At 37.5% G+C, this 58,422-nt stretch overlaps 1 protein-coding gene across 1 annotated transcript; it reads left to right on the forward strand.

Annotated features, from left to right (window-relative positions):
• The first annotated feature begins 11,748 nt into the window (after window positions 1-11,748).
• Window positions 11,749-38,559, forward strand: STAM (signal transducing adaptor molecule (SH3 domain and ITAM motif) 1). The gene is made up of 13 exons (XM_010577909.1): window positions 11,749-11,818; window positions 19,367-19,442; window positions 19,530-19,625; window positions 20,179-20,325; window positions 20,598-20,688; window positions 23,700-23,892; window positions 24,203-24,297; window positions 25,561-25,649; window positions 27,404-27,491; window positions 30,123-30,177; window positions 30,518-30,671; window positions 32,692-32,867; window positions 34,030-38,559. The coding sequence occupies exons 1-13, from the start codon at window positions 11,751-11,753 to the stop codon at window positions 34,277-34,279; spliced, it is 1,578 nt and encodes a 525-aa protein (XP_010576211.1). The 5' UTR covers window positions 11,749-11,750; the 3' UTR covers window positions 34,280-38,559.
• The last annotated feature ends 19,863 nt before the right edge of the window (window positions 38,560-58,422 follow it).

Here is a 58,422-nt window from a genome sequence, read left to right on the forward strand (position 1 = left end):
GCCTGGCCGGGGGCGCCCCTCGGCAGCGGTGGCTGCGGCCTGTTCGGTGACAGCGCGGGGGCGGCGGGGGCTGCTGCGCGCCCTGCCTGGCTTCCTGGGGCTGCGAGCGAGGGGGGCGAGCGCCGGGGCGCTTGTGGGAGACGAGCGGGCCTGCTTAGCAGAAGTAACGTTGCAGCATAGCAAAACAAGTAGCGAGAAATGCTTGTGCTGGAGCGTTGCTGAAAGGATGAAAAGTGCAAAAGCACCGTCTACAGTTGCTTCGCAGACGGGCACGAGAAAATTGTCAAAGCGTTTTGTATTCAGTGCTTTAAAGTGAATTCCTGTGGGAGCTTTCTTTTTCGCTTTCAAGTGAAACTTGACGTGCTGCGATCAGGTTTCATCCTTACCTTGCTTGTTCCAAGGCCAAACTAGATGGAGAGGAAATGTCTGGCTTTTACTCGACAAAAACCGTGCTTAATGTTGATGTGCCCAAGCCGAAGGTGAAATAACACATAGGCAGTTGAAAATTCGTTTTGCACGTCTGATTTGTGATTGCATAATACGGTTTGTTTCCTACCTGCTGCTGACGTCTGTTTTACTTTGAGTGATAAAAGCTTTGTCTGGGGAACAGCATACTATGAAGGGGCTTTTTCTCATATTTGAATAAGTACCCTCCACACCCACCCTAGATTATCTTCTTACAGCAGTATAACACTGTATATGTTTCTTGGAACTAAAGTCTTTAGTAGCCTTATACTTGTGATACCTTTCAACTACAAATACGTTTCTTAATGTTTATCCCACTGAAGAAGACAGGGCTCCAGTTCTTCCAGCTCTTGGAAAAAGATCAACTCAAAACTGTTTGAAAAGTATGTAGCTTTCGGGGGGCGGGGAAGGGTTAGTGCGTAAACAAAGGACTGCAACACAAATTCTGTGTATGTGTTGTCAGGAATTCTTAGTCTGTTGTATCTTAATATAAAGCATAGCTCACTTTTCTTCCCATTTTGAACAGTTAAGAACACTTTTGCGCTGAAGACTGCCCTTCAATTTATAATTTTCTCAGTGGCAAAGTTGGTAATGACTTATTTTGAAAAGTAATAAATAATTTTTCCTAATTGTTTCCCTGTCTTCTAGTGTAATTGGCAGTTGAAAATGAGGAAGAGATTATTGCACTGCTTGCCAATTTTCCATGGACCATTAGAGGTTTGAAACATTGGTGATATTATCTGTGAGAATGACTTGAACTAATAAGATTAAAAAGTGATAGCTGAGGTTCTGGCAAATGTTCACTTGTCTGCTTCCTAAAGCTGCTGTCTAGCAGTGAAGATCTGACTGCTTGAGTGGGTTTCTGTAGAGCTAAGTCTGATAGATGTGCTTGTCAGCACTGTAAGTTTCATAATGCAAGGTAGTAGCACCCAACTGTTGCTTCGGTGGGTTATTTGCTGTTTTCTAGGTGCAGAGGATGCCTTACCTACTGTGCTTGCCTAATAGATATTTTTCAAAAGCATTGTTCTGCATACTGTATGAGCACAGGGAAATAACAACTCAGTCCCAAATTGTTCTTGGAAGAGCAGGTAGTGGGCAATGGGCTAATTTTCACCAGTAAATACAGCCTCTTTCCGTTGGCCCCTTTCATGGTGTCCTGGGGGAGACTGAAGGTGCAGCAGACTGTTCAGTTGGTGGCAGCCTACCTTCAGGAGCCTTCTGCCTTTCTCCATCACTTAGCTGGATTTGTGCCAGGGAGATGGGAATGATGAAGCCTCCTGGAAAGTGTCCCTGGGCCCTTCTTCCCCGAGGCCCCTTGGGAATGTGCTGTTATCTGGATGAACTTCTTGGCAAGTTTCGTAAGATAACATCAGCTGTAAAGTAAGCTCTCTTGTTGTCGGGAAAATTCCAAAAGTTGTCAAGCAGTAGTGTTATTTTTCAATTTTTTTTCCTCAGAATGAAAGTTGAGTGCTCTGCCTTTGTTCTTGCCCAGCAAGAAAGTTTTCTTTTGCAAGTCAGATTCCTGAAGCAGGAAAGCAGTCAAAAGCTAGTCTTAATTCATTTGAATTTGGACATTGGTGTAGTTGTTAGTGTTGCTGTGATAGCTGTGCATTCTGATCCACTAGACAGCTAGTCAGTACTGTGTAATAGTTGGAAATGATTTTGGAACCATTTAGGATCATGGATTGCAGAGAACACATCTGGAACTAAATTGTTTTCCATTGTTTTGAGGAGCATAAGTATCTAAGTTCAGAAGGAAAAATTTCCCAGTTTGTCTGGCCAGTCATCAGCATTTGGCTAGTCCTGTTAGCATGCTCTGGCTGTGGAGCCTGTTCATCTGTAATAGCTTGCCATTTAGTGTCAACTTTGTACAGAGATTTTGAGGGGTGCACTTCTTCTTTAGGTGTCGTTGGCAAAAGAATGTTGTTTAAGACTACTGTTAAACTAATAATATTAATGAATGCTTTAAGCTGCCCAGAGATTTGAGGAAGTAAGCCATTGTCATCCTCGAAGAGTCCAAATCTCTGGATGAAGCCCAGATGCTTTTTGTTTCCTGAACCCTCTTTTTACCATATTTAGGAATATTTCAACAGGAAGGGATGCTAATCATTGGTGACACAAGTTGGTGTGGATTTTCACAATCGGGTCTGGGAACCTTTGACAGTGTGTCCAAGTAAGGAACATCAATATTGGAATTTAACAAAAGAAAAAACCTTCAAAAGACTGGACTGCTGAGGTTATAATTAAGAGACTAATCTTCCATTTAAGGGGTTAGATTAATGGTGTTCTTATTAGTTTGATGGTAAGTCTGTTTGTGCCATATTTCACAACCCTAATCATAAAATTACTCCCAGAGAAATGCGGTTTTATCTGTAAGTTTGATGCAGGCAAAATAATGGTGAAATGTGCTTTAAGAACCAAAAGACTGTCTGCTAATCTGTCATGACAGGCTAATTAGTAATGTAGCAGTGGTTAGGCAAGGTTTGATGAAGAACTTAACTGCTGAAGCAGTTCTGAAGTGTCATTTAGATGTTATCTCACAAATAAAATCTGTAACTCTGGACTTAATGTAGTGCATACTTTATTCTAAGTTGATGTCAAGCATTGTGAACTTAATCTATGTTGTAAGAAGAGAACTGGAAGAACTTTTTACTCCCTGCTCTAAGCTTAATATTTCTGAAGTTTTATAAGCTGCAATAAATACAGGTTCTGGTATGAGCTGTCATAAAATCACACATGATATTAAGAGGAGGTGTTTAAAAAACACGAGGTTTTTTTGCATTCTTTTTCTCCCTTGTGCCTTCGTCCCTTACTGTGCATTTCTTGCATATGCTTTGAATGTTAGACTAGTTCTCAGCGTAGCTAGTGTAATTGTTTAAGGTACCACAGGAGTGGGAAGAAAGAAAAGATGCAGGCTTACTATTTACAGTAATAGGAAATTAAGCAGGTAGTTTAGTAATGTAGTAGAACTGTCAACCTGATGCAACTTGCAATGATTTTTGCCATGTTTTATTAACTATAGCAGTTATTGATCATTTTATGCTTACAGCTCTTTAGATATTTAATAATACACATGAATTACATATGATTGTAGGTAAGTAGGAATGTTAAGGTACCACAGCTCATAGTTTGATGTATTAGAATGTAAGAAATGCTTTGACCATGATTCCCATGGTGCAGTTTCTTGTAATAAAATACTCTTGCTATTTAAACTCATTACTCTCTAGGTTTATCCCCTTGGTTAGTCAACATCCTCAAAACCATCCAATTACATGTCTCTCTGAGCTAGGCTTTTCTCTGTTTAGGCCAGGTTTGCCAAAAGGAGGGAAAATTGTTGCAGAGGAGATTCTTGACCCTAGGTAATTATGGAGGCTGCAGACTGTGAGTTACTTCTGGCTGCAAGGGAAGACGAATTACAAGGATTGGTTCGGCTTGTCATGAGGCTGGCACTTTTTTGCCCAAGCTGGCCTACTGCTTTCTCAGCGTTGTTTTAGGGAGACGGATATTAACTGTGAGCTAACAGGGAGGCTGAGTGAAAAATGTGTGGGAAAGGAGCTATAGCCACCCCCTTTTTCAGTTATTTATAAATGTTTATGAAAAACAAGAACTTCTCACTAAAGATACCTTTGGTGTATGTTCTCAGTGAAAAATGGCAACACTGACAGGATAAAAATGCGTGGAATACCCCTTCTGTATAATAGCCAGCAAACAAAATCTTTTTCAGTAAAGGAAAGATTCATTCTGCAAATGAATCACCAGACTCAGTTGGGCTATTTGAAGCCAACATAGTGTGTTCCGTAGGCAAAGGAGTTTTTGTAGACTGTACTTTCCCAGTTAATTCTTTTTCTTTCCTCCTAGGGAAGAGCTGTCATTTTAAGTGCTTCCCCTCATTTCAGATGCGACAGTGTGCATTACAATATAAAAATTCAGAGGGATCAAAGTAGATCTCCAACATGTAAAATCTGTTCCTCTAACTGATAACTTGTCATATCAAATATACATTGTTATTTTTAAGTCTCTTGCTGATCTTCATTCTGAAATGCTGCTTCTACTGTGGCTTGGTTAGTAGGGCTCTGCAAATAGATCCTGGCACCATTAATTATTATAACATGCCTGTGATACACCTTGTTTACAGAGTAATCATCATCGTTCTCATGTATCTTGAATGTGCTCACCTTCCTCCTCTGTTGTAATATTTCTGGGTGGAAGGTAGTTTGAGTTCCATGGATTTGCCATAAGACGTCTAAACATCTAAATTATTTTTGCCCAGCTTGTCATACTGTTTTCAGCATTGTCTTACCAGATTTTGAATCCTTTTATCTTCATACTGCTCCTTATTGAGTTGAGTGATGTCTATCTTGGCTAGGCTGCCTCATGCACGGTGGGATCCTACGTAGTCTTCTGAAAGACTTCTGAAAGAATGAGTTGAGGTGGCCTCATGTCAGCTCAGTCACCGCTGCTTGCTTTTGCCTTGGATCAGCTAGCAGTGCTTTCATGGGACACCTTCTACAAGTGCTCCCATAAGGACTTTTTAGGAATACTGTAAATGAGGATACAGTTAAACTGAAGAAATTGGTTAATGGCTTTACTGAAGTTAATGGTTGAACAGGGAATTCTAGTTTCTTTCTATGGTGTCATTGGCTGTTAGAGGCTATTTTCAATCTTGTCTAAATGGAATCTCGTTGGACATATTTTTCTGTGCTGTTCTGATCATGCTAGTGAAATGCAGAGTGGTTAATATTAAAGCAGTATTTGTTGTAGAATGGGCCAACAAATGCATTTGTTCATTTTATTTGAAAGACAAAAAGAACAAAATTAATTACTTTTAACTTCGGTGTTGTAGAATGGTATGTAATCAGAATTTCTTGGCAAGTGACTGCAAAAAGAAAGAAAAATTTGCAATCAGTTTCAGTCTTTCAGGACTATTGAAACTATATTTAAGAGATGAAGTAGTTACATTTATGTTTTTATAATGCTTTGGAATTTTAGTATTTGCATTTCTATACAGAGTGGGAAAATTATTTAGCCTTGGGAAGAAAACAAGACTTTCAGTGGGAGAGGGGGAGTAAAGGCTGAGAGGAGTTTTGAATTTTTTGTTAATTCTGTGGTGCTTACATTGATATCATGGATTTTTGAGGATTTTTTATTATGCTAGAAACTGGTTGTAATTTTAGTCTGTGAGTGAAGACTTTCTTTAGCCATTCTTTTGAAGTCTTTCTTGTAGCCATTCTTTTCTTCGTAACTTCAGTATTTCATTTGAGAGATGTGCATCTGGGGAAATGGAATTATGTTCGTTAATGTAGTAAGAGCAAATACCAACTAGAATGGTTATAAACATTAGTTTGCTAGGATATTCTGATAGTTTTTACTTGTATTTGTTTTACCTGCTTCAAATTATGTACATTTTAAGTGTTGGGTTTGGGGGTGGTTTGATCTGTTTTTTTATTTCTTGAAATTCTAGCTAGTTTTAACATCTTTGAGACTTTGTAGCAGAAAAATAGCTCAGTCCTAAGATTGGATTTTTTTTTTTAATAAAAAAATAAAAATCTAAAGCTTAGGAAGCTCAAACCTGCCAAAACTGTCCTCTAAAAATGTTGTTAGCAGTGAGTAGTCTTTGTTACCTTAAGAAATGTATCATGCTATTCACTGCAGTATCCCAGCATTGATGAGAACATTTACTTTTGCAAAATTCTAGTAAGTTGGTAAAATGCTATTGTTAAGTTGCAGAACTAAGGCAGAGAAATCAAGTCACTAGCATATATTTGCATGGAAAATCTGCAATATTTATATTTCTCTTACCAGCACCTAAACAGTCAACCACTAAGTTTGGCAGTGGCTTTTTTCAGCATTATTCTTCTGTCTAATAGTACTTTATAAATCTGATGATAAATTTCTTTTAGGAAAATGATGAATTATTAGGAAATTATTATTTTTTCTTCTGAGAAAAGTTTGCATCTTCTGTCCTAAAATGATCAACTGCAGTTGTATTTTGTACGTAATAGGGAACTTCAAATAGAATCACAGTGCAAATATTTTTGCTTTGGATATAATTTTTAAATAATGCACAAAACCAGAGAAGAAAACAATTTTATCGATGCTCTAATCTTTTTCAGGTTTGTGTAAATTGGAGGGAAATGGGACCTCAACAAAATTAACAAACTTTACAACACAAGGAGAGGATGGTTTATTTAGGTATCCCAAAAAAGCCCATGCAAAAGCCGGTGTACTTTCACCACAACCAAAGTATAGGTAAGGTAACTCATGTATTTAGATCTTTCTGGCCTGGCTTCTGATCAAAAGGTATAATATTGTTTCCTGGGTTTTTGGTACAGTATTTCAGTGAGACTAGACAGCGTGTATATTGAGGAGTGGTGTTTTCTTTAGAAGGCAGATGATGTTCAGGTTTGTATAAATTTTATTCAGAGGCTTAGTTGGAAAAAAAAAAAAGAGATGTTTGGAAGTATGAATTCAGCATCTAGATATTTCATTTGAATGAGGTCATGTTCTAGAACTTATTGAGAAATTTTGAAGATACAGACACAGATGAGATTTCTATCAGGAGATGCATTTTGCTTCAGAGTACTTTCTGAATTATTTGTTGTGTATGTGGTTTATGATTATGTTTGTGTGGTTGAAGCACCATTTCTGACTTGGGAGTTACAAAGCTGTAAATGGTTGGTTGCTGAAAGGTGTGTTGTGAGGAAGTACAACTAATGCTTACCTTATTCTTTTTTATGTTTTCCTAGGCATCTGCTTTTTTAGCTATAATAAGATATTAGAGACTGAATGTTGGGCAAGATGGAATTGGTCTGGCTCGGTATGATTAGTGTTATGAGTACAGAAGCAGTATAAAGGGAGAAGCCTAGTGATCCCACACTCTGTGCCTTGCAAAGTGGGTGAAAAATGTGATATATTGGTTTTGTGTGTCTTGCTTTTGTTTTAGTAATTAAATAAATTGTTGAAGTTACTTATAAAGGTATTCTCAGTTTGTGCAGAATCCTTGTTATTATTGTTGTCCAAAGAAGCCATAGTCCTAAGTATTCTTTTTGACTGAAACTATGGTGCTTACCACTTTGCATGTCTGTCTTTGTGGAATTAATGGTAAGAAAATAACTTTAAATAACTCCTAGAAAATTAAAGGTGAAAGTTGAAAACCTGTAATGGGAAAAAAAAAAAGGAAAATAAAACAAGTGGTTCTAAAATTTAAAAACCACTAATTACAATCTGAGGCAATGCAAGATGTTATAGTCTTGCACTGGTTAAAGTTCCTACATTAACTTGTAGGCCTTGCTTGCACTAGGAAAACAATACCTTGAATTTGAGTGATAGAGCTTTATGGGAGAGCGCTGTTTCGGAAAACTAGAGACAAAGTTCAATCATGTATACATCTGTGTCACATAGTCCTGTTTTCCTTTGTGTTTGACACAGCATTAATAAGTTTTAAAGAACACAGATTTCATGAAGGAGCTAGCACTGTCTTTAAAAGTTGTTTTAGTGAAGTCCGAAATGTTATCTGATCCTGGCTTGGCATTCACTAAGTTGAATAAGATTTTGTAGCAATGATGAGGTGGCGGGATAGGGTCTGAAGTAAACATTAATATTGCTGTGGCAGAATTATTTTTGATCAGAGATGGAAGATGAAGAACATTTCTAGTTTAAGTTATCTTCTATATCCTGTGCTAACCTATCCAAAGACTTTAAATACAAATGTCTGCTTTTCCGTCCCTATTGGAGTCCCTGTTGGTACTAAGATAGAGGCTGATGGTGACATGTCAGCTGTACCTGAAGGCTGGTCGGGTGCCAGCTATTGGTGAGGTTAAGCAAATACTGAATGTATATTAAGGTTTTTTTGGCTGTGAATGTGTGCCTCACATTAGAAGGGGAGGATTCATGGATTTTAAGTGATAGTAGTGCAAGTAATTTAACTTAAGTAGCTTTAAGTCATAATTTTGTCTATAAAACACTGATGCAACACAGGAATTTTGTCAAAGCATCTTTGTTGCTCCTGTTCCCAGAGTGGTGAAAGGTGATAGTTACTTGCTAATGCTCTGACAGAGTTAGCGGCCTTTTTTGTGGATAGTGTCAGATAGTGTGCTGCTAACATTCACAGTATGCCGTTAACTTTTAACTGCCATTGTTTAAGACAGAATTTAACTAAAAGTCTAGAGGCAAAATGTTTTTTCTCATGTCTTACAATTAATTTTATTATCCAAGGGAATTAATGGATGCTTGTTACTACAGAAGACAGAAAGTACACAATGAAACTGGGTTTCAGACTGAAATTTAGTAAGAAACTATCTAGTGTTTGTTGGTGGAGAAAATATCCTGACTAACAAGGGGGGGAAGGTGTTGCAAACAAATGGCAGTTTTTATACAGGACTAAGTTCAACTTCCAAGAAGGAGTGTAGCTGTGATAGAAAACTTATAATTGTACTTGTGGAAAAATTTGCAAAATATTCTTACTGAGAATTAAAATGAAGGTTGTAATTGGTGTGGTTGATATGGATCAGGGATTTCATCAGTCACCATCTTATTTTTAGTTTTAGCCAGACTATTTAAATTACCATAAAACACCATTCATTATTTTTAAACCTTAAGCATGCACTGTTTTACTTTTTAGTTTGTAAAAGACATAACCAATTGCCATGTCATTTCTCTCTGATGACATTGTGAGGAAAGAAGGATGAATTGTTGCCCAAAGTGCAGACAACTGTTATGTAAAATAATGGAAAAGGTCGAAGTTTGTTCCATTGGATTTCTCAGCTCTGACTGCTGAAGGATGTGCTAACTGAAATACAGCATTAGGCATGAGCGAGCAGCGTGGGTTTGTGAGGCTGCATGTGAGCTCTGAGCCTGGTGGGAACCTAAGGCTCTGGAGAGCACTGTGCAGACACACTTTGACTGGAGCTGGTCCAGCTCCAGCAGAACTGGCAATGAACAGAAACAGTGGAGTCCTGGAACTAACCTGCCTCCATGTGGTCTGTTTTGTGTGTCTCTGGACTGTGCTTATCAGCTGTTTTCAGTTTTGGGAATGTTGTGTAGGCACACGTTAAGCTCAGGTGCAACTCCACTTACGCTCCATGTTTCAAAAAAGCAGTTACGATGCCTCAGACTTGAGGCAGGCTTTGGTAGCAGTATAGGTGCTGTGCTCATGGCCTTTGATTACAGAAGGTTGTCTTGGCCTGTGATGGCTCTGTGCAAGGCATTCAGTTTAGGTGTCTTACCATGTGTGGCACAAGTATTCTGCCTACAGATGACTGAGAGCTGGCTATATTAAAGTGATAAGTAACAAGCAGGAAAAGAATAATGCATGGTTCTGCTATGGGGTTTTACTTGCCTTTTTTTCCCCCTATCTCATTTGCTTGTATTTTTCAAGTATCCTCAACTAAAAACCAAAAATTCTGGGGTAATGAAACAATGTTAATTGATATAAGCAGAGTACAGTCTCATTGCTCTGTTGTCATGTTTTGGCATTTTTAACTGGCCTGCTGAGTGGATTCTGCCGTTATGGTGTTCCTCTCAATTTTTGCTTCACAGTTGACATGTTTCCTTTATGAGCAAGATTTAAAAATCAAGAATTTCTCTGATTGTTAGCTATACTAGTCCTAAGCATGATTTGGAACAATAGTAGATGAAAGAAAAATAAAGTGGTTGGTTGATCAGCTGGTATATCTTAGTGCTAGATGCTAGCATGGTGTCTACCCAGAATTTTTCATATTTTTGTTGATTATGACTGCTTTTTGTAATCAAATAAGTTTTCTGCTTCAGTTTAGAGAGAAAAGGCAGTGCTCCTTTACTTTACCTGAGAGAACATATGGAATTGTAACTAACTTCCATTTAGGATTTCCCTATACTGCTTTCCTGTTCTCCTTGCATCAGGCAGTACAACTGATGTGTTATCATTCTAGTTCTATATGGCAGCGTTTGTGGTTTGGTTTTTTTTTTCCTCAGAAATACTTTGAGAGCACATAACCATAGAGCTTTGCTTTTCTGCATTTTGGTTCTGAATTAAGAAACTAATTAACTGTAACCTGACTTCAATTTGTAGGACAGAGAAACTCAATTCATAAAGACAAGCCATCAACTTTGGGATGAATAATTCATTGTAATATATGGAGATTAAATGTTTTGCTTTGTCTTTCTCTTCTTTGCAGTCTTGCAAATGATAATATGGATAATGAATCTTTCCTGGCATATAAGTTTTTATAGAAAATCTTTGCTTCCTTTCATAAAACTAAGTAGTCTGAGACATTCTTCAAGGGATGGTATCCATTGCTGAGGTGTATTTTGTGTTTTGTAGATTAAGAGGTGAATATTAGATGAAGCAGGGATAGGAAACAAAGTTTGTTTACTATTCTGTGCCCATTCCCCTTCTGTTTGGTGAATAATAGAACTGCTTGTGCATTCCCTTGTGCTCTCCAGCCCTGATCTGATCTAACAGTGTTTAGATAATCTCCCATTCAGCTGCAGTGTAAGGCTCAGTTTCCATTAACACTTTTATTTATTGTTATCCTTTGTGTATCTAAGCTTTTCTGGGGGAGAAATAGGGAGGGAGTCTCTATTTTTTTTTTTCTTTTTTTTTTTTTTTCCTGAAGTGGAATCAATTTCTTCTCCACCTGCATTCTCTATTTCTTCACTCTTCAGCAGGGACTCTTGTCCTAATTCAAAAGATTTGGAAGAAAGAGTCCCAATGGCTTCTATCAGATTAGTTTTGGTTTAGCAGTCTCTATAGCTGAAAAGAGATGGTGGAATATATCATCCAAATCAGAGGTGAGAATGGGGAGATAAAAGTTGAGTGATTATTAATGAATTGTTGAATTTTCCTTGCTGAGTTGTAATACATAGAAAGGAAGTGCAAGACACAGCAGTTTAGTGTCTGAGGAAGTGGTAAATGCAGCTGTATCTGACTGCAAACAGTGAACTAATGCTTTGGGTATTCATATCCGTATTAACTTCACAGTTCGAAATGGAAAAAAAAATCTGCTGGTAGCTGTCATATTCTGGGTATATCTTTATTATGTGGGAAAACAACCCCAAAACATGTATTTGCTTATGAGTTTAAATTCATGGCCACAAGTGAACATTCAAAAATTAAAAAGAATTAGGTATCACAGTTTTAATATATGAATTTATTAAATATAGGGATTTGTCATACATTTAGCAATATACAAAGAGGTAATACTGCAACATTTTTGTTGACAATTTTGTTAAATTCTTTTATCTTTTTTTTTAATTTGTATTTTCATTTACTTACACTTTATTCATCAGAGAAAGCAACCAGTGAGATGAACACTGCAGAGGACTGGGGCCTGATCTTAGACATCTGTGATAAAGTTGGACAGTCACGCACAGGGTAAGTGACTTCAGAAATTTCCTCCCCAAACTTTGTTAATTTTTGTTATTGCAGTCTTAGATAAGAGGAATGAAATTTTTGTTATCTTGTATAGACTTTTGCAACAGCTCCATTTAAGTTAAGTTTATTACAAGTAAAAGAAAAATGTATGGATTTTCTGCTCAAGTATTTTGCAATTCTTCCTTTGGAGATACTAGCCGACCTGTTAAAATTAGGACTTGTGTACAGCAGCTTTTCACCAATGTAACAGAATAAATAAACTGGTACGTTTTAGCAGTGTCACTGTAAACCCAGAAGACTTCATGAGGTATTTTTCTTACAGTATCATAATCTAGGTTGGAAGTGACTTCCAGAGGTCATTTAGTCCAACTCCCCAGCCCGAAACAGGTCTAATTAGATCAGGTTGCTCAGGACCGTGTCAAATCTTGAATGTCTCCAAGGTCAGAGTTTCCACAACCTCTATGGGCAGCATGTTTCAGTATTTAACTACCCTCACAGTAAGTAAGTAAATAAATAAATAAATAATCCTGCAATCTGATTACAATTTGCCCTGTTCCAACTTGTCTGTTACATCTTGTCCTGTGCCTGTGCAGTTCTAAGAAAGAGTCTGGCTGCGTCTTCTATGTATTCTCTGATTAATTAGTTGTAGAAAGCAGTAAGGTCCCCTTGTAGTCCGCTCTTCTCAAAACTGAAAGCCGCTCTCCATCTCTCCTTGTACGTGTCTCTCCTCTGACTATCCTGGGAGCCCTCCATTGGACTTACTGCAGTGCATCAATATCCTTTTTGCACAGGGGAGCCCCAAACTGGGCAAAGTATTCCAGATGCAATCTTACAAGACAGAACGGAGGGGAAGGATCACTTACTTCCCTGGCCCTGTTGGCTGTGCTGACCACTTGTTTGACCCAGAATGCGGTTGGTTGTCTTTGCTGCCAGGCTGCACTGCTGAGACCTGTCACCCAGTAGGACCTGCAGATCCTTTCCTGTGGAGCTGCTTTTTAGGTTGTCAGCTCCTGGCCTTTGCTGGTGCAGACCATCTGAAATGCAATACCTTGCCCTTGCTCTTGCTGAACTTCACTAAGTTGCAGTCTGCCCATTTCTCCAGCCTGTCCAGGTCCCTCTGAATAGTAGCCCTGCCCTCCAGTGTATTGATTGCTCCCTGCCAATTTGCTGTTGTCAGTAAAGTTGCTGAGAGTGCACTGCCTCCCACCATTCAGGTTATTAGTGATGACATTTAGCAGTGTTGGTACCAGCAGAGATCCCTGAGGGACCCCACTAGTTGCTGCCCACTAGCTGGAATTTGTACCACTGGTGACAACTCTTTCAGCTTAGGAGGCCAGCCCATTTTCCACCCACCTTATCATCCTTTTATCCAGCCCATATTTCACCAGTTGAGTGATAAGGTGCTTTAACTCTATGTCGAAACTTTGCTAAAACCAAGGTATAAAGCATCTGCTGCCTTTCCCTTGTCTTCACCACGAGACCACCAGTGTCTTTGTCACAGAAAGCAACGAGGTTCTGTTTCTTCCCCTTGTTTTGAGAAGCTATTCCCTGATATCAGGGCTTTGATAAATGTACGTTTTGAAAATGTGATATTAAATTAAACACATCTTAATATGGGCTGCTAATGCTTCCATTATTGATTCTTTACTGAGCTCTCTCATAGAATTTATGCATGGACTCCTTTTTTGGACATGAAAAGTTAAAGTATAATTTGAGTGAGCAAATAAAAAATAGTTTAAAGACATTATTTTGGTGTATCTATAGTGTTTATATTCAGTGTAGTATTAGGCTTTGGAAATGTTTTAAATACATCTTCTCCAAGCATTCCCTGTAACAATTCAGGTAAGGAATAGCCTCAAAAAGAGAGTTTTGCCATTGCTGCTGTTTAGTGGAAGTCTTCTCTGAGAACAACTTGGATTGCCTTGTAAAACTGCAGGAAACAGTATGAGATGCCGGACAGCAAATTTCCACCTGGGACTTTTGTTCCAAAGGACAGGTTTGCAAATAAGCTTATTCTTTGGGATTAGAGATGGTCTCTAGAGGAGTACTTATAAATAGCATGGCATATTGTCAGGACCCAGACTGGACAGACCAGGGAGTCATGTTTAATTCAAAATTCCCTCAGGCTAATTTAAGGTGAAAGGACACCAAACGATCAGTTAAAGATTTTATTCATGACAGAAGCAAACTGAACTGGGGAGGTGTGGTAGTAGGTGGTAGGGTTTCTCACAACAGGAATTGGTATAAGACTACTTCTGTAAACTGTGTAACCATATACATCGATACAGGGAATAAGGAGATCCCTCCTGTTGAGTCACGAGGTTCAGAGCAGACCCCCTTGCTTTCCAGACTCCTCCTCAGAGAAGGGTCTAGGGGCGGCTGGATCTACTCTTAGTCTCAGACTTGGTCAATGGTTTATATCTTGAAACGGATGAGGTGTAGGGATTGTGGAAAAGGAAAAGGAAAGAGAGAAGAAGACAGAGAGAGAAAAAGGAAGAGAGAAAGATTTCACCGTTTCTGGGTCCAGCGTTGGTTCAGTCAGCTGAGGTGTCCAGTCAGCTGAGGGGTCCAGTCCCGGTGGGCTTGCACACCCGGGGCTTCAGTTTGTGTCCTTTTATCATCCTTGCCCCTCCTTCGGGCACGCACCCGAACTCGTCAGGTTAATGAACAGTTTGTGAGCCTTTGGGCTTGGGGGTAGTTTGGGGAGTAACTTCTCCTTCCTTGCAGACGTGGCCATTGTTTGATCTTTGTATCAGAACAGCTTATCAGAACAGGGAGCTGTGCACCCTCCAGCACGCCCTCCCCCTCCTGTTTCTGATGTCTGAGCTGATGGGCTTTTCACCTTGGTTCCTTGCTGTGCAGGGTTTGTCTTTAAGCAGAACTTGCCCCACCACAATGTTTGAGGCATTAACTCTTTCAGTCTCTCACACATATTGAGACTTTTGTACTGTTGTGTATAACTGTAGTTAAAATAACAGCTGGCAGATTGTTAATAATGTTTCATATTAGTCTGTATGTGTAAAACTGCTTCTTGTGCATGTTGATGCTGAGCCTGTATCAATAACTATATTATTAAGGCTTCAGTATTCTATTTAATCACTGAAAGCATTTCCACAGGCAAGATTTAGTCTCACAGCAACCTAGCCTGAACAGTGCTCAAATATATGTAGCTGCAAGAGACAGCTGCTTGGCATCTTCTGGTAATGTGCAGCTAAATTTCTCTGGGACAGCTAGAATTTCTGTTATGATTTATGGTTATTGTTTGTTTGCTTTTGTTTTTTTGTGTTTGTGGTTTTGGGTGGGGTTTTTTGTTTTTGTTTTTTTAATAAAACAGTGGTTTTATCCTGGCTGTGACTTTAATCTTTGTATATTTACCCTGCTTGTAAGAGGCTGCCAGCTGACTCACTGCTTAAATTCAGATTCTGTTAAAACTTGCTGATAGTGGGTTTCCTTTGTTTTGATGGATTATGTCATGCCATAGCAAGGTAAAGCAAGACAAAGTTCCCCATTAAGAGGTTTAAATCAGATATGCTACATTGTTTGAAATTCTCATGCAGTTTAAGTTTCTGTGGCAAGGATGCTAGTCTTCTTAACTGGGATCTGCTTTAATCTTTTAACCAATTCTGGTCCAATACAAGCTGTCTGTTACTATTCTTGGCAGAAATTTAGATTATAAAATCTCTGATTTATGGGTTTTCTTTGTACCAGTCTGTAAGCTCCATTGCATGCCTGCAGCTTTTTAGATGTAGATCATCCTACACCTGAAGCCACAGTAGACTAGAAGGACTGTTCTTCATTAAGTGGCAGTTTTTTGTCCCACGGTGTTACATGGCACATTGTCTCAATTAATTAAGTCTGCCAACAAATTGTTTGTATTCAGACTAATTGTTGGAAACTTTATGCTACGATTCAGGAACAGAATTGCTACTGTTAATTTTTACATTGCAATACCATGGTTACAGAGAATCACCAATAGCTAAAAATTTTACCTTTCTTCCCTTAATCCAACCAACTAAAACAGGTTTTAGCAAGTTAGAATTCCACTGAATCTCTCTCTTTGACTAGTCTCTCTTTTTTTTTTTTGTGAATTTCAAAATCTAATTTATTAGAGTTGATGCCAGAATTTTCATAGAAAACACTGGAAAGGCAGTAAATTCAGTAATATTTTTAGTAACATGCCTGTTTACAATAGCATATATAAAGTATTGCCATATGTAAGGAGGAATTGACTTGATACTTCCTGCATGTTTTGCATACCAGGTTCTTAAGATGATCTAAAATTTGTCTATGAGACAATCAACACATTTTTTTAATCTCTGAATTTGTTTAGGAACTCGTACGGCTCAGCAGTTGCATATTACATTGTTTGCACCCCTTTTTTGGGGAATATTGGTAGTTCAGTGAGCAAGCTGCCTTTTCAACATGGAAACATGAATAAACCAAAGATTTTACCATTAGAGGCAATCTTTTTTGCTGTTTTTATACAGCATTATTGAAAACTTGTTTATTTTAGAAGCTTTTATCATATTTGACTGGCATTTTAAATCATCTGACTACAGGAAAGGTATAGATTTTTGCATAGTGTTGGTTTTCTGCAATGAAAATGCTTACACAACTGAATCTATAGTTTATCAGCTCTGAGTAAAATAACGTTATAAAATTTGAATGATGTATTAAGCAGAATAAAAGGGAAAATTAAAGGCCACATATGGTATATTTTAGCATGAAGCACCCCCCCTTTCCTCAGTCAGTTCAGTGCTAAACAGTTCCTAAGTCTAATTCTGTTTGCATTTGGCTTTGAGATGGTTGTACCTTTTGTATTAACTTAATGAGACATATCAGTCTTTACATCTGAAACTATCACAACTTCGTTTTTTCTCCAGAAAAGTTACTTAATAAAAATGACAGCTGAAAAAAAATTAAGTCAGTGACTGGGAGAATGCACCAATGGTTGAGAAAATAGAAATGCTCATTGCAGCACTCTCTATTGGGGGTGGCTATTGAAAAATTGTCATTGAGAAATGGTTTGTCTACATTGCTGCTTGCCTACCTTTGTCCTGATTCCTTATGGATTAATCACTGCCTCAGTGAGTCAGTATTCTGGTAAGCTGATTCTTCTTTGGTTGTTTGTGTGCCTGTTCATACAAGAGAGAACAGTAAAATTGCTTACTTGATAGTCTTCCAAACTACCTTATATATTTTTTTTTTTCCCCTCAAGTTACCCATCTCAATAGCATTTTACATAGTCATCTCAGTGTATGTCTAACAGGCTGACCAGGAAGCTCTTTGACTAGCTTATTTCTAAAAGGAGCAAGGAGGAAAATTGAGTCACCTATGTAGTCTTGACAAGCCCCACAGTCAGCTACCTTAGACTGTATATCTGTACATGAATAATAAATTCCTGAAAATATATGAAATGTTTTATGCAAGTAGTATTTTAGATTCCAATTGCTGTTAATTTTGTCTTTGTTAAATAAAATACGATACTTTTTTTTTTTTTTTTTTTTCTCTCTAAAACTGAAATTTATTTTGAATGTTTTCTGGATATATTAGTATATAGTACCATAGCTTCAATTGTATCTTGCCCTATTTTCCCCCTACTGATTTGTTATTCCCACTTACTGTGCTGCCTCTGAAATTTTGATTGTAGAATCATTGGAGCAGAACTGCGGCCCAATATTTGTATAGCACAGTCTGGAGAGATGCCTAATAAACAGAGAAAATTCTGTTCTCATGGGGTGTGTGCCTTCCCTCTGATTTCTGCATAGTGCTTCTCATAATTTACAAACTAAATTGTATGATGAATTAATTTGAAGTAAAAACAAGGATTACAGTTCTGTCTAGAATAAGGATTCTTGGTCTTTGTGACTAAACATTGGTAATCCTGTATTTATTTTTTGGTGTAGATGTAATCAAAAGACTTTTTTAAACATTTGAGCTTGTTGAAACATTAACATGCAAATATTGATTGCTTCTGTTAAATATATGAGCAAGTAGATTTTTAAAAAATTTTTTAAAGGCATTTTTATGAATTACTGAGGGGTTTCTTGTGGGGTTTGTTTTTTGTTGGTTTTTTTTTTAACCTTTTCAAAATTGTTCTTGACACATGTGGAAGTTCATTTGGCTTGAGGCTTTCTTGTTACTTTATTACTTTTTAATAAGACTTTGGATTCCTCAATAAAAAAATTTTAGGCTAATGGTCCTGTTCCTGAACTGCTAAGCTCTTGATCCTGCACCCTGCCTTTATAAATACTGGCTTAACAATTAATGGACATGCACTTTTTTGTGCTTGTGCTCATATCACATTGATAGTCCTACTCATAAATTAATAGTTAAAAAAAGAAGTTATTTCTGAAAATTTTAGCATGTATTCTTTCTCAATTAAAGTGAACAAACATATGAGAAGTCTTGGATAATTAAAAGGTAAAAGGCAGTGCTTGCCTTATAGCCTTCATTTGTAATAATTGGTTATATGAAGGTATACACTGAGTGATATGTACTCTTGCTGTGTGACAGCATTTTCTATAATTAGTACTACTAAACATGAGGTGGACATTTCTGTAAAATGTAGACACTGCCAAATATAGTATAGCCAAGCAGTGGTGTAACTTATACCTAAGTTTCATGTTAGTTCTTGGATATCAGTTCAATAGAAAAATAATTTTGCTTCCAAAAAAAAAAAGTTACTATAAATACTCCAGAAATGCATAAAATCTCTTAGTTTAAATTTACCTTCTCTTTTCTTCTTTCCCTACTTGCCCTCTTTCAGGGTTATCTTTTCAGGGCTATTAAACAGATAATGCTTGTACGCCCATGATAATTCCTATCCCAGCCTCACTCAGCCTTCCACCATGTTTAAAAACAGAACAAAATAACAGAAAGTCACACAGATTTTAATATGCAAAACTGTGTCTGAAACTTCTGTTCAAATTCTTCCTTAAATTTCCTTTTCATATTATTTCTATCTACCACAGCATAAGTAAAACTTGAATTCTGTATTTAATTGTTTTGAAACTTTGATATAGAATGTCTAAAAACTTTTTAGCACTTGTTGGTTCATTGCATATCTTCTTTATAAATGTTATTCGGTAGATTAAAAGAGACTCTGAGGAATGTAGTGGTGGTAATGTAAAAAAAAAACTAGCAAAAGGGTGTTGGTAATCAGTATGTAAGCAAATGTTGTTACATATGTATGTGAAATACAGAGGAGTAGGTGCATGGACTACAGAGAATTAAGTTCTCTAATTGTAAGGGATTTTGTGCATTTCTGGAGTATTTACAGTAATCTCTAACTACAAAGGTAATGTAACTTACTGGGAGGTTTTGATAACTAAGCAAGCTAGCAATCCTACAGATAGAAGTGGCTACAACTGTTAATGGTGTTAATTTTTTTTTTTTTTTTTTGATGTTGCACTTATAAGCTACTAAATAATTTAATGAATGTGTTTAGGAGAGCTTGCTGTCTGTTAGCATTGTCATGCATTGTCATGTGTGCAATAGGAAATGTTCATTCCATCACATTTTTTAAAATCTATCTTGTGTTTTTAGGCCTAAGGACTGTCTCCGTTCTATTATGAAGAGAGTGAACCATAAAGATCCCCATGTTGCTATGCAAGCATTAACAGTAGGTTCTTTTTAATGTAGTGCTTTTCCTTCCTGAAAAGTTATATTGCAAAAAATCTTCTCTGAGTTTTAATCTTTCTTTCTTTAGCTTCTAGGAGCATGTGTTTCAAACTGTGGTAAAATCTTTCATTTAGAAGTCTGTTCAAGAGATTTTGCCAGTGAAGTAAGCAATGTGTTGAATAAGGTAATGTATTGCGTTGATTTATACAATTCATAGAAAAGTGAAATCAGACAGAGAATTGAGGTAATCTGAAAGTGGAATGGAATCTGCTTCTGGAAGACTGAAAATCTGGTGGCAGGGGGAAGGATACAAGATTACTGGGAAGACTGTGGCTGTGAGAAAGAACTTCCTGAATGCCACTTCACCCTAGAGTTACTTATGTATTCTGTTTGGGGGATGTGGGGTGTCGTTTGCTAATTTACAAATGTACAAATTCATTTTCATGTTAAATTACAGCAAAGAAACACTAAATACAGAGGTAGGCAAATGGAGATAATACAGGGCTTTTATATAACCTTGTTTTACTTTATTTTGGGTCTAGTACCTATTGTACTAGTACAAATGAAATGCTGGTGTACTATTCTCCCTTTCTAATAAAAATATCCCTCACTCATACACTTGACTTAAAAATAAAGTGTCTATATAGTTTATATTGACAGTAACATGAAATTATTTTAAATTAAGGAATTAAGAACAGATTCCTACATTATTTAACTAGTTTTGACTGTTCTTGCAGGGTCATCCAAAAGTTTGTGAAAAGCTGAAAGCCCTTATGGTGGAATGGACTGATGAATTCAAGAATGACCCACAGCTTAGTTTAATATCTGCTATGATAAAAAATCTTAAGGAGCAAGGAGTTACTTTTCCAGCTGTTGGTTCACAGGTATATTAAATTTTGTGGTTGTTCTTAAAGGGTAAAACAAATTCTTGCTATCCTCAGTTCTGTATTTTACAGTTGTAGTTTTGAATTCTGTAACATATTTGGCAAACAAAGTGAAATCTCTCTTGTCTTAATAAAACATTCCTTTGAGGGGTGAAATGCTCTGCTTTACTTTAGATTTTTATATTGCAGATGAATACAAATCAAAATGGTGAGCTTAATGAATTGTCAGTTTCTTGTTTGATTTCATTTTTACATCTTTCACTTTTGGCTAGGCTGCTGAACAGGCAAAAGCAAGTCCCGCTCTAGTTGCCAAAGATCCTGGTACAGCAGCCAATAAAAAGGAAGAGGAGGATTTAGCTAAAGGTGAGTACATTTACATGCTGACCTGATGAAAATATTGGTAAATATCAAATAAAGCAGGAACAAATGCTTTTCTTCCTTCCTCTATGTGAATAATATATTTATGGACTGTGGTTATGATTACTATTCCTTTCTTTTTGTACCATTCCTGAAGGGTTAGAAATTAAAACTATTCTTTGGGTAAAAAATGTGAAAAATTGCTGATTTTTACTTTTTTTCCCTTGCCAAATGGAAACGACACAGTAAAAAATCTGCAAAATCTTATGTTAAGGACATGCTCCACTATGGAAATGTTTGATACAAGTACTGCAGTTGGATTTTCCCTCTTCCTGGGGCAAGTGAAGCACATTCATTTGCAATTTAAACATTTGATGGAGGGAGAAAATAAGGATTGTAATATAAGTTGTACGTGAAGTATTTTGAGTATACTACTTTAAACTTTTATTCTTTTGAATACTGCTTCTGTAGTATACTTTAGATCTTTGATTGCTGTAAGCCTAAGTGGCTGTTAAATATCTCACTGCAGTCCCAGTGAATAAAACTAGGATGGTTTCTTCTGATTTACTGTTACACTAAAGCATATTTAAAGGTCATTTAATGATCCTATACCAGACATGTGAAGAGTTATTCTTAGAGTGGTTTGATTTTTATGGTCTAGACACTGTTTTTTGAGGTGAAGCTTCAGCAATGTAAAGGCATCAAATGTTAGCTCTTCTATGTAGTATGGCTTTGGGCTTAAAGTTGTAACTGACTATTCACTGTAAAAGTGAAGTTCTTGCACTGGTAGTTGGTGGATGTTTGCAGTTTCTCATCTTTGATAGAATTTTTTTTTTGTTTATCCATTATCTATTATAACATTGATTTATTTAAATCGCCATTAGCCCATCTTTATATGTTACCAATGGTTTCTTCAACAGTTGACCCAACAAAGTCTACTTCTAAAGGGATCTGTGTCTCAAAGGTTCATATTCTGCATGGGTTCTCTAAAGTTCTCTTGTTTTTTTGTGTCCAGCTCTGTCCCCTCTTAAACATGATCATTCTTTTCACAAACTTGGAGGAGTTTAATATGAGTGAAATCTTTCTGCTCAGTCAAGTTTAATTGAAAATGACCAAGAAATGTAAAATTATTCAAGGAATGATAGGGGGATGTATTGGGTTTGTGTGGCAAGGTTCTGGTAGCCAGGGGGTTACAGGGGTGGCTTCTGTGAGAAGCTGCTGGAAGCTTCCCCTATGTCCAACAGAGCCAATACCAGCTGGCTCTAAGACGGACCCACTGCTGGCCAAGGCCGAGCCCATCAGCGATAGTGGTAGCGACTCTGTGATAACATATTTAAGAAGGAAAAAAAGTTGTGGGGTACACAGAAACGGCAGCCGGAGAGAGGAGTGAGAACATGTGAGAGAAACAACCCTGCAGACGCCAAGGTCAGTGAAGAAGGAGGGGGAGGAGGTGCTCCAGGTGCTGGAGCAGAGATTCCCCTGCAGCCCGTGGGGAAGACCATGGTGAGGCAGGCTGTCCCCCTGCAGCCCAGGGAGGTCCACAGTGGAGCAGATATCCACCTGCAGCCCAGGGAGGACCCCACGCTGGAGCAGGTGGGTTCCCGAAGGAGGCTGTGACCCTGTGGGAAGCCCGTGCTGGAGCAGACTCCTGGCAGGACCTGTGGATCTGTGGAAAGAGGAGCCCACACTGGAGCAGGTTTTCTGGCAGGACTTGTGACCCAGTGGCAGACCCATGCTGGAGCAGTGTGCTCCTGAAGGACTGCACCCTGTGGAAGGGACCCATGCTGGAGCAGTTCATGTAGAACTGCAGCCCATGGGAAGGACCCACGTTGGAGAAGTTCATGGAGGACTGTCTCCCATGGGAGGGACCCCACATTGGAGCAGGGAAAGAGTGTGATGAGTCCTGCCTCTGAGGAGGATGAAGCGGCAGAGATAACATGTGATGAACTGACCGTAAACCCCATTCCCTGTCCCCCTGCACCGCTGGGGGGTAGGTGGAGAATTCAGGAGTGAAGTTGTGCCTGAGAAGAAGGGAGGGGTGGAGGGAAGGTGTTCTGAGATTTGGGTTTATTTCTCATTACCCTACTCTGGTTGATCGGTAATAAATTGAGTTAATTTTCCCCAAGTTGAGTCTGTTTTGCCCATGATGGTAATTGGTGAGTGATCTCTCCTGTCCTTATCTCGACCCACAAGCCCTTTGTTATATTTTCTCTCCCCTGTCCAGCTGAGGAGAGGGGAGTGATAGAATGGCTTTGCTGGGCACCTGGCGTCCGGCCAAGGTCAACCCACCACAGGGGAGAAAAGGAATGGACAAGATTTTGCTTGTCTAAGCAAAAATATTTCTCTTAATTATGAATTAAGGAGGCACTTTTTTACTGTGAGGATGACTGAGCACTGGCACGGGTTGCCCAGGGAGGTTGTGGAGTCTCCATCCTTGGAGATATTCAAAACTGTCTAGACATAGTCCTGGGCAGCCAGCTCTAGGTGACCCCGCTTGTGTAGGGGATTGGACAAGATGACCTCCAGAGGGGTCTTCCAATCTCCACCAATCTGTGTGATTCTCTGATTCTGTGAATCCAGGCTAAAGACTCCTGATCTAGCAGAGAAACTGTGTGAACCTGAACAGCTGTATCTTTTTAATGTTTCAAGCTATCTGGAAAAGTTCAACATCATGTATATGCTAGTAAGAACGTAAATACTTTACATCAGTTCAAGGTAATAGCAATAATATAATAATAAAAAATGCATGACTTCACTGAGTTATCCTGTTTGTGCTTAAGTGCTATTTATTCATCCTGTCTGTGTTGAAAGCCTCAGTAAATGTATGGGCAGAATTGTGCTCTCTAGTTGTAAAACATCTTTTTGGTTTTTTTACCATTATTTCTAAGTGAAAGGCAGAAGTTGATTATGATGCAACAGGAATGGAATTATACTAGAAGTTTTCACAGAGTTAAATTTTCATATAATTTAATCCATTTTTACAGGGAATTTTCATGTGAATAACTCTTCTTTTGTAGCTATTGAACTGTCACTAAAAGAACAAAGGCAACAGCAAACAACACTTTCCAGTTTGTATCCGAGCACCTCAAGCCTTTTAACAAATCACAAACATGAGGGCCGAAAGGTTCGTGCAATCTATGATTTTGAGGCTGCTGAAGACAACGAATTAACTTTTAAAGCTGGAGAACTTATAACTATCCTTGATGACAGGTAATTTACATAGAATGCCTACTAGAAGTGTATTAGACTGTAAAAATCAATTGGGAATAATCATATATTCTATGTAGAAGCATACATTGGAATACAATAGCAATAAAATATATTTACATATTAAATACTTTATTTAGTTATCTCCTAAAATTTTTACATACAAATGTAGTTGCATGAAGATTCTTGTACAACTATTTCTGTGTATATAAAAATTGTATTTATGTACAAGTAATATAAATCCCTTGTATGGTGTAATTCTTAGGAAAACTCCATGTGAGTATGGGATTTTAAATTATTTTTTTATCTTTAGTGATCCAAATTGGTGGAAAGGTGAAACTCATCAGGGTATAGGATTGTTTCCATCTAATTTTGTAACAGCTGATCTTTCTGCTGAGCCAGAAATGAGTAAGTAACATTACATTTATGTATGTATGTTAAGCTTTACCATGGCCCAAGAGATATTTCTGTCGTGATTTACTTTCCCTATTTCCTTTCCCCTGTGATAGAGTTCAGTTGCAAGTTAATGTGATGCTTGAAGTAAAACTGAGCAGCCCTTGCTGTGCTCTCACAAACAACAGTCATATCTTTGTGTCAGACCAAGGTTGCCCAAGCTGGCATCTGCTGAAAAATATGGTGCTGTATGCTGCTGGCTTTATCAGTAGCTTCTTTAAGACTCATTTAACAACTCCATTGACACCTAGATAAATGCAGCAGCAGGTTTTTTCCAAATTGCCTTTTTGCCTGGTTGCAATGGTACATATCTAATCAAGGAAAAACTGAAGACCCCATGGCAGATAGGAGTCAGAGACAGATTACCACTGTTCAAACAATTCAAGAAACCTACATACTGTAGGTATGTATGTGTGCATAATGGAAGGAGCTTTTTTTTCTGCATACTGGTTATCTTGTATCTATTTATCAGTCTAACCTACTCTAAATATTTAATAAAAATATTAAATATTAGACAAGGTTCTAAGATTCTAGAACTGATTTCTGTAAACCTGATGGGTTTGCAAGATCAGTCTCCCATGATCTCAATATGAGTGTGCTAAAGGTATGAGAAGGTCAGCAGAATTACATGCCGTAGGAGTCATCTGTTCTATGTTAAGACTAACTGATAAGAGTAGTGTGATAAGAGTAGTATTTGGCAGGTTTTTTTGTTGTGGCCTCCACTACAGAAGAGTGAGAAGCTTTTGCGGGTACTATTTAATGGAGAAGGGATAGCAAAATTTGAGAACTTTTGATTCTATACTTTTGCTCTGGACAAAAGAAGGCTCTGGTTTGTCATAGATGATTTTACCAGTTTTCTCTGAAATCTGACTCATTAGCCCTATTTCTTCCAATCAGCCTCTCTTACCCTGTTTTCTTGATGACTTATGAATAAGTATGTTAAGTGCAGGGAGACTACGATAAAGACATTTACTGCTAAAATGTGTTTCTATTGACCTTGTGTGAGCTACTGTCTTTTTTTTGCAATTTACAGATTTGTTTAAGTCTATGGAGATGTTTTTGGCCTTCACATGTCAACAAAATATTAATTTTTAAAATTTTCACAGTAGATGTTTCAAATGCAAAGAACTTAGGCAACATGCTAGCTGTATAACCATTTATGTCATTGTTTTGTTCGTTTTTATTTTATCAAATAAAATTTGCCTGTTTATCTTACAGTGAAAGTTGAGAAGAAAACAGTGCAGTTCAGTGATGAAGTTCAAGTAGAGACAATAGAACCTGAGCCTGAACCAGTTTATATTGATGAAGTAAGCATGATAAAAGTGTTGATTTTCAACTGCTGGTACCTTTAAATATGTGATGTTTAACCCTTTCATCCTGTACTTGAAATATCAAGAGAACATAATCAAAAGAGAGTGGGAAGGGAAAGTTGATTTAATTAAAATTAAAAAAAAAATCTGCAGTATTCTAATTTGTTCATGTATTTTGAAGTTATTAGGAATTTCTGAAACTGAATTTGGAAACTGCATTCCATTTAGGGCCCTACTCCAGGATTGTACAGCTGTTCACCTCCAAACTAGAAGCTTGGTGTGGAGTGATGCATTTGCTTTCAAGTTTTGCTTTAAGTACTTCAGGATACCTCAGAGATACTCATCTTGAATGCTGTCTTAGATTTATTTCCAGTATAACCACCACTGTCTTCCCCCAGTCTGAAAGATCTCTTTCCTTCTCTGAAAACTGTAAGCTTTTTGTTGCTCTGTAAGTAATATTTAGTAAGATTTGCACAATCTCACCGCAGTGGTTCTGCAAGGTTCCCAGGAACTCTCAGCCCAGGATGTTTTTCCCCTGCCTCTTTCTTTTTTTTATTTATTTACTTTTTTTTTCCCCCCTCTCCCTTCCAGAGGGCTTAGAATTTTTCTCTTGAGAATTTTTCCCCTTCTCTCTCATGACCTTCTAGTTCTTTCTCAACTAGGGTTCTGTCACTGTTTTTTTGAAATGAAAAATCAGTCACTGCCTTCCTAAAGTCTTGTTTAACTCCTGCCTCAAATACTCTTCCTCCCAAGAGATATTAGTTTGTAATCTGCTGAAATAGCTTATCTCAGGCCTGCCTTGAGGTGTCTTCCAGCTTTTGTCTTCTGTGATTCCACGTTGCATTATGTTTTAGTGTCTTGTTTTGTTTTTAAAATTACCATAGTATAATTTTTAAGGAAGTAATTCATTTGGCTTCTTCCTGTCTGTCCTGGGTTTAAGGAGGAAAAACCATGGTTTTAGTTTCCACTTTGATACAGCCTATGTAACTCTCGCCTGTTAAAGGCTATTTATTTGATAGCACTCAGCTAAAATGTGATTTTTAATCATTTACATGTAATGTTTGGTTAAGCAATATAGTTCACTCCAAGACATACTTTTCAAAGAGTTTATGTCTGTTAATTTTCTACCCTTTGCTATTTTTATAAATAGGTTGCACTTAAACTGGTTAATCAAGGATGCCCTATTCTGAAGTCAACCATGCAACCCCTCCAAACATCGTCTTAAAATAACCCTTTCATGTATATTAGTAATGACATTGCTCATGTGCTGATAGGCCTCATACACTTACAAAATGTAGGGTCGTTTTTCAGTGAATTTAGTTTTTAAGTACTGTCACTGCACCACCACAAGTACCCATTTCTTTTTAAAGTACTCTCTCGATGTTTTCTGTCAAAACATTTGCACTAATCCCACTAGGTGGTAGTATTGCATATGTAATAACTAGAATGGAAAAATAGAAACTACTTAAAAAATACTGTTTAGAAGGACTTTTAGGGATAAAGGGGTATTCTGCATGTTTCACTTGTTACTACTAATAATTTTTATCATTTGGCTTTTCTTTGGTCAAGCGTCTTCGTTCCTGTAAAGTAGCATGTATGATTTGTATTTTCTTAAAAGTTAGTCTAGATGGTTTCCAAGTCCCAAGAGATCCAAATGGCTGTTGTAAATAGCTGCTTTAATTTACTAGGCCAAAAGTGTTAATGCTTCCCCCTACATCACATGTGCCCTAATTATACAAATTGTGTTCTAGGATAAAATGGACCAACTCTTGCAGATGTTACAAAGTGCAGATCCATCTGATGACCAGCCAGACCTCCCAGAATTGCTTCATCTTGAGGGTAAGAAAATCTCATGGATTTTTTTTGTTGTTGTTTCCCTCTTTAGTAATTACCTGTATCAAACCAAATTGAAACTAAGCTGAAACTACTTCAGCTTCGTGTGCACATCACAAGCATGCCTGAGGAAAGTACCTGAGCCGTAATTATCTTCTCACTTCCTGTTTCCCACATCTAAGAGACCAAACTGCAAAATTTTAACTTAAAACAAGCCCTCTCCTCTGTCAAGTAAACTATATTCCATATTCTTTTCCTTTTCAACACCCAGTAATACTTCATTCAATCTTATTCATCAGGGTTTTTTTTTCCTTCATAGAGTAGTACAGCATGAGTTGCAAAAGGAGTGTAAGGAAGATTCCATGAGAGGAAGCAGAAATACTACTGAGGCTTAGAGTAGACCTGTGGGTGTCCCACATGCTTTCACTTGTATGCGAATTTCTATAGGACTTTAATATTAATGAATACCTTATAGAGCACTACAAATTATACTAGTCCTTTACACTCAAATTAATCAGACTTCCTCTTCAAAGAGGCATTATAGGCCATTCTACCTAGGTTGATAGATGCAGCAAAATTTTTGGAAGGGAACTTTGGAGAAGGAAGTAAAGAAACTTACCCATTATGAGATAGAACATTGGCTTAAATTGATGATTCAGATAGGACTAGACTTTAAGAAAATGGCAGATTCCAGATCTATCTAGAAGTTAATTAGGAAAAAGTGCATAAGCTTGTAAGTTTTTTGATATCTCCCATCTTTCCACACCAGTCTCATTCATACCTGTAAATGAATCCTGTGTTAGGAACTGCACATCAGTGTCATGTCTGCATGTATTCTAGTTCCACTAAAGCTAAAGAGGGGTAAAAAAAAAACATGGATGGTTTTGTTCTTTCAAGTACCAAATATAGTTATAGAGGCTGTTGTCTAAGAAGCAGATTGCCTATATCGGGTCCAGGACAGAGGCAAAGAAATTAAAGGTATGCTTGTCAATGAACCTCCAGATATGGCTTACATTAGGATGTCCTTTCAAAATGCATTGTGAGATCATTAGAACAATGCTGAATTCTATATTAAACCGTGAGACTGCTTCTAGAATCTGAAAGCTGCAGTGTAGTCAAATGATTGCTCCCCAGCTACCTACAAGAGCACTTGCTAAACATATGGCTGCGTGTAGTTCTACAGTGCCATATTCAAGACCGTACTTCCTTTACGCTCAGGTAGGCTTTGGGTGGCTGTTTTTTTTGGCATAGGTTCTGGGAATTTTGTTACAGATGTGTGTTGGATCTTGGGTTCCTACCAGTGGTGGAAGGTGCTGATCAACATTTGACAAAAAAACACTTCATTTTCTTCTGCCACCCAGATGTCCAGTCACAAATGTCTTTAAATTGGAGAGCTCATCCCAACAGTAGCAGGAGCCCAGGATTTGTGGTTGGCAGCAGTGCAGTCGTCATGTTAGCGTACAGACATCTAAACAATCCTTGTCATGCCTTTTACGACACTGTGTTATACATAAAAATAGGCAGAACTTACACCAGGTTTTACATCTTTTCCCAGCATTTCTGCCAATATGTTACTGATCCCAGGTTCAAAGAAGCAGATGGGTGCCTTTCATGCAACTCCTCTTTCACCTGCAGTTGCCTTCAAGGAACAACACATCAGTGATGCCCTTTAACCCATCATGGCCCAGAGGCTTTCAGGACCTTCTGCATCTCAAATTTGGGAAAACTAGGAGTGAAGACAGTGTTCAAGAACTGCTTATAATGCATTTAGGTCATCTTTGATGGCTTAATCTTTTTGTCTCATCTCTCGGTTTGAATGTTCAGTCGTTCTTGGGATTAAACACATCTCTTGATTAGTAAATAGTTGATTGCTTGGATAAGTGGCCACATTTTGCATTCTGGAGTAGGGTTAGACTGTAGTATCCCCTTTCAGCTTCCTTGTCTGTTTATTTTACACTTGACAAACTCCATCTTTCTGTTAGTTAACTGTGGCTTGCTTGGCAGTTACGTGAACCCCATGCCATTGTGCTGAAAGTTAGCGGGGGGTGCATTTTTGTTTATTTTATTGCTTTTCCATTCTTTTTCTGAGAAGTTTCTGTGTTGGTTTTTGCATGTTTAGTGGTTTGAATAGTGAGATAGCAATGTGCTATTAGTGTCTTTGATGTGCAGATGATTTGAATCATTGCAACCTGTTTTCCCCTTCATTGTTTTCCTAAATAGTCTTTTTGTAGTAATGTTAGTTGAGCACATGATCTAGGTTGCAGTGGCAAATTTTCTTCCTTGAAGAAGAGATCACCTTTCAGATTTACCTGAACTTTTTTATGCAAAATAGCTTCAGCTTTACACTCCCTGGATGTTAAATGTGTTTTGTTTTGCTGAATTTTTATTTTCTTTTTAAAATGTACTTTTAAAATTGTACCACTACTGAAAACTTCAGCTGGATCGCATTCTTAAATTGTTTATGATGCTACCTCTGTTACTATAACTTTTTTGGCATAGATTATAGTAATGATTTAAAAAAAAAAATGAACTAGCATCTACACATTTCAGTCTGATAATTTTTTTTAAAGCTGCTTTCTGACTTGCAGTATGGAAATCTTTATTACTCCGATGTATTTTAATGTCTTTCTATTCTAGCAATGTGCCACCAGATGGGACCTCTCATAGATGAAAAGTTGGAAGACATAGACAGGTAAAATAAGTCAAATATTTTGACTCAAATGAAGATTCATCCTTAGAAATACCAGTGTTGTTACTTAATGATATTTTAATCATTTCTGTGAATACTGGCAAAGAAAATAAGTGTATTTATTAGTAGCTTCTCATCTGGGAGAAGGTCTCAAGGTTTTTTTTCCCTAGTCACATAACATTTTATAGTATTGTACCATTTGACATTCTGGCAGTCATCAGGCATCACTTCACAAGCAGTAAGAATGTGTTGCTTATCACAGGTCATGAAAGTTTCCCTGTATTTTCTGTTCTGTACTGAAGTTATCTAAATTGTAGAATAAGCTGTAAAATATGTTTTCTAGGAAACACTCAGAACTTTCAGAGCTCAATGTTAAAGCAATGGAGGCTCTTTCTTTGTATAACAAATTGATGAATGAAGACCCAATGTATTCCATGTATGCAAAACTACAAAACCAACAGTATTATATGCAGTCATCTGGTGTTTCTGGCTCTCAGGTATGTATGTAACGTTTAATAGCCATTGACGTTATCAAGTACATACTGAGCTATGGTTAATTTCTTATTAGTGATAAGCAGTTTTTCACATGAGCTAATTTTTTTATAAAGCTTGCTCAAATATTTTTTTTTACCGTATACTTCTCTCCATTACTAAAATAAATATATACTGATATATAAAGTGTGGTGGAGCATGTTGATTGCAATTAATAATTTATTTCCTATTCTGCCTTTCTGTTCCCACCTGAGTTGGAAACGTCTTTTTATGATCTTTTTTACCTTAATGCTAGGTTAAAATTATCTTGCTCCCTCAGAGATAATCTCAAATGAAAGAGCAGCGTTTTCTCTCAACACAGTACGTAAAAATAAATATTGTTTGTTTTCAGCTGCAAGCTTTGGATATTCTCCTTTTGCAGGTTCTAACGCTTCTAGTTCTTTTCTGTTCAGGTCTTTTTGATCAAGGAAAAAACCTATCCTGTGCTTTGAGTTGCACATAAAGTTAAAAATTAAAGCTGCCAGGGCTTTCCGTAGTGGGTCAAAAAAAGTAAAGAACCAAAGGAGTACAACTCCTGTTTAAGATTATGCCCTCCCCACCCTAAAATCAAGTTTCCATTTTTTTAAATATCAGTGGTGAGCATTTAGCATTTAAATTACTGAAGTTAAAAATTATAATTCTTTCATAGCACCATTTCCATGTAATTGACTTATCTCTGAGTAGGTCTTTTGGCTTGTTCATATACTATGGTATTTTTAAAAGGTTTTTTAAACATTTAAATGTTTAATTCCATAGTCTAATGCACACTTGCTTTATTCTTTTCCTGTTTGTAGGAATATGTAACATTTCAAACTGTTTTTTCAATAATTCACTTGCTTTTTGAGTGAGTAAAAAAAAAATTCAATCAAACTTATTAATACCTACACAGTATTATATAAACATTGAAGCAGATTTAGTTCTTTTAGTTTTCTACAAGTATGTACTTTCTTTCAGTGTCTTTTAAAGAAGAGGATATATGTTTTTGCAGTGCCATTAAAAGGAACGTTGTCTACCGTTCATATGTGATAAGCAATCATGTTGTGACCCTATCAAATAATTTTAATATTTTATAAATGGGCATGTTTCTGGAGATTCTTAAAGGGAGAAACTGGATTTTGGGGTGAAGATGAGCCAGTATAAAGTTCTGAAAAGTTAGGAGGTCTTGTGCCTTTTCTGCCTTCTAAAATTCTTTTTGCGATATTGATAAGCCTTCTATGAATATGTCATCTGAGATTCATGGATCTTAAGATAGAAGAGCTGTATATCATAAACTTAAATGAACTCAGCTGTGCATGAGACCTGGTAATTTCTTCTAGTAATTTGTATTAAGCCAAATAATTAATGATTGAAGAAAAGCATGGGGTTTAGAAATTTAGTCTTGCTTTAGAATATAGTTGACACATCTAGACCAAGCTTTTCCTTTACTTAGTTGTAAAACATTACCTTATTTTCAACTGAAAATTCCTTAAAACCTCTTTTTCCCTTCTGCCCCGCTCAAACAATTTTATAATGGCAGTCTCAACAGTTACATGAAATGATAGGTTAACTAATGACGTGAAAATAATACACTATTGTCTTTCTGTTTTAACAGTTCTACTTAGTGAAAGTTATCTGGGCATCAAAACTGCTTTGGCATTGGACTGCTATTTGTTACATGATTTAAATCCTTCAGCATTTTAATTCAAAAGTAGAAGCTCTTAATTAGCATGAGTGATAATCATTAAAATAAAATTTGGAATACAAGTTTTCCAGTAAACTATTTGACCTTTTTGGTACTGGAGCCTGAGGTTAGAAATGTAAATAGTGTCCTTTGAAGATCTGGTAATTTTTTTGTACTACAACTCTTAATGGAAGACAGTCAGTTGCTTTCTATTAAAACATCTGTAATAAAAGGTTTGAGAGGCTGTCTTTAAGTTCTAAAGTCAGATATTAAATACAAAATTTTCTTGTATTTTATTTTTAATATTCCTTTATTTAACTTCCTAGGTTTATCCGGGACAACCTCAAAGCAATGCATATTTGGTGGCAGGGAGTGCACAGATGGGCCATATTCAAGGCTATAATCTTCCTCCTGAACAACTCTCTTCTCTCAGCCAAGGCACAGTTACTCCATCTGCCAGCTCAGTACTGCCCGGTCAGCCTGCACAGACATCTTACACAACGTAATTTTAAATATTTTCCTATTCAAGTTTAAATCAATTTAAACATAAAGGACTACAGATAATATTTAAAGGACGGGTTTTTTTCTTACAGAAGAATAATTTTAAACACAACTGAAAGACACTTGAGTGCAATTATTTCCAGTGTGCTTTTTATTGGTGTCATGTATTTGGTAAAAGTTCCTGACAAACTTCAAACTTTTCTGTTGTTTTTATAATTTTCTCTGGCTTTTACTTTATATATAAGAAATATATAATTTTTATATATATATATTTCTTTTATATAAAAGAAAAATTAGAGAAAATTATATAGACATGACTGACAATTCTGTGTTTTTTTTTTTTTTTTTAATATAATCTTCATTGTTAAATGTATATTAAAAGTTAGCTGCTGCTCTGGCAGGCTTTGCGTAATTTCTGAGATAGTGTATATTGTATTGTTCTTTCTTCAGATATCTTAGTGTCGAAGCATGGGGAGAATTCCACTCATTTTGGGAAAGAAGTGAATGGGCTAGGAATACTTACTAGAGCTTTTACAGCTTCCCCATATAAAGGAGCTATAAGTGGCTTTCTATTTTGGGTAGATGCCCAAAGATGCTAAGCTTTCACTAAACTACCTGTATTGTGAAAGTTTTGAATTGACCTTAGGAAAAGATTAGTTTGGGTTGGGTTTTTTTTTTCCACTCTCTGTATGCAGTAATTTTATTTTATAAAGTTGGAAAGACATGCATCTTGAATTATCAAGTATTTGTTAGTCTCTGTCCCCCAAAGGTACTTATTTGGGGTGGTAAGACCTATATTGATAAAGTGAGTTTCTGCATACTTTACCTGACTTGTTTTGCTATTTAAAACAGGTGGGTTTTGTTTTTTTTGTGAGCAGAATGGAAGATAAATGGGATTCCATCTTACACATTAAAATAAAACAAAGTATAGATTCACAGTCTAGTTTTAAATCCATGGGAGGTGTGTTAGGTGTGTTTAAATCTGAGAAGTGTGTTTGAGTTTTGATTGGAATATTCATTGGCTACAGTTTTAGATATGCAAGGTATCCAGAGTTAGGAGATTTTTTTGTATATGTATAGAACAGCTGAAGAAGCAATAAAGTGTTGCTGTTCTGTTGGTAAATTGTTTGTTAATTCAAATTTAATTTTTTTTTTTTTTCCAGTGCAATGGTTGGCTCTGTTGCTGGAAATACTTACTCTAACCAGGCTTCAGTGTATAGTCCACCACCTGCTACTGTTGATGTTGCTGCTTATCAGAATGCTGGAACTAATATGTCCCAGGTGCCAAACTATAACTTAGCATCTACACCTCTGCCACAAACAGCCGGCAGTCAACAAGCACCTCCACAACAACCACAGCCTCCGCCACCTCAACAGCCACAGCATAGTTACTCACAGAAGGCTCTGCTATAGGATCCAGGACTTCTGATTCCTAATCTTCTTTAACCTCTGCTAAAGGCAGTTGGCAATTCTATGAGTTTCTTCCTTTAATCTCTTAAACTTTGTTTATCCTCAGCTTAATAAGAATCTATCTTGGTGAACAAGTTCAATTTGCACTGACTTTTTAGGAATTTTTTTTTTTTTTTTTTTTTTTAATTTTGCAGAGGAACGGATATATTTAGGACATTTAATTCCTTTTAAAATGCCTAAAAATTGGTACAAGGTTATTTATGTCTGGTAAAATTGGCTAGTCTGTGAAAACTCAACACTTGCAAACTGTTGTGGCATATATGTTATGTACATATAGTGTGTGATTGCAGTAGTGGCCATTTCGTATAGCTATGGTGATCATGTGAATATATTTAACACAATGTTTAAAAATAATTTACTTTACTATTTTATTTTAGTCATGAACTGACAGCCATGTTTCATAGTTTTGTCTAGTTTTATGACAGATGTGATGTCTTTTTCCAATGCAGGAAAAGCAGTAATTCTGCATATCATGGTTACACTTACAAGCTAAGGTCTATATATGAATTTACAAACTTATCTGAGTCTAGATTTCATTACTTTTGAATTGAACACAAGTGTATCATGACTATTAGATGGCTTATCTACCAAAGTAAACTAGTTAACTAGTAAGTGATGCGGGGGGATAACAGCAAATTATGATTCTGCTTCAGATATAATTAATAACTTAAAACTACTACTGAGAGGCTGCTAAACATATCATGGGACCATGCAACAGATCAGGACCTTGCATTTTATCATGAGAAGCATGTAATTTATTTTTTCCAAGTTGTTTTTTACAATGAGAACCAGAGCTGTATTATTCTATGTGTGTTGGTAGAGATTACACCAAAGACAGCGGGATTAAGTTGGAAGAGAAACGATGGAGTTTTAAACTGGAACACACAACATAAATAACACTACTTTATTCAAGTCTTCTTAATTAGAACATGGAGAATTATGGACATTTAAATCACTTTGCTGAACAAACCTTCAGGGCTTTATTTTATCTCTTGTGGCCTTGCTTAGCAATTTGTTCTGTTTACTGTTCTTACACAAACACTTCTGCCTTAAACATCTGTTTCAATTTCCAGTTGTACAATTTGAGTTTATTAGCCCTTCTGTAGTGTGAATAGTTTATGAGGCATCTTATTTTCATTCACTTTCAGGTTACTTTGAATTCTCTTCTGCAGCAACGTGCATTAGCTTCTTTTAAACCCTTGCATTTCTCAGTAACTTAGCCAGGTGGCTCTTTAAGGCATGATATTTTCTTTCTGTAGCTGAGGTGCTGCAAAAAGAATGCAGTAATGGAAGGCAGTATTTTAGATACGCTTGATCATTTTCTTGTACAAAGACTGTTGTTACTTTGCATTTGTATTCAATCTTTTAATGCATCCTGGTTTCCTCTTATCTTTTCCAGGGACTCTGATTCCTCTTAGAGCAATACTAGATGGCTTCAACATCAGATCTGTGTTTTCAGTCTTGTTAGTGTGCATGTCAGAAATTGTTCGCTTTTGCGTGCTATATTTTAGTGTGATGCTTCTGGAATTAAATGTTGCAATTGTACATTGTACTATAAGCTGACCTCAGTTATCCCATACACTCCTACATCTGTTCACAATTACCTAACATGCCTTTGTTTCAGTATTTTAATAGGCACTGGTATTTTGCCTGTTAATGCTTTCAGATGACTACTTTGCCTAACTTCTAACTGGGGTGGTTACAAAACACGCCCATAGCTGATGTGTTCTAGTTGGGGATGTTCTAGCCAGCTAGCTGTTTTGATACTAGTATTTTCACATATTTTTTTCTCTAGAATTCTTAAGCACCCTCACAAACTGTCATTACTTCAGTACTTGGTGTCATCACAAAAGTGTGGAATTTGAAAGGAAATACTAAAAAAAAAAAAACAACCAACCACCAATTCAAGATATTGTGTCATAGATCATTTTTAATAGGTTGAAGAGGTGATTTTCTTTAGAAAGGGCGTGTAGTATCATTTATATAGTGTTCTCTGTATGCTTTAGGTACCTTATTCCAAAATCAGAGAAACAATGTCTGTAGAAGTGTATAATTTCTATACAAAACTGAAAATAACTTTTTACTCCATAGTTCTCGGGCCCTGAATCAAGGAGAAGCTTGGAGCATCAAAATAATCCAGCTGACATTGACTATTTGTATTCTTCAGTTTTCACATGTTGTGTCACATGTTCCCTAATAAGGGCCTATGGAACCTCTGTACAGCAAGAATACTTTTTATTACTAATTTGTCTTTGTTTTTAAATTTTTTTAAGTCGTCTTTCCTTAACACACAGAAATGCTTGTTCCTGCTTTCCCCTTTGAACATTGAAAACTTACGTGTATCTTACATTTTTCTATTTTCCAACTTAATTATTTTTGGCATGTATCAATCTTTTAAAAAATTAAAATCAACTTTCATTTGTGTTCATCATGATCAAAAACCACTTTCTAAAATGCAATGCCACTATAAATTCAGTATAATAAAAGTTGTGAAAAAAAGATGGACACTTTTTTTCTCTTCATGCCTTTTATTAGAGACACTGCTCTAAGGTATGTCCTGTAACAAATTGTGAATTTTAGTTGACTTAGAATCAGTTTTCATTGTCCACAGTTGGTGCAGTAGATCATTAGATTTTTAGGTTCAGAGCCTTAGTGTTTCTGTTGCATCCTATGTTTTCCATTTCAGATTAAATTGAATTTGGAGCTGTATTACTTGATATTGATTTTTCTCATTTATCAGAAAAGATTATTTCATCTTCTTGCTTGGTTGTGTCCCATGTGCTAGATACTCTAAAGCGATGCCTCCTCCTCCCTTGCTAGATGCTGTCATTGCACTAATGTCTTCACTCATCCTCTTGTATCCTCTCTAACTGATAATTTAGCAATTATATTTCAATTCCTGTCCTCTCTGCTGGTTTGGTATCATGAACCTGGAGATGCCATTGCTGGTGCTTCTCTGCTGTGATTTATTCTGAGATTCCTCATTTGTGCATTGCATTGACCAAGTTCACGTATGTTCTGTCTTATTATGGTATTGAACACTGAAATATGGGTGAGAGGGGGAAAGTACATGTACAGCTACTGTATGGAAAAGCTTTTTAGCAAATCAATGAAGTGTCAGAAGGTGAATCTCTTTGAAAGTTAAGAATCCCTGGAAATGATATGTTATTCATATTCCAGTAGAAGACCTAATTTTTGAATGTCTTGTTTCTTTGTATGTAAATTGTCAATGAAAGGCTAAAATGTTTTCATAATATTTTATATAACCCTTTGTTATTCAACCCTTTCATTAAGGAATACAAAAAATGTTAATTAACTCCAGAAAGGGTATTTTAGTGGCTTGGTTATCATGAACTGGAGCAAACTCTGGAAAGTGCCTTCTGTGCATTTCGCTTCTATAAACAAAGCTTGTTTACCCATGTGTATCATCTCAATTTATGTGGGCATAACAAAGATGCCAAGATTTACTGTAAAGCATCCCAGGAAAAACACTGAGGCAGCATGTCAAAATTTGCTACACCAATGTCATGGCAGTGTGTTCCAGAGTGTGCGGTTGCAGGAACAGTTGCAACATATTTACCCACCTCTGTTTAGTAACTGGTACCCATGTATTTAACGTCACTGGCCAAAGTACATACAGACAGCAGTAAGACAACAGTAGAAAGGAACAAAATACAAGAATTACTGCATGCTTCTTAACAGGTGTGGAGCAGCATATTGCCTTCATGGTACAGTTACTATTCATTAATTTTAAAGAGGAGGGGTCTGAAATGAATTTGAGTAACCAAAACTTCAGAGAATTCTGCCAGCTTGCAAATGCTTAGATGTAACAAAGGAGATAAATTTGCTTTTAATAGCTTATACATATTTTGCTGATCAAATCTAGGCTGCTGTTATAGTTCTCTGATTTCATCTAGATGGCAGGAACATCAGATTTAGACTGGGGAACTGCTTAATACCTCATTCTCCAATTTTTTTAGTATTTTCTCTAATATCACTTACTTTATTTTTCACTCAAATTTCAAAGACATCTGTGCAGTCTTTACAAATAAAGGTCTTGCCTTATTCCTTGTCTTCTGGATTTCACAGACAGAATGAAAAAGAACATCTCTAATTACAGCAGCTACAATGGCACTTTGAATTACACAACTGCAGCTTCCTTTGGAGAAGATGCATGTATCTGTTTTGAAGAACAAGGGAGCATAATTTTTCCAGTTAAAAACTGAGAGATTTTTTTTAAAGAAAAAGGTAAAGTAAAGGTTACAAAAACCTCCTTTGCTAACAGCAGGCAGAATCATTTTTTACTCTGTTATTCAATGTTAGTAAAGCTGACCAACTCTACAGCTAGCCCTTTTTCATTTTCAGCTGCAATGAAGAGGATTAACCTTCATGTGTATACTATCCAACACCATAGTAAAACATGGCAAGGCCTTGACATTTGAACTTTTTGCTTCAATATGTAAAAAACACTATGTATGTTTTTGAAGCCTTGTTTCTTAAATTAGGATGTTTGTGTTTAAAAACATTCCATTTGCTACTATGTAAAATTCCAGATCTGAAGTTCACTTTTCATGCTGCTACCTTAGCAGAAAGGTGGTAGGAGTTTCTGTTCTTCTATCCTGCATGTGCTTCTGGAAATCCAAATACTTTTTGTCTTTGTCATGAAAAAGAAAAGCCTGCTGCAGTCTGCTTTGGTTTTAATAAAGCATACACAGTAGCAAAGTGTATTTTTGGTTTTGTTTGTTTTGATGCTCCCTTTGATGTTGGCATATGTATATATTTAGATATACTGCACTGTTGTACAAGAATTGTTTTAGTAAATAACACTATTTGTAAAAACTGTTAATTGTTTTTGGTATGAATGCAAAATATTAAAGTTGGAGTATTTAGTTCATTATGTTGCAAAGTCAATTTGTAAATTTCATGAAAGAATAATCAGAAAAGGGCTTAATTTGCTGGAAGGACTTGGAGGTGCAATAGGCCAGATCTGTTAGAAGTAGTGAGCTCAACAGATTTCAGGTGGGGTGGAGGTGGGGTTTTGATTGTTCTGGGGGGGGGGGGTGGTTTTTTTTGTGTGATGCTTACACACAGATTATATTATTTTTACTTTAAAAGTTTTTAATCTGTCATTAACTTTCTTCAGCTAAAATCCAAGTAATACATTGTACATCTTATTTCAAGTACGCTGCATGTCCTCTTTCTTTTCGTAAGAAATACAGCATGAATATTTTAAAGGGGTAGTAAAGAACAGATGAAAACAACTCTATCTGTACATTCTAATGTATATATTTGCTTACAGATCAATAAGCCAATACTACTGACAGTTAATTTACACAGTTATTTGGCAGTTAATTCCATTTCTGATGACAGTAACACAAAGTAGCACAAAACTTGGTTCTTTGATCTGTGTGAAATGAGTTGAAGATCAGGCTGAAGCCTGGTTTGTGAATCTACATTACTGCTTAAAATACCGTCATAGCTGAAACTTGATAGTCTCGACAGATGTGCTGTGTTCATAAAACAGTGTTAAACTTTATACGTTTCTTGCTTAAACCCTTGTAAGCATCTGAGATCACCATGGGACTTTGGGAGCAGTCGGCAGCGTATTATCAGTTTGGCCTGTTCTTGGAGTCTCTTCCTAAAAATGTGAGCTAAACACCTTAGGATAAGTGATTATGTGGACTGTAGGTTAATTCACTATGGTAATTTCTGTGTTTCAAGAGAATATTGAGTCAGTTGACAGAATTAAAAGTCCTACAGATTGTGTAGAAATGAAAACTGTAATGTCTCTGATTTGAAACAGGGAGGGGGAATTAATACTGAGTTTGCTTTACTGCCCCTCTCTTTTGGACAGAAAACATGTTTATGTTGAGATGCCTACGATGAAAATATAGTTTGAGAGTTTGTTCCGTAGCATTTAAAGCTTATTGTAAAATCTGCTGCCATGCATCTGGGCAACAGGTAAAATAAGCATCAGTCTGTGTTTAAGAGGATGAAACCAGCTTCACTTAAACTTTCGATGAACTTGTTCATATGTAATCTCTCTTTGTAGCAGTCACTTCATACTGCATTATGGAGCTGGGGACCTTAGTGCATTGTCTTACTACTGTACCTGTTTCTCAAAATCTTACGCTACCCTGTTGCAGGATAAAGAATTTTATCTTTCACAATATTTGTAAATTTAAATTATCTGGATTATTTTAAGTCAAGGCTGTTTTGGTTGATACTGATCGTGATTGGTGTTTTAAGCGAGAAATGAGAAATAATCCATTGTGAGAGAACTTGTGGAGAAACTTCCACTGATTAAGGCTGATTTGCACATTTTAAAATTCACATCAATGTTGGGAGTATGCATGGGTAACATGCAATAATACAGAAAATCATATGGGGAGAAAAAAAGGCAAATAGGTATTTCCAGTTGTAGATTGAGAGCATCTTTAGAGTACAATGTCTTGAGCTGATATAAAATACAAGGAACGTAGTGATTGTAGCACCTCATGTTTTGCTTTGACTTTGCTTAACCCTGTTAAGCATGAGTTTTGAGTTCTTACGCATGCACCTTTGATTTCTAAGATCAATGTGGGTTGGCGTTTATGCTCCATGTTCCCAAGAGTGGTCACATCTGCTACCTTAGCAGTTGTACTATGGGCCCTCCTCACAGACGTGCCGAACCCAGCAGGAACGCATTGTGTGGTTGGTAAAGCCTGTCACCAGCGTGACACTGTTCACTAGTGGAAACTTGTCGGACTGGTCAGTGTCTCTGTTTACCACTTTTTGGCTATAGGAAGCACATGTATCAAGAAATTGAACCCTTCAATGTATCCATGCCTGGGCCACGTAATTTTATACACTATATTCTTTAGCAGTTTTCTAAGCTTGATTTACTAATAAGCAAACAAGTCTGCCCTGACTGCTACTGAAATGACACTGGAATGTATTTCTAGCCAGTTGTGGTGGCTTGCCACTATTGACTCATGCATCCTCAGGGATTTGTGGATTATGCAGACGTGTTTACTTTCGCAAACTATGTGTCAGACTGTCCCAATTTGCTAGGCTTCACAAAGGAGTGTGAACATTTGGATCCCTTGGTTTTAATGCCTTTTAGACTTGTGAAAATTTCCCCAAATTAGTCTTTTTCTTCATTCCTCTGGTGACATGATCTTGTAGGTGATGCTGAAGAATTGTGGCAGAGTTCATTTAGGAAAACCCTGCAGCAAAAAACGTGGCCTAAGGAATATAGGTAATATGATGATTTACATAAAAATATGGTGGTTTACATAAGAACAAATGGAAGTCTCAGCTCAGCCGAGGACAGAGAAGTCATGGTTCTCTGGAACTGTGTAAGAACACAGGATCAGTACCAACCACCTCACTGAAACGTGCTATTGAAAAATTCATATAGGTGTTTTTCAGAGAAACCATAGGGGTTGTCTAAAAGACTTGTTAGGGGTGTGTTTTTTCAGAGGGCCCTTTTTCCTCCTGGTGCAGTGAGGAAAAACAAATAGTAAAGAATTTTTTGCTTTAACAGAGTCCACAATCTCACTTCGTAACAAATTTCTTGCAGCTTCTGTGGAATCGTGATTTGTATTATCTGATTGTGTGGATAATGACACTCAAGTAGGATTCAGCATTAGTAATTTTTAAAAGTCTTCCTGCTCACTTAACTGTAAAGTAGATAATTTTAATTTACTAATTTATCTTAGTAAGCTCGTTCTCTCTCAAACCAGACATGCTTTCTACTCTTGAGCGCTTCTTATCTTCCGGATAATCAAGGCTTCCTGTAAATGTTAGCTGTTCCTTCCAAGGTTTCAGAGTCCCACTGATCACTTCAGGGGGTAGTTATTTGCCTTGCTTGCTCAAACCAGTCCCTAAATTTTGCCTCTTCCAAGAACTAGACTCCCTTGAATTTGTCTATCCACGAGGCTCAAATTGACACCAGATTTGTTGCTCAGATTCCTTTATTCAGGACAGATAGTAGGTAGCAAGCAATTGATTGCATATCTGTAAACAGCACTGAGCTGAGCAGCATTCAGTCAGATCCTGTAGTTCAGCAGCAGCGATGCAAAGTATCCTAATCCCAGTATATATATATCTATCTCCTGTGTGTGTATGTATATATATTCAATCAGTTCCACATACTATATGTGTTTCCTAATGGTTATCTCCTTCTTCCATATGCTTTCTATACTCGATCCTTATAGTAAGCATACCCACAAATAGTAGTGGTTAGTAAATCATGAATTTAATAAATTTTATATATACATATCTATATTTGGACATTTCCACTTTGCAGATTGTCCTTCCACAATAATACAGGTGTATTGTGGAGCCTTTAAGTTGTTTTCTGAAATGCAGACAGTCCTGCTCTTTAATCTCTGAAGTACTCTCTCTTTTCCACTTCACTGGTTCAGTCACACAACTGCTATAGTTGGGCTTTGTATTTTTCAAGTCTCTGTAATGTCGCTTTGGCCAGCAGTGTATTCTTCACATAGCACCTTGCCATTAACTTTGGATCACCATTTTCTGATTTGCTTTATTTTTTATTCATCAGTCGTGAAGTTTCACAAGGGAACTGGTCAGCTTTCAACCCAGGCAAAGAACACCTCTTTTCTTGGGGACCGAACTTTAGTTCCAAATGGTTTAATGATACAAGCTGATAGTTGCATCCTATTTGCTGTTTTTATCCATTACAGGATTCAGAAAGGCAATTACTTTAGTATATGTGGCAAGTCCATCATAAACTTTTATCAGTGGTTCACCAGACATTGTGTCTTGCTTTCAAGAATTTGATTATGCTTATACAATCCCAGAGACAATTGCAGCTTTCATTCCAACTGGACCATGCACTTAACAGCTTTTGCAGTCTTGTTTGTCTCTGCTAGAGACTTTGTACATTCTTTGAGCTCTAGTTTGTCACTAAGGACTTCATATGATGGATGGAGGTGGGGCGAGGAATGTAGGAGAAAGTTGGTAATAGTGTAAGAGCAGTCTACTCCAACCCTGCATTTATCAAAGTTTGTGTCTAGATTTTTTGGGTGTAATTTGTATCTTCCAAAGTGAAAGCACGTCCTTCAAGAGCATAGGTTGTTTCTGCAACTTCCTGAAAAAAATTTTCTAAATCTGTGACAAATAGGGATGTACTTCCAGAACACCATGGATTGCTTTGAAAATAAAGAAATTTCTTTATTCTGTAGTGAATTAATGTGAGCACACACATTCCAAGTAGTTAGAAATTATAATTTTTTTAAGCGTTACTGAATGGCTGCAATTTTTACCACATGGGTAGGTGAAGACTCTAAGCTTTTCCAAGAATAAGTCAGTCAGTGCTGCTGGGACTATTCTCTTTGACATGTCCTGGCCTCGTCTTTGAAAATAAACTGCTAGAAAAGTATTCTGTTATGGAACAGTTCTAAAGATAACAACCAAAATCTCACAATCAGCTCTTTTCTTTCTCATATTTTACTCAGGAGGAGGCTATTCTAATTATTTTAATTGTACCATTTAGGTAGAGCAAATAGAATAGATTTAAGTGTTTAAAAGTAAATGCTTTCCTTTGGAAGTTGTTTTTCAAGTGTCGTACTGTGCTGAACACAATATTCTGACGGAAATGTCTGTCTGCCTAATTAGCTGACCCTATTAAGAAGTGGAATTTGCAATAGACCTTGTAAGAGTTTCCACTTAAGCATAACCCAGTATGTTTCTGTATTTTTGTCACAGTATTTGTGTTATTAATCTGTCCCATCCTCATATTTTTCTATTATTATTGTGGGTAATTTTAATGATTTTTCTTTTTAAATAGAGTTTACATAAAGGCAACTCCTAGCTAGAAGAGAATCGCATTCATAAAACAGGGAGTCAGCAATGGGTCCAAGTGCAGCACATTTGTAATCATGTTGGGAGTGCCCATCCTGGTCTTGAAAATACTCTATTTAACAAGCTTCTTTCACCAACCTGTTTTTTTTCTTTTTTTAATTTATTTTAGTATTAGGTGGGAAAAGCGAGTCTTTTCCCTCTCCCATTTGTATTGGCTTTTTTTCAAATAAATCAGTAACTCTTGCACACAAAAACATGGTGATCTTGACATTTTTCTTCTATTTTCTGTCTTACCTCCTACTCCTTCCTATGTTTGCATTTTCCTTTCATTTTTGTCCTAACAAATCTCAATTTTACTGGTCTCAATTCCCAGCGAGTCTTTCAGGCTGCAGCCAGTTGCATGATGCACAGCTCTCCACAGTATTTGGAAATAACAGTTCACTATTGAAGATTTGGTGCAAAATCCTCCTCTGGTCTGCCAGGAATCTTGTTGCCATCATTGCAGTTTATGGTCACTTGATTTGTTTCTGGCTGTTTTCTTCATGAAGTTTGATTTTTAAAATGCTTCAGAATACTAATGGGTACGTTGCAGTTCCCCCTCCTCCAAGTTCAGAGATAATTGTCTTGCTTGAATAGTTTGAGCATGTGCTGAATCAGAGTGTCTTGACAGTGATAACGTCCCCATTATCTGTTGGAACTTTGTGTAATAATGTCAATTTAGCCTCTTACAGAGTTTTGTCTTCCCTATATAATGCTGGTGCTTACGATATTCAGTTTAGGATCTTGGAACTCCTCCTTCCTTTTTCTCTGGAAGACATTTGAGTCTGAGATTTAACCAAATAAGTAGCAGCTCTGATCAGAACTACTTTCGGCTCATATTTTTGACAAAAAGCAGGATAAGCACCACACGTTCCCTGGATGTGTTCCAACAAATCCATATCCAAATACCCATGCTCATGGGGACTTCCCTATCCTGGGCTAATGGTGTGCAAAGGGATGACACCAGAGGCATGACTCCACAACAGTATTTTAGAGTGCTCCAGACTAAATGCAGCACTGCACACTTGCTCATCCTCAATGGGGGACTGGAAGGTCTTAGATGCTGGCTGGTGGATGCCTGCAGGGTTAATTTTCTGTATCCTTACTAACAGCAAGACTGTTTTTATTACAGTTGCAATAGAGTTTCACATATAGGCATCAGTCAGGAAAAATAGTGTTGGCCTCCTTCGTATGCAATTTTATTGTTTGAATGTTCTACGGACGTATTAAGGAATATGACCTCCTGGTTCATTACCGCCAGACTGGTTTTTATCAGCAGCCCTACTGCATGTTCCACAACAGTAAATCCTGTAGGCTTAAGATTCTTTCATATCAACAAAGACTGCAAAAAATCTCTCTTTCATGATTTCCTCCTGAGCCCTGGGATCCTACAGGACAGCTGTAGAATCATCTACATATTCATGGCATATTTAAACCCACCTTGTACACTGAGTTTACTGGAATATCAAGGTCACCTGGCTTTTCTATTTCCATTGGGGGCACAAAGTTTTAAATTGTCCCTTGGGGGGAAAAAAAAAAAAAAAAAGACCTGGCCGCTGAGGTATAATAGTCTTGGGTTAATTTATCTTAAGAATAAAAAACAGTCCTGCATAGGATCAGTATGAGCAGTGCAAGCCTGAAGAGTTTGCATTTCATTTGAGAAAGTTGGTAAGGGAGTATCTTTAGTTTCTTTGATAGGAGGATGCCGTATTCAGGTATTGATTGATAAAGGTGTCACTTCTAGCATATGCTTTGCATGGATAGTAATCTTTGCTTCACTGATTCTTTGATCTTTCATTGATTATGACTCCCAATGCAAAACTGTGAAGGATGTGGTGCTATAAAATGGATCTTGAGTGCAGATCTAGCCTGTCAGAAATTACACAGAAATTACATAGGAATACTTATTTTGTCTGAATTTCTCAGCTAAACCAGACTTGTTATCCATAGCTCACTACAGGTATTTGGTCTATTTTATTTATTATTTTTAATACTTGTTTGTCTTGTAGAACAGAAGGGACAGCTGTTGAAGGTATCTGTGGTAAAACATTGAATATAGCAGTCAATATTTTTGGGTAATGTTGTACTTTGGAATAACAGTGACAAGCAAGAGACCATGATGAAATGGATTTAATCTCTTTTCTTAGTACTTCACTGCCAAATTTGTCAAACGTTGGCTTCACTCGAATTGGGTATGACATGTGGGGTAGGGTCTCAAGGACTTAAGAGTGGTGGAGAGAATGAAGGAAAAAAGCAAATTAGCACTTGAGGTGGGTGATGCAATCAGGAGAGACAAGGAAGGAAGAAGACTTTGTGCAAACAAATGAATCTTTAATAATAAAGTTTTGTTTCTAGAAGGACACGTGTGCTTTGTATAGAGAGGATTCATCCATAGAAACCCTCAACTGTGTTAAACCAAGCAGTATTTTAAGTCTGTGTAAAAAGTAACCTCTTTGTGTTATAAAAGATGTAAAGTAAGCCAGGGCTCTGAGTGAAATCAGAATTACAGCATGTTCTGTAATGTCAAGAGACTTCCAGAAGTTTCCTGCTCTAGGTGCAGTAGTTAAGTACAGCACCCAGGAGAATTATTAAACAAAAATTAAGTATATATATAGGCAAGTCTTTTTGGCCAGTATTCTCACTCCTGTGGCACGCGATATCCTGAGCACTTCAGTGTTGATCTTCAATTGCTTACATTTGCACTGACTAGTTTGTAGGGAAAATCAGGTTTTATGATTTAGGAAGCACTTCAGCTTTCTTTCCTCCCCAGTTTGCTGTTCGCCACTTGGGTCTCAGCTTTAAGAGCGTAAAGGAAGCATGGGATGTATATATGGAGCATGGTTTACTATATCCTGCTTCGCTGCCTGTATGACATTTGCTGATTTGGTTTCCTGTAAAAACTGATATATCAGCTCACTTCTGGTCATAGATAACAGGCAGGAAGACCTGCCAGGACTCCTAAGAATAGTCCGTATAAATCCTCCATGCAGCACAGAGCTGAAGTGAATATTTTTATTTTAGGAAGAAAAAGCAAATGGCATGTTTTGATACTGCAGAAGGAAGCTGTTCTCAGAAAATACAGATATTTTAAGTTGTTCATGATTTCAAACCCATTGCTCTACAGAAAGCTTAGATAAGTTGACAATGTCAGTATGAAATGAAATAAGAGAGAACGAAGCTGTCGTGCCATTGCTGTCTTGATTGCTTGGCACCCTGCCATAACGGGTCTGCCTGAGCAGTTACACACTGTACTGGCTGAAATAACAAGTGGCAGGGTTGCTGTTGTACCTTCAGGAACAGACTGTGAGGATCTCTTGTACTGAACTGAATGCTGCAGATACCTAATTTCTAGGATTGCTAGTGGAGGTAATCTAATTTGGGTTTAAAGGCAGATAACACAGCTAGCTACTAGTGAATGAAAAATCAGTATGTTTTATCTAAGGACTCCCATAGTGCTTGAAATGACAGAAGTGCTTTAAATATTAAGAGTTTTCTTCCATGAAATTGTGGAGATGTCAAATTATAGAAAAGACTAGTCCTGACAAAAAGAATGTCCAATAAAGGGAAAAACCTACCCTATCACAAAACTATTCTTAACCTATCAGAGTAATTGTTGCCACTTGAATTCTTCTGATTTAACTGCCATTTAATCAGTTTTGAGACTTCACATTTAGGATTAAACTAACAGCTAGGTTTCACATTTTCAAAGTAATTTTGATGCCTAACTCCCACCGAAATGAGGCATCTAAATAATCCAGCCATGGCTGTGGCTGATCTCTTGCTTCTAGCCAAGGCACCAGGAAAGGCAAATAACTAATCCCAAACCCTGCCTGGTTTGGGATTATTATGCCTTTTCTCTAGGCACCTTTTACTGAATGTTCTTTCCCATGTGTGGTTTGGGGGTTTTGTTTTGTTTTGTTTTTTAATTTGACTTGCATAAGAAATATTTGTCCATCTATGGAAACACCTACAAAAGTTGGAGTCCAGGTCACCCATAAACAACCTGTATCTGTATGAAAACAGGACATGAAGCTCTCCTGGTAACAGGACCATGGCTGTTTGGCCAGGGAGGAGGTACAGGACTCTTCTGTAGGAGAGAAAGGGAGAATGCAAGAGGCTCCTCAGCCCTACAGTGCTGCCTATGTCCACATGTGTGAGGGCTGATCCCCTCTGCTGGTGCAAAAGATATAATAATCACAGAAAATAGTACCATACTCTGAATTATTTTATGGGGCGGGACATTTTTCAGCTAGGCCCTAGACTAGGTGCTATTGCCTATCGTTTTGGTCTTTTACGTGGTTTTCAGAACCATGTTGGAATTTGGCTCCCTGCTGTTCTGAGGAGAGATTTTGTGATTGTACTTTATCACTCACTCTGCAAACAAGTTTTATCATGAGGAACATGATAATCTTGCCTATGACTGGTCATCTTCTTACAGGTATTGATTGACCTACACACTACGCTACATCATCGTTGCCTTAAACTGCTGAAATGAGGCACGCAGCGACTGTGCCACATGCCATGAACATGCAGAAAACCTGTAGCTGAGGTTAAATTCCAGGAGCCCTGGATTCTAGTCCTGTTTGCACATCATGAGAGTGCTGTTTCCCTGGATTCAAAATCTCTTGGCGTAGCTCCCGGGAATCTGGACTACTTCCCTTTCAGATTTTACAAAGTCATTATTCATAAATATTCTCAAGGAAATGCCTGTTGAGTCTGTTACACAGTGGTACAAGACAATTCACTTAAATCTCAACATTTTAAAATATTTCTTTTAATGGGAAACCAGTTGTACAAGTATCAGTGAAATTGGCTGTTTTCCTTACGTATACAACAGGTACAGCTTGGCTTTGAGGCAGCGTGAGATTTTCTGACTCCTCGTAACTCTTCCCAGTAGGAGAGAAAAAGGTGACTCAGTCTCTCTGCTTTTTCATGCCAGGGCATTTCTGCTGAAAATGCTACCCAGTGAAGAGCTGAAGTGATGGCTTACATTAAGATACTTCTGGCCTGAGTCAATCATTTCACTACTGAGCAGTTTTCAGATGGCAGGTAGTGCTGTTCATGTGTTTAACATGTTGCTACATTTCTTAATAACTTTGGAGCTCTTGCAAAACTTCTCAAAATTCAAGGCAAGGCTGTTGAATTTCCCAGAAATGATGATTTGTAGACTTAGACTCACCCCTCATGTTATCAAAACTTTGTAAGAGGAAGAGATCAGTTTAAATTTCTGTCTTCTTTTTATCTTTCTCCCACTAAGACCTAGTGCAGCAGACACTGCACCGAGAGGAGGTGGTAAGGTGATTATCTCTTGGAGCAGCACTGCTCTGAAGTTCAGCTATGGATGAGCAGATGGAGGAAAAAGCGAGAAGGCTCGTTACTGCAACGCCGGCAGCCTCCCAAGATGCAGGTAAGGATTAAGCCCCAAGGTATGTTTTACGCCAGTCCCAGCCTCCTCTTTCAGTATGGGCCTTCTCACAGCAGCACTCGGCATCCCAGCCCCTCCTCACCCCCTGGCAGATCTGCTCCCTCCATCAGAGCTACTCCCACACACCTGGTAGTACCAGCCTCCCTCCCTCTACCCCTCTCTTGCAAGTCATCCTCCTTCAATGCATACCTCTTCAGACTGCAATCTATGAAATTGTTACACGGCTTTTATTTCATTGGAAATAGGCTGGAGGGTAGAATAGCTTTGAGACTATCTCGGCCACTTTTTGGCTCATAAATTTCGCTATTCGATACTCAATATACACATCACTATATCTGCTCCTCTAGTAAGTTGAGGGAGGTAGTAACTCTTTCGTTTTAAGGGTAAGGAAGTGAAGGCAGGAATAAAGCGAAACACAGGATCACTAAGTTAGGTACTTAGGACTGGCTTTATGGAGAACTGTGTGTTCATCAGGACGGGCGATGTTCCTGGGTGACACTGCAGGGACAGGACACGTGCTGTGCAGATCTGAAATCCACTGTGGGAGGCATCTGTTGCCGTACACGTGTTCAGATCTAATGCACCCTGCTGTGGTCTAATGAATCATCCTGTCTTGTGAATCTAGCATGACAATCACTTTTCAAGCAAACTTGGTGAAATGCATCTGAATGCATGAACAGTTTTGGACTAATCAAACTTACATTATTTGATGACTAAACAATGTCAAATAAAAACATCATTATCAATCTCGGTCATTCTCAGGAGAGACGAACCTAGCACGTTTATGAGCAAAACGCAGGGTGAGCTGTAGTGGGGCAGAGGGCCATGTCATGCCTCTGGTGCTGGCCTAAAGGGAAGTCACTTGGAGGGACACTCAGTCTGTTCTGGCACAGACAGACCTGAGGCGTGGAAATTTTATTCCCTTCTGCAGGAAATATTACCAAAAGAAAAATCCTGTTGTTGAAATTAGAATGAAATGTAACAATGTTCTGCAAAATAAAATTTCATTTTTCCCCTACTATATTGAAAGTGCAATAATATGTACTCAGTGACTGCTTAGTTTATATGATAGTTCATAATATTTCAGTTTTACTGACCTCATTTTCTGATGAAAAAAAAAATTAAATTCTGCAAAAATGGCGAATAAAATTCCAGACAGCACAGGCTTACGGAGTTAATTGAATAAGACAGGAGGTTTGAACATTAAATCAAGATTTAACTGCAATTCTCAGTGCCTTTAATGAAATTAGGTATATTTCCTTCCAAAAATCTAATATTTTGCCCATGGATAAACCCTATAATACAGGTAACACTTCATAAACTTGAGGTCAGCATATGTTTAAAGTTCTGTAACAATAATCTGACTAATATTAGAGATAGTATCAATTTTTAAAAAAATAAGTGCCTTTTTTTAACTCTTACTATTGTTTAGTTTTATAGATCTTTGGGAAATTGCACTGAAACCTGTTTCCTTTTTTCAAATAAAACTCCTCTGTCACATGTGTGCAGTACTTTGCTACTGTAACCATCATGAATTAATATTCACAATGGCAGAGACCTACTGGCGTACTGATCATGGATGTAGACTTTTATTTGTAATAAATAATATTGCAAAGTTGCTCAACTGCTACCCAACAGAATAGTTGCCAAAACAATGTTTTAAAGATTTCTCAGGTATTCCCTTAATACTTATAAGAATGCCATAGTATTCCTATTCTAGTGAGACAAGATCAAATATGTGGTTAAAGAGTGTGGCCTATGATTTAATCCAAAATTAGATTATTTGAAGTAAAGTTAAAACAAACAAAGAAAGAAACCCCCAAATAACCCTATTCTCTGCAAACAAAGCCAACCCAGACTCTCTACCTGACAGTTACCTATTGATCCCATAACCTGCTCAGAAGTTTCTTCTTAAATACTGTCTCCTACTGATTTATTTCTGTCCTAAAGGATGATAGTTCTTGAAGGACTTCTGACAGCTCTGACATGTCTATGGTTATATTTTGAGTTGATAGTGACAATGGAGATGAAGACTGTTGTTTTTGAATTAAACTGGATTTTTTTGTGCTTGTACCATGATACGGCAAATAGAAAGGACTGACAAACCAGCCCTGCACCATTTATCCTTTTAGCTTTCTCTATCATGTCTCAAGTTTTGCCTTTCTTTCCTAAAAAAACCCCCTGTTTTCTGGTAGGAAAATATCTTCATCCTTGATTAAACACTGTTTCATTTGCAAACTGCCATATTTCTGCTGTGTCTCTTTTTAACCATGATAAATAACTAGAATTGAGTGTACAGCTCAAAGGTAGTAACTGTTATCAGTATGTTATGGCATTACATTGATTTCAAGGTGTGCTCTGCTCGACTCCCAGTGAGTTCCAAATTTTGCTGACCTTTGACTCTGCAATAATATCCACACAGTTGGATATTATTATGCATGAAGACAACTTTGAGACCACTGGTGTACTTGTAAAGTTATGAGGGGGATTAAAATTATGTATTTATTTTGTTAATTGAGAAGTAGTCTATCAAAAGACTTATAGCACCCAGATAAATGAGAGGTGGCAGTCCAGAGCTTTATAATTGTGTCTTGTGCAGATAACAGTGCTGTAGGTCCCACTGCTCTGGTTGCATACAGCTCTTTGCCATGCAGAGCACTGTAATTAAAACAAAATTCCCACAGTTATAGCTTAGGAGTGCTTTATTGTTACAGAATGGGAGAGACAACTGAATAGACTGTGAAGAGCAACCAATGCTTACTGCAGTGGCATTCCCTTTCTCCCTCCTGGCTGGAGGGGATTTATTGCATGGATTTCAAGTTTGAGAGCGATTCTGTTCTGGGAGTGAGCTAAGTTACTCCCAAATCTGTGGTGAGCTATTTTCTTCCTGTACAGCAGATACCTGCCATGGGTATGTAGGCAGATGATAGAGAAATTAAGTTAATCCCATTTGCTCTATGCTGGACAACTGAAAGGTAAAAAAGGTAATTTAAAAGTTTGTTTGTTTGTTTGTTTTTTAAGAAAAGCATGTAGGGCTTCATAATAAAGGCTTGAGGTGCTGCCTTGAGAAAACCAAAAAAAGTTACTCAGATTTAACATTTATTCTATTGCTCTACATAGCACAATGATGTATGTAACTTATTCAGGAATGCAGGCCAAGGCTTAAGTTAGGTAAGACTGGACATCCGAGGTGTTCACAGAAGGGCATGAGGTCCAAATTGCTGCTTTCTTTCTCTCCACTGACAGCAAAGGAAGGTTAGAATGATTGTACTGCTGTCTTAGGAGTTGTGTAGGTGGGCTGAACACATTTGGGCATTTAGAGGAGATTTTTTTGTGGGATTTAAAGTAATTACAGAACAACGAATCTACTTTCTTGGCTGTGCTTTACTTTTTTTTTTTCCTTACCAGTGGTCAATATTTCTTGTTGAGATATTGGTATTGTAAAACCAGTGCTGAACTGGATCCTACTTATGTTCACTGTTCCTATTAGCTGTCTAATTTCTACATGCTAGCAGAAGTCAACAGGATGAGCTTAAGCCCTGCAAAGAAGGAGTTGAGATGAAAAAGTGCTGAAAGTTTTCATAACCCTTATTTCTGCCAGTTCCTGTATAGAGGAAAGGTGCCTGATTCAGCCTTATCTACATTTGAAATCAGCTCTGGTGACTGTTGGTCAGCATTCATAGGTTTGCATCTTCACTCTTGGCAAAATAATGCTATAATTTTTCCTCAATTTGATAGTTACATTTAGTTTGTCTGTCACTGAAAATTCTTAGAGAAAATTCAAGATTTCTGTCCATTTTCTGTGATTTTCCTCTTAGCTTTTAATTCCTTTTGACCCCTGAAAGATTCTGGTTTAAATAAAGGTAAATTCTCTGACTCCCATATACTAATTAGAATGTATAGAATAGTAAAGTTCTTGAAATGATCTTCATAAATAACGTTTTAGTCTGTGTCTGCTGTGGTTTAACCCCAGCCAGCAGCTAAGCCCCATGCAGCTGCTCACTCACTCCCCTGCAGTGGGATGGGGGAGAGAATCAGAAAGGTAAAAGTGAGAAACCTTGTGGGTTGAGATAAAGACAGTTAAATAGATAAAGCAAAAAGCTGCATGCACAAGCAGAGCAAAATAAGGAATTTGTTTACAACTTCCCATCAGCAGGTAGGTGTTCAGCCATCTCCAGGAAAGCAGGGCCTTGGGAAGACAGATGCCATGACCCCCAACGTCTCCCCTTCCTCCTCCTCCTCTCCTTCCCAGCTTTTATTGCTGAGCATGACATCATACAGTCTGGAATATCCCTTTGGTCAGTTGGGGTCAGCTGTCCTGTCTGTGTCTCCTCCCAACTTCTTGCCCACTCCCAACCTACTCGCTGACAGGGCAGCGTGAGAAGCAGAAAAGGCTGTGCAAGCACTGTTCAGCAATAACTAAAACATCTCTGTGTTACCTACACTGGTTTGGTCATAAATCCACAACCTAGCATGATCTGAGCTGCTATGAAGAAAATTAACTCCATCCCAGCCAAAACCAGTACCGTGTCTAACTTTAATTAGCTCTTTACAACAATACAATCTTCTAGAAAGCTCACTCTCAAGAATCATTCAATAGTGTGAGAATGTTGTTTAAATATTCTAGGATGACTAATGAAATGCTGAAATGTTTCCATTATAGGTAACCTGTTGTAGCATCAAAAAACCTTCGGTCGGTTGCATATAAACTATCTCGCTGTTCACAGACTAAGAGTGTAATGTCTGTATCAAGAGAGCAAGCATTTACAACTTGATATCTCACAAGCAAGTTGTGATGTCAGGCATTTAAAGAAAAACAAAGAGAAGAATTAAGCTAGGGAGAAGTCATCAGCATCTTCCACTGCAGAACTTACAAACATTGGTGTCTTAATGCTGGAAGGCTTCATGATGCCTGTGGAAGAAATCTTTCAATACAAAAATCTTTGATACCTTTGGATTCTGTTTAAACCAGGCAGTTTTTCTTGGTGGGTGGATAGAAAGTGGCCCAGTTTATGGCTACATTCCTCCCTGTCCCTAAGCAGAATATCTTTACTTTCCAGGCTATTCTCTGAAATGCATATAACTTACAAAGTTTCTCATTTTGAGATAAAAAATCATGTATATGCTGAACTGGTGGCTTGTCTAAGGAGACATCCTTTCATTAAAAGAAAGAAAGTCTCAGCTGTGTTCACCAAGTAGCCCCTAACATAATATGCTATTTTTAAGATGTGAACACCTTATAACTAAGGACCTCTTATCTGTATTTTATACAAAACAGTCTCCACCCCACAATCCAATATCTAGCTGTATTTCTGAGACATGACATAGTAGAATACCATAGAAAAATCAAATTAGAACTAATAAAAGGCACATGACAGCATCTATGTAGGCACACTGGGTGTTCTACAGCCACAGATCTTCTCTCCTTTGCCACTTGAGACTCCTCTATGATGACAGAAAGAAGAAACCTTCTAGAATTTCTTTACCCGGCCTGAGCATCTGAAAACTTTGTGCTGTATTTACTGTGGCTTTGAACTATGCAGGCAACACTCATTTGTAGCTGTAAGCAACCAGAAATGCAAGAGCATGGACATTTCTCTTTTTTTTCATAGTGTGGGTCAAGCATAAACTGAACTTGAAATGTTAGAAATCATGAAAGTATACATACACTCCCAATAGCCATGTATATTTATGAAGCAGTTAAAGTATATGCAAGGAACAATGACACTCTTGCTTTGCAGTAAAGGCAGAATGTTGGAATTTTTAATGTTTTTTAAATTTAAAGCACAGATAAAAGATTGTATTGGTTGAATTTAAAGTGAATATTGTACATGATATTAACAGCATCCTCAAGGCACTTTTACTAGGTAAAGGTTCTCTGGTGACAGATATTAAAGCCTTGACTGTTCTCCTTCCTAAAACATTTTATTATATTTTGTTTTTAGAAATCAGAAACCTCAAAATCAATTTTTGAATAACATTTCAGAGAAATCTGATTTGCATAAAGAGGAAATATTAACTTTGCTAATTTGTATTTTTTTTTCCCCCTACTCAATGTCTTGTTTATGTAGCTTCTTAATATAGTATAGGTAGTACGGTAATAGTGAGGATACAAATGATGCCCATTTTGTTCTTGAGTATGTGTTTATTATATATGACTATGCAAACATTAGAAATGTATAGAAAACTACTGAATGCCATCTGAGAGGTACAGGTTCCCATGTGAAACATCAAAAACTAGCTTGGATGCAAATGTGAAAAAACGGATAATAATCCAGTTGTTTTGCTTCAACACAAACAAAATAGGCATATAATGTTTCAGGTCTGGATATGATTTCATTTAGACTGAACTTTCCATCTTCCTGTTGACTACCAAAGTCAAGGGCCACTGTGACTTCAGGATTTCAGGGTATTTTGCCAGTGCCAGAATCAGAGAGGGTCTGACCTGTTTCAGAGGAATTTAGGCCTTTCTGTTCCAAGTGTAAATGGCAGCTGGCTTGCTACCCACAGAGAGAGTTGAAAACATATGTCTATCTAGGGCGCGTATCCTGCCATTAGTTATTTAGCAGATTGGACTTCTGCTAACTATTTCCCTACAAATCACTATAGCCTTAGACTTTGCTGAATCCTTTTGCCTCAAAAGTCAGAAAATCTTTCCCTTGGACTGTAACAGAACAGAATATATGATTCATGTATTTGCGTGACAATTCCCAAAGAGCAAGCCAGATCCAGACATAATTGTTGAGGAGTATGCTGCAGACGAGACATGGAGGCTACGTGAATAAGCTCATCGAGACTTGTCCTGCTCTAGACAGGGGGTGTGTGTGGGGGTGTGTGTGTGTGTATATATATATATATAAAAAATCCCCCCCCCCCCAATTGCTTTGAAGTGGCAGTGTCTCCAATGTGTGCAAGGGAAAATGAGAAAAAGGCAGTTTTCAGATCAGGAAGGGAGCTAATTTGGTGAGGCACAGATGCCAAGAAAGGATGGAATACTCGTTTTGGAAGTTGCTCTTCTGATATCTGATTTTGGTTGGAAGGGACCTCTGGAAGTCATCTAGTATGACCCTCTCCCCAAAGCAGGGCTAACTTGAAACTTAGATCAGGTTGCTTAGCTCCTTGTCCAGTTCAAAGAATGGCCTAATGCAGTTCCTTCTGTCACTTCAGAGTATAGCTCATTCCTGGTGCAGCCACCGACTGCTGAACACGTATAACTCTACTCATTTCCATTTTTCTGCCTGTTTGTGTGACACACATATGCAATTAAGGTATGTACAGTCCTTTGATACTTGAATCATCTCGGTTTAATCTAAAGACTCTTGTGGCAGTTGTACTTATATTGAGACAACTTCACACAGTGTCTCGCTTCTCTGTTTATCTTGGGCCAAAAGAATACCATGAATTCCCAAACTTTCAGTGATGGTCTTACAAATAACATTATTCTGTTGGGGCAGCAACATTATTCTCCATCTTCTGACTTGTTCCTTCTAACACTAGATGCTTTCCTGGTCTTCCAGGTGTTGCTAGCTGCTAGTGAAATAAATATGTAAACAAATATTAAGGTGACTTAGGAAAATATTTTTTCTTCCATCTCTAAAAACACTTTTCATACATGCTTTGAATGCCTGAATCTTTTGAAAGTGGTAGTGCTAGAATATGGAGGGATTCTTCATTTCTGAATTATGATTGTTTGAATTAGCTATAATCTTCTCAGTATAACCACTCAGAGCTTCTGGTTGTTTGGCATAAAGGCCATTGCAAATAGTTAGCGAATAATAAATATCTGCCATACGCTGCAGCAAGAGATGAAGTTTCCCAGATGAGAATTCATCAACATAACAATACAGAACATTGCCGATTATGGCTGAAATACTTCCCACCTCCTGTCCCTGGGCCAGGCTGTTCCTGACCTTTACACAGGTCCACAGATGTCATGAGAAATTATGAAGCACTTCCTCTTTACTCCCTGCACGTAGTCCACAGGAGGGCCCAGCACAGCTGAAGTGCCTCCTGGAATCCCTTCCGATGTTAATGGGAGTTTCATCATTGACTTCAAATGAGCTTGGACTTCATATCCACTGTTTCTTCTCCTCTAATAATATTGCCAAATTACCTTCTCACTCTGCCCTCTCTCCTTCCACACTAATCTCACACTGGTGTTTCCCTGGACGTGCTCTACTCTTTCACCCAGACCTTCCAGCAAGGAGGCTTTTGAAGATGTTCAATACTTACCAGAGATTTCCGAGTGCATGACAGTACAGGGATAGCTGCTGTACAACATGCTTCACACACATGGTGGGTTTGATGCTTCGCAAATTCATGTATGCTGTATCACAATGCTCAGTAAGTCCCATATGTTACAAATGCCTCTATATGTAAAACAGCAGTAAGACTGATGTTTAAAATCCATTTGGGACCCTTCAGACTGTATATTGGTAACAGCCTCTGAGGAATAACATGCTGCTCCCCACAAAAAAGCACACGGGGAGGTATCGTAGCAAGAAGCCATAAAAACCTCAAGGGTCTAAAGGTGCTCTAAAGGTACCTTCCTTTTCAGAAGGACTATTTAATTCCACGTAGGTGCTTCAGTTTGTGAAAACCCAGCTAGCAAGCAAGGTTCTGTTTTTCTCGCGCTCTGATTCACGAGCAAGATTTGAATCCTGTTAACAGCAGATACAGCCACCACAGTCAGAATAATAAATAAATCGGTTGAATTTCATTTATTGGAGCTCAGAAAAATGCCTCGTTAAGAGTTTTTAAGCCCGTGCGTCCCCTCAGGCTCTTCCTCCCCCCCCCCCCCCCGGGGGCC

Source organism: Haliaeetus leucocephalus, unplaced genomic scaffold (genome assembly GCF_000737465.1).
Source record: "Haliaeetus leucocephalus isolate CR32 unplaced genomic scaffold, Haliaeetus_leucocephalus-4.0 Scaffold0, whole genome shotgun sequence".
Taxonomy (NCBI): domain Eukaryota; kingdom Metazoa; phylum Chordata; class Aves; order Accipitriformes; family Accipitridae; genus Haliaeetus; species Haliaeetus leucocephalus.

What these genes read in the sequence shown, in the direction of transcription:
- STAM (XM_010577909.1), top strand. Translation starts at nt 11,751, where the DNA reads ATGAACACTGCAGAGGACTGGGGCCTGATCTTAGACATCTGTGATAAA. An exon ending in AACCAGTTTATATTGATGAA is followed by an intron (nt 25,650 to 27,403) that starts GTAAGCATGATA and finishes ATTGTGTTCTAG; the next exon opens with GATAAAATGGACCAACTCTT. An exon ending in AAGTTGGAAGACATAGACAG is followed by an intron (nt 30,178 to 30,517) that starts GTAAAATAAGTC and finishes TATGTTTTCTAG; the next exon opens with GAAACACTCAGAACTTTCAG.